At 40.4% G+C, this 66,455-nt stretch overlaps 1 long non-coding RNA gene across 1 annotated transcript; it reads left to right on the top strand.

Moving 5' to 3' along the window:
- Positions 1-22,592: 22,592 nt before the first annotated feature.
- Positions 22,593-43,041, top strand: LOC132762017 (uncharacterized). Its single transcript, XR_009630054.2, has 3 exons — positions 22,593-22,704; positions 37,480-37,531; positions 42,820-43,041. It is a non-coding gene; the product is annotated as an uncharacterized lncRNA (long non-coding RNA).
- Positions 43,042-66,455: the final 23,414 nt, after the last annotated feature.

Genomic DNA, 66,455 nt, shown 5'->3' with positions numbered 1-66,455 from the left:
CACTACCAGATAATCTGGGATAAGATGATAATCTGGGATCAGATCCTATTTTTGGTTAATGCAGAAGTCAATCTTCTTCATTTTGCAAAAGAGAGCAGGAAGATAGAAGCACACCTACAAAGATCCATCTTTGAACTGGATTATATGGGTCTACACTGTCATATAATCCAGTTCAAAGCAGACAATCTGGATTTTATATGGCAGTTTAGACAGGGCCTTAGAGGTTACTAGTCCAGTTTCCTGAGCCAGGCACCCCCCATTTCTGTTGTATGACAATTCTGATTACTCCTAACCAAAATGTTGTCTTTGGCTGTTGTGTGCTGAAGTTTAACAAATACAAAGTGTGCTAAATTGGGGAGACCTGGTGTAGCAGAAATATTAGGATGGAAAAGAAAGATGGACCTTTCAGATGTTGTTGAACATCAACTTTCACCAGCTCTAGCAAGCACGGAACAACACATGAGGGAATGGAGCTGCAGTCCAACAACAGATGAATAAATTGGCCTGCCCCTAAATTTGGCTCTTCAGAATTGCCTGGTGAGAACTCTGATGCTTTGCATTCTGTTTTGCTTCACAAATGTGCTGGCACTTTTTAATAATGCAGGAGGAATTCAGGCTTGTCTGTACACGAATATGAAATATATACTTAATCCACTTTAATTAGAACTGTAAATAATACAGGGCAGCTAATCTTCACTAAAATCTCAGATATGACCTTTTGGAAGAGAAGATTAAGTGGTTTAACCTTTTAAAGAACAGGACTAAGCTAAACACAGGAGAAAACATCTAACCTATAAAGAGATTTATGCTGGGTTTAGGATTCATAAGGATGTAAAAAGAAACAGAGGGATCTCCTCTTCTAGCAACAACAAATGAGGGTAAGGGCGAAGTGATCCTGGGATATAGGGCAATGTGGATCTGGCCTCAGAATCTAGTGACCATGTCAGCTGGGACATTCTGAAAGTTACAATAAAAAAGAACTTTAAAAACCTACAGGTTTTGTTTGCTTATTGCAAGAAAGAATGGAGGTGGGGGTGGCACTGAAAAGTTATGCAAACATTTGTGATGTAGAGATTTTCTGTCGGCATTGTTGCAACAGGTGATGAGAAAAGCCTTGAGGATATATAATTTGTTTTCAGCCAACATCTGGTATACTTCATGATACTCAATTGATTACACCTCACTCCAAATTTTAGAAAACCCCTATCGTGACATGCAAAATACATAAATAAATAAATGAACTCTAACATTGATTTGAGTTATGGGATGGATCTTTCAAAATATACATATATAATATATAGATAAATTCACATATGGAAGACTGTGCTTCTTGTCAGCGTTAGCAGCCTACATAATGACTTAGCCCTTTTTAACTCTAAGTGTAATAAAAATAAGTCATAAAAACACGAGTCTTTCGCTTTAAGTAGAAATAAAATGAAGTTCTATACTGTATACAAAACAAGACAGAAGAATTTCTCTCACCAAAATATAACAAAAACAATATCTTCGGTGAGTCCTCTTCAATCAACGGCGATATGCAGACATATAACAGAATAATATACTATCTCTCTTACTTAGTTGTCCATAGAGTAACCTTGTCTTGCCGTATACAAACTTTATCTTCAGGACGCTGCAGAACTGCCCCTGGCACAAAACAAAGGCTTTTCAGCTCAAAATGAGCCCCAAGAAAAGCTTAGAACACAATGCTCAAAGTTTCCAAACACTTAGTGCTTTACTATATATTATATCACACTCAATTAACCCATAACAGCTGCCACAGGAAACACCCTGATCCTTTCTAAGACTTAGAAAAAGCCCGTTGCAAACCCCTAGTATCAACACTTCTTTGAACATATCAATAGGATTGGCTTCTCATACCATCTCATCACACTGGGGATTTTTGGCCCCCTTTTCCTCTTTGGGAGGGGGCCTGGCAAGCACAGCCAGATGACACTGGCTTGGCCCATGCCCATTCATCCTGCAGTGGCAAAGAAGTGTCACAATATGCTTCCTCGCCCACAATGGAGAGGTAACTGCATTTTGGGTAGCTCCAATTGAGCTAATAATAATATACATTATTTATATTCCGCCCTATCTTCCCGAGGGGGACTCAGGGCAGATTACAGAACACATATACTGCAAACATTCAGTGCCGTTATACAATTAACAAACTCAGTACATAAACAGAGGTAAAGGCTTCCCATCTTTTTTCCATTCCAGGCATCTGGAGGCTGTGCTCAACTCCATCCATGGGGGGGGGGGGTAGGTGCTGTCACTCCATCTTCCATGCCGAGGGGCTTTATTGTCTTTAGACGCTCTCCTAATCGAATCACTGGCATGTCCGCATGGATGCCTTTTATTATCTCCCTGCCACTGTTTTTGAACTGGTAGGTAAGCAGAAGCTGGACTGGCAATTGGGAGCTTGCCTTAATCCAGGCTTGAACTGTCAACCTTTCAACCAGCAAGATTTTCTGCATCTGGTGGTTTAACCCACTGTGCTAAAGCCCGGCCCTCATTTTTGATGGGGGAAAGGCCAACACTGCAACACATGTTGCTGCCCTTTCCCCCATTTGATGGGGACAGGGACAGGGGGGCAATGTGCTTTGTCTCATTGTCCTTGTCTGATGGGTAAAGAGGAAGGGCGCACAGGGCACCACGAGGCACCCTGCACACCTACTATTTTGTCAGCAATTGCTGGAGAAATGGAGGTTAGTGTGAAGAGGTCCCTAGCGTCTATTTGCACCTAGTCATTCCCTCTTCACCACTTTTTCTTCCTGACATAACTGCAACAAATGCTAAAAGAGGAAAAGTGGTTCTGTATTGAATCAATTTTTTTTTGCAATCGCTTCATCTTATCTTGGAATTAGACAAACAACTAGCTTTACTAAATTTGTGTTAGCTTTTAGTTGTTATTACTCTGTTAGTATAACTAAAAAATCCCAGCATCTACCCATTTGGAAAACAGTCTTTGTTCTTTGGCTAATTGCTGTTTTATTGTCAGAAACTGATTTCAGCTTGACCTCCAGACAGCTGTTAAATAGTGAAGACCTTTGAGTCATTCGGCTCACATAGATCAGACAGATCTAAAGTGTGGTCTGAAGTTAAAAGCCTTTAAATGCCATTACAAGTCACCTTGGCTGTCAATTATGCTTGCCTTTGGTTTCATGCTATCAGAAAGATGGAATTTGGATGTAAATAGTTGACAAGTGTATAGCAACTGGTAGCCAATTTCTTCCTCAATAATGAAACTGTACATTACATTATAACTGAGTTTAAAATAATTTCTCTATTGAAGTTTAACAGTAACATTTAGCTTCTTTGATAGTTACTGGAAAGAGACAAATACCTTTAGTGCCTTGTTCTCTTTCCTGGTTGTGTTTCTTAAAAATTTTCATTTTTTTAAAAATACAGAAAAGTATAACAATATCAACACATAATAAAAAGGGGGGGGGGAGCAAAAGGGACATAGATCTCTTCCTTCCAAAAATATAAACACAAAAAAGAGTTTGGGAAAGAGCAAGATACAAAAAGATAAAAGTAATATCCCATGTTCTTTTACAGTTATTTAAATCTATAATCCTTTTACCCCTCTCTTTTTTATTTATTCTAAATTTAATGCACCATCAATCTGGGAGACCTTCTTCTGATTGACTTTCATTTTGGAAGCTGATCTCAGCAGCTCTTCCCTACTTCCCTTCTTTTTTCTTTTTACAGGAGTTCTGTTTTCTTTAGTTAGTCTTACGTTATGCATGGACTGCGAAATTGAAGTTGGATATGTGACTGACTATATATAAATGTGTACATTTATTAATCACTTTAATAAAAGTTGATCATTTCAATTAAAGTATGTTAAATATCTCCATAGATAGCTAGAGAGATTAACTGCATCTTTCTAACATCCAGAATGAACTTGGTAGAAGTGTGGTGAACTTGATTTTTGTCTTCTTCTCTCTTTCTCACACACAAACACATACAATTAAAAATAAACCAATAGCACTTCTCCCAGAGGAATTCATTTCACCACTAGCAAAGTTTATTTATTGAAATGACTATTTATTTGCTTTATTTCTATACCGCATTTTTTAGCCCAAACAGGCGACTAACAAGCAGAATTAAAAAGGACAAAATGAGCAGAAAAAAGCTTCAGCTTCCATCTTCTTCCATGATCTGTTGTGATCATCTTTAGCAACTGAAGAAGGCGGAAGCAGAAAATCTTTGGTTATTTTATATTTTGTAGTTATGTCTGTCAATAACTTCAAAATATGAACACACACACAATGTTTCCAAAATATTTCTCATGCTGAAAGGAGACATAATATTTTAGAAACCCAAATCATCTTGGGAAAAGAGCAAAAGATGTGTTGTGATTCCATCTTTGATTTTTTTAAAAGATTGAATCTTATCATTAGTGTTGTTGTTGTTGCTGCTGTTGTTATTATTGTTATTGTTGTTATTATTGTTATTGTTGTTATTATTATTATTATTATTATTATTATTATTGAGGGACCACAGTAATGCAGCAGGTTAAACTGCTGAACTGCTGAACTTATTGACTGGAAGGTCAGTGGTTCGAATCCGTAGGGTGGAGTGAGTTCCCGTTGTTAGCCCCAGCTTCTGTCAGTCTAGCAGTTTGAAAACATGAAAATATGCATAAATCAGTAGGTACTGCTTTGGCAAGAAGGTAACGGCACTCCATGCAGTCATGCCAGCCACATGATCTTGGAGGCATCTACAGACAACACTGGCTCTTCAGCTTAGAAATGGAGATGAGCACCACCCCTCAGAGTTGGACTCTACTAAACTTAATGTCAAGGGGAAACTTTTACCTTTATTGTTGTTGTTGTTGATTTATTTATACACCACCTTTTCTCTCCACAAGGAGACTCAAAGCAGCTACAATAGCAGGTCTCACTCCTCATCAGACATATATAGAGAGGATATCTTTAAACACTATTCCCAAGCCTTTGAGGTCTTTAAATGTCATCTCCAACACCATGAATCCAGACTGCTGCTTTATGGTTTCTGTGGGTTGTTTGGCTGGGGGAGGTCCATGAAGTTTCCTCCACTACCTCCTTTGAGGAAAGAAGGAATATAAACAAATGCATAGTGACTTTAAGTGGAAATGAAAGAGGTGCTATGGGGGTATCTAGTCTACTATATCCCTTGCACCAAGCAGAAAATTATCTTTCCCTTTGCCCTTCACCAACAGCATCCCAGGCAGAAAGTGTTTTTACTTAATCTGTGGAATAGACTGGTTATATCATTATACATATATATAAAACACTTTATGATATTTCCACAGCCAAGAGGCCAGGAGAGTGGCCCCAACTTGACCCAAGGACAAATGGGTCCTGCTGGTTCCAACTAAGGATGATGTTCATGCTCTCAATGGGTTCCATTCTTCCTGAAGAAGAATTGGACTTGTCACATGAGTCTCTCACCAAAGCCTTGCATTTCAGAAGCCACGTTTTTGCTGGGAATAGGTTGCTGAGAATGACGATTTTGTAATTCTGTTTGTGTGCTGAAGTGTGAGGATGCAATTGGAACAGCTGGCCTTGGCTTTTCCGCTCAGTTGAGCCTCACCACCGACAAAGTGCATCAGGGGCTCCCGAAATTACCTCACCAAGCTCTTTTTATAGTTCATGCTGCTCTCTTCCAAGCTGGCCAAATCAATAATGACATGCCTGGTTTCCTTTCTAAAATGCAGGAAGGAACACCCCAGACCCACTTCAAGCTATTACTCAGACAGAGACGAGAGATAATTTTGGGTGTACTTTACTCCCCTTCCATAAAATCTAATCAGGAGGCTTATGGAGGGGGGAGGAAGTGTTAAATAAGCAAATGATATCATCCAGTGTTGACTGCAGAAAAACCCCTTCTCAACCAAGACAACAAGCTAAATTGTGCAGGGAATTTGCTCATTCTTTGCTGGGTCAAAGGTCCTGATTTCAGAATCTGACCCTTCCAGACAGATCTTGAATGTGTCCAGGGAGCTGCAGGGGTTTGGGGTGGTAAGAGAGCTTGCAATTAGTTCTCTCCAATGCCACATCCCTCTGCCAATAAAGAAGGTACACCTATGTTACGTTATAAGAACCCGGACTAATTTTTCAAAGACCAAAAATTCCCAGGTTCTGTTCCTGTTCTTTCCTATTTCATTTTGAAGATCAACAGAGGTTTTATTTATTACAGAGTATTTCCTGATAGCTTCTGGTGAATCAGATACTTTTTTAAACAGCTCTTTAGGTTGGTTTAATTTAACCCAGTATTTTTTTTCCCAAACAGTCTTATGTGCCTTTCACAGGGGATACCTTTATGATCACATCTCTCTTTAACAGCACAATTTTGCTAATTCACCATTCTATGGTCCCATTATCATACTTCAGAATACCGTTTGTATCCTTCTGCAGTGTACTACTGCAGTATTATTATTGTTATATTATTATTATTATTAGTAGTAGTAGTAGTAGTATGTGATTTCAGTATTAAAAGCAGAAAATACAGATATATAAAAGAAAAGTCAGCTTGGGAATAGTGAGGGAGGGAGGAAAGAAGAAATCCTCCCCATGACATCACATTATCGCACAATACAACAGCAAAGTTGTTTGCGTGCAATATTGTCCTCCATTTGTATGTGAGAGATGGATAGAAAGATAATATAGAATTACATTGTGGAGTGCATATTGTGGAAGAATATATTGAATTACATTCTTGAATACATAAGGGGGGATTTCTTGCTTGAAGGAATTTGTGTTAGGTAAGAGTGTACCTGCCATGGAATTTTGACCTAGATAAACACTCTTAAGCAAATATTTTGCCTCTATGCAGACTCTCAGATGTTATTCTACTTGTGTTTACAATAATAACAACAATAATAACAAATAAGATATAAATAATAGCTAAGTATAGAATTTGTGTGTGTGTGTGTGTGTGTGTGTGTGTGTGTCAGGAGTGACTTGAGAAACTGCAAGTTGCTTCTGGTGTGAGAGAATTGGCCCTCTGCAAAGACGTTGCCCAGGGGACGCCTGGATGTTTTGATGTTTTACCATCCTTGTGGCAGGCTTCTCTCATGTCCCTGCATGGGGATCTGGAGCTGACAGAGGGAACTCAACTTGCTCTCCTCGGATTCGAACCACTAACCTGTCAGTTAGCAGTCCTGCCAGCACAAGGGTTTAACCCCTGGTGCCACCGGGGGCTCCTATGGAAAAGCTAAGAATGCAGGTTACATCAGAATGCTATGTGTAAATATGTGGCAGGTCTTGTCTTTTTTGCTTTTTTCCTCTGTAATGTGAATGTGAAATATTATACTCTACTTGTATAATCGAATGTAATCTGATTTAATGAAAAGTTAACTTAAAAAGATGTATGGCTGCCACTTGCACATCTGAGCACTGAATCAGATCCCATATTTTTGCAAGGTGAGGGTTGCCTAAGTGTATAGCTGGGAAAACTGGATAAATGGACTCCATGCACCTTTGCTTTAATCCGGAAATCCTATTGGACTGAGTGCCAACAGAGGAAGCTCACTTGGTAGCTGTCACCAAGAATGATTTAACTAACCTAAACCTTTTCAATTGCTGTAGTTATGAAAATGTCTCTGAACCCAATTTACACACTGACTATGCTTGATTTCAGTGAGCTTTCAATGAGCTGCTCAGTTGACTCAATTACTTATGTAAAGCCAATTTGATTCAAAGGGTGTAATTTAGATGAAGTTATTTAGATGAAGTTAAGAACTTCATCTAAATTAAGTTAAGAAGTTAAGAAATAGACTACTCAGTTTAAGCTTTAAACTAGAAGTGGGACACATGAAGCCCTGAGATATTGCAAGATCGACCTCTTACTACTATTACTGATGGTGAAGGGTGCTGGGATTTGCAGTCCAGCCACATAAGAAAGCCTGTACAACATCTGGAGGACCACTGTAGAGGGAATTTTTTTTGGATTATCAATGTTTTTAATTCATCATTAATGATGATTGTTATTTATATTTTATCTTGAAGCCACATTGAGAAGGCTTTGATTTTTTAAAACACCCTAAAATATCTTAAATTAAATAATTAACTACACAAAAATCACAAATTAACCTTACATATAATGGAATGCATTTTTATTGTGAGTCAGATGGAAAGAATATTAGTTTATCAAGAATGAAGATAATATTTGTTTCAGTTTGCTTCCTGGAAGAATGAGAAGCTTCTGTTGGAAGATGCTGTTGGAAGATGCTGTCTTCTCACCAGTCTTGAAGTTACATTGAACTCTCAACAGAGTCAGCTCTTCTAAATGGAATGGGTGAGATTGTGCCATGTTTCCTTGTTGTTTATTTGTTCAGTTGCTTCCAACTCTTCGTGACCTCATGGACCAACCCATGCCAGAGCTCCCTGTCGGCCGTCACCACCCCCAGCTCCTTCAGAGTCAAGTCAGTCACTTCAAGGAAGCCATCCAATCATCTTGCCCTTCGTTGTCCCCTCTTCCTGTTTCCTTCCATTTTCCCCAGCATCATTGTCTTTTGTAAGCTTTCCTACTTCATCTTTACCTTTAATATCCTTCCCTCCAGTGAGCAATTGGGCTTTATTTCCTTAAGTATGGACTGGTTGGATCTTCTCGCAGTCCAAGGCACTCTCAGAACATTCCTCCAACACCACAGTTCAAAAGTATCTATCTTCCTTCGCTCAGTCTTCCTTATGGTCCAGCTCCCACATCCATATGTTACTAGGGGGAATCCCATTGCTTTGACTATGCAGATCTTCGTTGCCAGTGTGGTGTCTCTACTTTTCCATATTTTATCGTGATTGGTCATTGCTCTCTCTTCTGTTTTCTTTAGCCTCTGCAAAATGCTTTGGGCCAACCCTTAACCTGGTGTTCACCTTTCATGATTTTTAAATTGAAAATTGATGCATTGGATTCATTTGATCCTTCATTTAGAATTTGGACCTTGATAAAAATGCATAAAAGTGATGTCTTCGTTTCTCATCTCTTTCCAAATCAATATTACTTTAAAAAGCACATAGGGAGAATTGTATACTCACCTGCAAAAGAAATCATTTTGGATCCTTTTGTCAGGCTGACTTTTTCTCTGGAATGTTATTGTTTTTACACATACATGAAACAGGAAGAACAGTTAATATCCTCAAAGCCTCTGGAGTGACTATTCAGGGGACAGACCCAAAGACAAACACGTCTGGAAGAAGCAGGCAGCGGTCCAAAACGGCAGATGGTCCGAGTTGATAAATCCATAACACTATTCCCCAGGTGCTAGTTGTATGCCAGTAGGAGTCAGGATGCTTTTGCGAGATTGGGGAGACAAAGACCATAGACAGAGAGGATTTCACAAAGCAAGTCCAGGTGGAAAGGACTGGAGGTTATGATAAATCACATAGATTTACTTATCCTTTGTTTTCATTTCATAGATCTGTTTGGCCAAAGCCTGGAAATCTGTTGTAACAGGCAGGGCAACAAGCAGGCTACATTAAACTAAGCCATATTTCTATGCCACAGATTTATGATAGCACAGTAGTCATTCTATCTCCTCCAGAAATCCCGGGATTAAAATTTGTAAAGAGAGCATTGTAACACCTTGCCAAACACTGTTCCAGGAATTCTCTGGGACAAGATACTGCAAGGGGAATAACTACGGGAAGATTTATAGTGAAGATAAATCACTGGACCATGGTTTGCTCAGTGTTTACATTCTAGAAATTGAATTATTTTGCTTTGGGCTATTTCAAAATTGAACCCCTTAACTCTGAACCTGTTTCGCAGATGTTTGGGTTCAAGTGTAGGTTCAGGTTTTGATGAAGGAAGAGAAGAGTGAGATGGAAAAGAAATTCCACTCCTCCAGTTGACTTGCATTCAAAGTTTGTTTCTGATTACTTTGCTAAGCCTTATTCATTTTAGCAGGCTAATTTAGGTGGGAACAAATAATTTGGCTTTTATTATTATGAAGCAGTTGAGAAACATTTGGGATTCTTTTGCAAACTATCCAGAGATCTATCATAAGATCTTGATATGCGTGACCCTTCTATCCATTATTTCCCTAGAAGGAATAAAACAATGGCACTAATATTTCTAACAGCAGTATCTGGAACCAAAGTTTATGGTAGTTTAAATGGCAGAGGGAATGCAGAACAGAGAACAAAAATCCTTTGAATTGCTCTGTGACCTTGAATAAAGTTCACATGGGGGGGGGGCAGAGAAAGCCTTCACTTCTGGCTGTTAATAACCAGCTTGGTTTTCTTTAGAAACTTACCAAAAATAAGCTATTTCCCCTAATTTTGAGTCTAGAGTTGAATGGTGGTTGATGATGTTACAAAGTCTAATAAGTTTAACAAAATAGCACTGAAAATAGCAACTTTCAGGAATGTGAGTACAGGATTTGTGAGTGATTTTTGGATATGCCAAACCACAGATGAGTGTCAACCTTATTGTTGTAAACCAGCGTTTCTCAGCCTGGAGGTCGGGACCACTGGGGGAGTCACGAGGGGGTGTCAGAGGGGTCACCAAAGACCATCAGTAAACATATATTTCTGATGGTGTTAGGAACTCCTTTGCCAGAGAAGGCTTAAGATCTGTCCTTCTTTCCCTTTTTGGAAACAGCCAGTGAATCCTCCCAGCAAAAGCCCTCATCTGCCTTTCCGCCAAGGGGAGGGCTGTTTCTGAGACTCCAAGCAGGGAGGGGAGAGCAGGTCTGCTTGGCACATGGCCGTGTGGTGCATATGTGCAGGTGAGGGAGAGTTTGCAAGGCTGGAGGGAAGCTCATGCCAGCAAGTCCCTTCAAGGCATGGGGATTCTGTGTAGGAGGTTTGGCCCAATTCTGTCATGGGGGGGGGGGGGAGGGGGTTTAGAATGCTCTTTGATTGTAGGTGAACTATAAATCCCAGCAACTACAACTCCCAAATGTCAAGGTCTATTTTCCCCAAACTCCACCAGCGTTCACATTTAGGCATACTGAGTATTTGTGCCAAGTTTTCTCGAGATCCATCATTGTTTGAGTCCATAGTGTTCTCTGGATATAGGTGAACTACAACTCCAAAACACAAGGTCAGTGCCCACCAAACACTTCCGGTATTTTCTGTTGATCATGGGAGTTCTGTGTGCCAAGTTTGGTTCAGTTTTGTCATTGGTGGAGTTCAGAATGCTCTTTGAATGTAGTTTTGCTATAAATCCCAACAACTACAACTCCCAAATGACAAAATCAATCTCCCCCAACCCCACACTTGTATTCAAATTTGGGTGTATTGGGTATTTGTGACAAATTTGGTCCAGTGAATGAAAATACCTCCTGCATATCAGATATTTACATTACGATTCATAACACTAGCAAAATTAGTTATGAAGTAGCAAAAAAATATATTTTTGTTAAGGAAGTGTATTAAGGGGTCACGGCATTAGGAAGGTTGAGAACCACTCTTGTAAAGGATTTCTGAAACAGGAATACCATAGTGTCTCACTGGAGGACCTAGACAATGCCTAAAGAGGACATATTTTATCTGGTGTGGATCAATGAAGCCATGAATACTGGTTTCACTGATATAGCAGTTTAACTATATAAATGTATAGCGACCAGGACCCTATAAAAGTGTGCACTGATTCTCTGTACAGGAAGTGTAGAGTTTTCTCATGCTCACACACAATGGATCCCCTTTTATGCCCTGTGTGTTTGCAGTTAAACTTGCACACTTGGACCATGGATGAGAATCCTGCATGTAACCTCTGACCTCATTTCAAAGGCCTTCTCTGTAAAATCTTTTTCTCCTGCCAACTTTCTGCTCCTAGCAGTATATACCCGTTTTACTGTTAGTAGCAGAGTTGGCAATAAGTGCAGATTGTCAATTGGACATAATGAGAACAATAAGAGATGGTCTAAAAAGAAAGGAACAGGGATTAACCCTCTGCTCTTTCTAAAGCAGGGAAGTTAGTATAATCAGAGTAGTTCTCCATCCAACCCATGGGGGTTTCCAAGCATGCCTCTATCCCTCTTTAAATCTCATCTAATGGGAAGAGAATTCATCACTCTTTTATGGCTGGATCTACAATACCATGCAATACAGTTTAAATCTGAATTATAGGGTCAGTGTATACCAGTGGTCCCCAACCTGTTGGCTGGGGCCCACTGGTGGGCTGCATGACCTAAAATAAGGTCCTCAGCTCTAGGTTATTAAATATAGTTTTCTGTGGGTAGCAGATGGCGATTACTGGACAGCATATGTTCTGTATCAGAAACTAGAGCTAATTTGGCCTATCTAATGCACCCCAAATAGCCAAAGCGAATTTAAAGTTCTCCCTTCTCAGTCTTTTTCCTAAGATGAAGTGAAGTGGTTCATGGTCAAAAAAAGAAAGGAAGGAAGGAAGGAAGGAAGGGAAGGAAAGGAAAGGAAGGAAAGGGAGGAAGGAAGGAAGGAAGGAACGAAGGAAGGAAGGAAGGAAGGAAGGAAGGAAGGAAGGAAGGAAGGAAGGCTGAGAACCACTGGATTAGAGTCATATAATGCAAGTTAACTAATGCAGTTTAACTACCTTGACCTGTATTAGAGGGGTCTACACTGATCCTATAAAGCAGATTCAAACTGCATTATATGGCAGTGTAGATCCTGCCATAGAAAAGTGATGAATCCTCTCCCTTTTAGGTGAGATTTGCCTTCAAGGTGGCTATTGACTTATCACAACACTAGACTTTCATAGGATTTCTTAGGCAATGAAAACTCAGAGGTGGCTTTGCCAGTTTCTTCCTCTGAAATACAGCCTACTACTCCTGATATACATTGATGGTCTCATATCCATGTATTAACCACAACTGACCCTGTTTAGCTCCCAAGATCAGATGGGATATGGTGCCTTTTGGGTACTATTAGCACATGATTGAAAACTCACTGCCACAGAATGCAATTCACAGCAACCCAAGGCAATTATAGTTGCTGATTTGGATTTTACAAAAGATTGGATAAATCCATTGAAAATGGGCTCATTCATAGTGACTGGCAGTCAGGATGGCTAAATATCACTTCAGGTACTGTATTAGTTGCTGGGAAATGGATAATGAGGACGAATTTGTCTTTGTGTCCTGCTTGAGGGCTTCCCATAGGCGACTGATCAGCTACAGTGTGAATAGGACTAGATAGGCCTTTGGTATGATACATCATGGCTTTTTAAACATTTGATTAGCAAAATCAGGATAAAGAAGCACATGCTTAGGCAGTATTTCCTAGCACCAATTTCACATTGAAGCCAGGGCTCAGCTGTTTGTTGGGAATGGCAGCTGAGTGTCCTTTGCTCCTCCACCTTCACTGCATAGGAAAGATGTGTGTGTGCCAAGCCTGAGGTTCCACCTGAGCCCAGGGCACAGCTGACACCTGAAAGCACTGATAGAGAGCAATTTTCTGTACTTGGCTTTTCTTGAGCAATGTACATGTAGCCACTCTGTGAGTCACCTGTAACATTTGTTATGTTCTCACTAAACTTACAATGGCCTCTGATTTGAAGTGTCTATAAATTACACAGTTATGACAATCTGATACCAGCTGAGGTGGCATAGCTCTATTAACAAAATCCTAGAATAAGGGGTCCTGGTGGCACTGCGGATTAAACCACTGAGCTGCTGAACTTGCTGACCAAAAGGTTGGTGGTTTGAATCTGGGGAGTGGGGTGAGCCCCAACTGTAAGGCCCAGCTTCTGCCAACCTAGCAGTTCAAAAACATACAAATGTGAGTAGATCAGTAGGTACCACTTCTGCTGGAAGGTAACGATGCTCCATGCAGTCATGCTGACCACATGACCTTGGAGGTGTCTGCAGACAATACTGGCTCTTTGGCTTAGAAATGGAGATGAGCATCACCCCCAGAGTCAGACACGAATAGACTTAATGTCAAGGGAAACCTTTACCTTTTCTATAATGAGTAGTTTGGTGACATACTTAGGCTCCTTCCACAAACTGAATAAAATCCCACATTATCTACTTTGAACTGAAATATATGGAAGTGTAGGCTCAGGCAAGATGGATGGATGGTATCCTTGAAGTGACCTTGAAGGAGCTGGGGTGGTGACAGCCGACAGGGAGCTCTGGCGATGGCTGGTCCATGAGGTCATGAAGAGTCAGAAGCAACTGAACAAATGAACAACAAAAAGACTCAGATAACCCAGTTCAAAGCAGATATTGTGGGATTTTCTACCTTGATATTCTGGAATATAAGGCTGTGTGGAAGGGCCCTTAGAAATACAGTGAATAGGTAACGTGGCATAAAGTGGGTTATGTATCAGAGTGCACTCTTTTTAGTCATTGTTACTTGTAGCTGCCCAGGTTTCATCATATTAAATTCACACGTATACATAAATCTCCAAGTCCAGAACACCACAAATTTCTTATTCTGGTCTTAACTGTAAGCAGCACTAAGTTCAGAAAATAAAAATAAGCACAAAGTCAATGTCGGAATTAAACAGAAAGGACAAAATTGCTCTTACATCCCCAGAGAAAGATGTTTCTAGTCTAATAATAAGCTGCACTGATTAAATATAAACAAATAAAAATGATATTCACTTAGGTCTGTTCTTTGACTCATGATTATTCCTGGAAGTATAAGTAGCTGCTGTGGACTGGATTGCCTTTGTTCAGCTTTTTCTGGTGTGCCATCTGTATATCTTCTTAGTGAATGTGAATTTGACTGAAGCAACTCATGGGCTTTTTTGTAATGCAGTACAAGAAATAAATATGGAATATGTGCAATCGATATATGGAGTGGCCTGGTCTATGAGTTTGGATTATGTGATTTTAATGTTTTTATTAGGTGTTTTTAATTTTTATATTTAATGTCCTCTTATCTTATGGTGAATTAGCCTATTGAATTTATGCCTAGTTATATGCTGTTTGATTTATGATTTGGTTTATGTATGTAAGGCATTGAATTTTGCCATTATTTTTTGTAAACCACTTTGAGTCCCCCAAGGGGTGAGAAAAGCGGTATATAAATACTGTAAATGAATAAATATAAATATAGGCTGAAATCATGACACTCATATGTTTAAAGTCTAGAGAATTTTGAAAAAATGAAGTGCCAGTCTACTAGCTATAATAGAGCTTGTCGAAATATGAATGATGTATCAATTGCAGCATAATAAAATGATTCCTTCTATCTGAGAGCCAATGGAGAATATAATGAAATCTCTGGAGAACTTGGTTTCATTAGCCTTTTAAATTTTGTTTAACTTGGAGCCATGAATTCTTTTAAGATGGGGAGATACAAACTTATTTGTATTCAAGTTTGCGCTGGAAATTCAATTTAAATGTAAGGAAGAGAGGGCTTTCTAGGACACACACAATCTGGGAGGATGAGAAGCTAAACAAAGCTAAGCTATAGTGGGATGAATGAGATTAAACTGTACATTTCCTCCAGTGATAAGTGGCTGGAAATCAAATGTAGAATGAATAACCAGAAGCTATTCATGTTAAGTAAGAGGGATAATTTATTAGTCAATCCTCAACATAATGCTTCCATTATACCACTTTGAATACACCAGCTGTCATCTTGTTTCAGAAGTTAAGTAGGGTCAGGCCTGGTTAAGAACTGAATGAGGGACCACCAGGTAATTTCAAGGATCTCGAAGAATCCTGCACAAAACCTTAGAAAGCTATTCATGCCAGTCAAAGTTTAACACAACAGTTGGGCTACATGATCCCGCATTGGATATAGCTACTTCCCGTGTTTATACACTTGAAGGAATAAGATGGAGGAGATACCACTTCACCAAGAGGGGTGACCACATGGGGGAAAGTGCGGAGTGTGTGTGGTGAGTGCAACTTCCTCCCATTGGGCAACACAGGAAGCATAATCGGCATTTCACAAGAACATGTGGGTCACATTATTGCTTTGCTTGGCTATCGGAAGATCTGTGCACGATGGGTTGCGGAAACAGAGTGTTGACTTCTTCCATGACGGCTTCAGAAAACTTGTTGGCAGAAATGTATCCAATTGTCTGGTGATTATGTGGAAAAGTGAATAGTGGTAGTTAAAGAGCACATTCTAAGGATTGGGTTGTTGTAGGTTTTTCCAGGCTATATGGCCATGTTCTGGAGGCAATTTTTCTCCTGACATTTCGCCTGCATCTATGGCAAGCATCCTCAGAGGTAATTATTTCTGTGTTTGATTTATTAAAATATTCCCATCCAAACTCAAGTAACGAAGGTGGAGGCATTACTTTTCATTCAACCGTCGTATAACATTCAGGGAAGCAAAGCAACAGAAAAATCCTGTAACAGAATTCTACTCCAACTAGTTCCTTGATGATTTGTGGTACTAAAGTTCCTATCACCCCAACAAACACAATGGCTGGGGGGGAGGGGGTAATGGGCATTATAGTTCCATATCTCTGTGGGTCTGACTTTGCCGTTTTCCTAAGGAGGCATGCCGTACTTGTTTTATGAATGATCATAATTATTCTTGATTGTCTTTTGTTGTTAAGGACATTTATGCCTGGAGAGGGTTTCTACGTGGCTAAAACCCTTTCTCCTAACTATCTACATACTTTACCAAATATAGTCTTTATAGTTCATGTTCCTATTTTGTAAAGCCAACACAGTTACTTTGATAAATATCACTGAGTTAACTTAAACAGAGGAAGGCACTGGGATATAATTTCACTTTGTGGGTTTTGTAGGAGCAGCTTGCTCTCATTTAAAGAGTCCGTTTCATTATTGCCATCTGCATTGGTATGTAACGTGTAATTTGCACTTGAAGCTTCTTAGTCCTTAAATCAAAGGAAACTAGCAGAGACTAGAAAAGGTTTTTAAGCCTTCCTGTTCTCAATACTTGACTAAACCAAAAATATACAATGATATCATTGTATATTATTATTATTATTATTATTATTATTATTATTATTATTATTATTTGAAACACAACAAGACGAGTCCACAGCAGACACTCTGCTGGCTGTTGTATTTCCTTCCCTTCCTTCCTTTCCTTCCCTTCCTTCCCTTCCTTCCTTTCTTTTTTTGACCACGGACCACTTCACTTCATCTTAGGCAAAAGACTGAGAAGGGACCACTTTGACCAGGGACCACTTTAACCAAAGATGACCAAAGGGTTACAAATCAGTTTTTGGTCAACTTTAGATCACACGTCAGACACTCCCCAAATGTCTAGGACTGTGTGAGGTATCAGCAAATAATGTGTGCAGATCCAAGTAGGGTGGTCTATTTGCAGCTGACAGATGGTAATTTTGTCAACGCCAATTGTGCTTAAGTGCAAGCCAAGGTCTTTAGGCACTGCACCCAGTGTGCCGATCACCCCTGGGACCACCTTGACTGGCTTGTGCCAGAGTCTTTGCAGTTCTATCTTTATATCCTCCTATTGTATCAGCTTTTCCAGTTGTTTCTCTTCAATCCTGCTGTTGCCTTGGATTGCAACATCGACGATCCATACTTTGTTTTTTAACACGATCATGAGGTCAGGAGTATTGTACTCCAAAACTCACTCAGTCTGAATTCAGAAGTCCCAGAATAGTTTGATGTGTTCATTTTCTGTAACCTTTTCAGGCTTGCTATCCCACCAGTTCTTTGTCAGTATTTGTGGCACAAGTTCCAATGAATCATTTGAGCAACAGTATTATGTCTCTGCTTGCAGTCTGTCTGCACGACCTTGCCGCTGAGGATGTGATATATCATTTTCATCTGCATTATTATTATTATTATTATTATTATTATTATTATTATTATTTCAATTATGGGAGTGCCAGTGTAACAATTATAATAATTAGAGATGGAAATTGCAGAGCTCTGGTTAAATTTATCTAGATCAAATATCACAGAAATGAGATATTTCATCTAGATAAATTTCCCCCATATTTGTTTTATATAAACAAGAATAATGATGTCATCTTGCGTTGCCCTTCCCCTCTGACCTTAGTTGAATCCTCATAATGCTGGAATTATTGTGAGTTATTTCAGTTATGAACTATCCCAGTTATAGTCATTGCCATCAATGCAGGGTTGGGGGGGGGGGAGGTATTAAAGAACCATATCATGGAACTCCATCAGAGGGGTGACAGTAAAATGACTGTCTAATGCAAATGTTCTCAACCTGTGGGTCCCCAGATGCTTTGGCCTTCAACTCCCAGAAATCCTAACAGCTGGTAAACTGGCTGGAATTTCTGGGAGTTGTAGGCCAAAACATTTGGGGACGCACAGGTTGAGAACCAATGGTCTAGTGTCTATTTTTATGTATTAATATGAAACTTATTTTTTTCCATAAAAATCTACCTGCACTTAAATATCACCAGAAAAACATTTCTGTAAGCCCAGTTTATGTATACTGTATCGATATACCTACAAAATGAAACACTGTTTAAAATCTTCTAGATTGCATTCACGCTATTGTTGTTGTTGTTGTTGTTGTTGTTGTTGTTGTTATTATTATTATTAAATTCCAAATTGCTTCAAATCACATGGTTTCATCTGCATGTGGTCTTTAAAAGTTGCTAATTTTATAATTTTTTCTGATATTTTACCTAGAATATTTTGGTATGGTCCAGTACCGGGGAAGTCCATGGGGGTGAGACTATGAGATTACTCCACTGAATGTCATCAGTCTGGGGACCTCATCGCATGGGGCTTTTGTCCTGTCACAGGACACTTCCAACACAGAATGGGCATAGAGCCTGCCAGAGCCCATCACATGATGTAGGGCTATTTCTGGCCGGGCTCCATGCTGCCTCCATGTTTAAAGCATGCTGGGAGGAAGAATTCAGAACATGGGTGACTGCTTGTGTTCTGATTGAGTAATCTAGGCAGTGACAGCTTCCCCCATGTGATGGAAAAGAGGGCAAAGTGGGTTATGTGGTGTGCAGAGTAATGGTTTTCTCCATTTCCCCACAGATGTGCCATGCTGCCCCACAGATTCCCCTGCTGTTGCCCAGCTTCCGAACCTCAATGTGATGAGGTCCTTAGTGATCCCAGCCTACCGGTTGTAGTAAAAATATTTGAATCTTGGTATTAAATAGCCATTTATGAACTAATCACTGTACAAACATTCTCAGTACAATTGGCTTGTTGATACAAATTAACATAGTTGCTTGATTTTTTCAACTTTCAGATGGGAGGGGCAGGAAGCTGGCTAAGAGGACTGTTATCATGAGTGTTGCACTTTGAATTATATGTCTACATCATTGGTAGGATAATACACTCCACCTCACTGCTCTTCATGAAATGTTTATAGATCTAACTAGAAAATATTTATCAAAGGAGAAAGTGGAGCAGATGCATAGATTAGCTCAAATCATGACCATGTAGCAATCGCTCTTTTTGTTATAAGCTGGCAGGAAAGGAAGAATGGCCAACAAAGCTGTCCTATATCTCAGCAGAGTGATTTCTTTCTTAGGGACACTCCTGCCTGTCAAGAGCATTAAGCTGATGTTACTGCTCTGGTCAGATTAATCGGTTCGGCTCATAAAAATGCAAATCAGCTCTCTGAATATATGGCCAAGATATTCTTGCTGCATCCATTACCAAGATGTCTTGAAAGCATTCTCTTTCAAACCTATCTTTATTCCAAGTGATTTGCATAGATAGATACGATTGTGTGAGTGTCGGGGAAGAAAGTATTCGAAAGTAGGTCAGATCATACAAAGGTACTTAGCAGAAAGGCCGATTAAAGAAAAAGAGGAGGAGGAGGAGACTTTATGATGGGGTTTGATGAGAAGGCAGACTGCTCTCCCAGAGAGAGAAAGCTGAGGCCTTCCTCTCGCACGCCTGTAGGGTGAAAGTGAAAGATTGACACCAATATCTCCACTCGGATTCACTTCGATATCTCCCAAATAGTGTTCAAGTGTGTTATTTGTGAAAAAGGACGGAGCACTGCAATGTAAAACATTTAGACGTGTGCACTGCCCAACAGATACAATGATGGTGAAATAGAGCAGATTTAATAGGTCATGGATAGTGAGATCCGGAGCGCAGATAGTGGAACCCCAGAGCGTGGATACCGAGTCCTGTTAAGCGGGTGGCCGGTACCAACAGTGGGTCACCTTTGGATCCATGCCTGGTGAGACCGAGAAGCTATAAATCCAATATTCCCCCATCAGTAGATCTCACCAGTTGAAGAAGAAAGCAATTCTTCCCACCGTGGCTTCAACTATATTTTTATTGATAATTTGACCTAGGAGGCGGGGGTCGATATTTAACATCAATGGTTTTTTAAAAGTGACTTTAAAAACTGCAATCCGCTTCTGGTGTGAGTTTGTCTCTCACTGCAGAGACATTGCCCAGGGGATGCCCATATGTGTTACCATCCAGTGTTTGGGTTCTCTCATGTCCCTGCATGGGAAGCTGGAGCTGAAAGATGGGAGCTCATCCTGTCTCGCAAATTTGAACCACCAACCTTCAGGTCAGCAGTTCAGCTGACAAAAGGGTTTAGCCCCATGATTTTCAACCTGTGGGCCCCCAGATGTTTTGGCCTTCAACTACCACAAATCCTAACAGCTAGTAAACTGGCTGGGATTTTTGGGAGTTGTTGGCCTTCAACTACCACAAATCCTAACAGCCAGTAAACTGGCTGGGATTTTTGGGAGTTGTGAGCTGGGGACCCATAGGATGAGAATCACTGGTTTAACCCATTGCATCACCATGGCTCCAACATCAATGCTACCCATAATGTATTTCACACCCCTGAAAACTGTGTAATTCATGCTCATCAAGGATTCAGAAAGACGGGAACCAAGAAAACATTAGTGCTTTTCAATCCATCCCAAAACTAGAGAATGCAAATCTTTGGAGTGTATCTAATGTGCTTTACCCACAGGCTTGCTCCTTTCACTGCCATTTTGGAATAGCTTGATTATAAGCTGCTTTGGCAAATATTTCAGGGGGAAGGAAAGAGCATTTATCTGTTTGGTGAGGAGTTCCTTCATGACTCATGATATTGGAATACTCTTGATGATGTTTGGAATTTGTCAATTATTATTCTCATTTTTAAATGTATGCTTTCAAAAAAAAATCTCAAAACTCCTGCAAATGAGCATTTAAAAATATTGATAAATTTGTATCATTTATTTATTTGTCATGTCAGGGCAACCAGTCAATTATATTACATTTCTAACAGAACAAAGCAAACAAACAGACAAAATACAAAATTTGTGAGTTTGGTAGTTGATTAAATGTCCTTTGACCAGTAGCTGGCCACTTGGAGTGCTTCTGGTGTTGCTGCAAGGAGGTCCTCCATTGTGCATGTGATAGGGCTCAGGCTGCATTGCAGCAGGTAGTTTGCTCTTCTCTACACTCACATGAAATGGATTCCACTTTGTACCCCCATTTCTTAAGATTGGCTCTGCATCTTGTGGTGCCAGAGCGCAGTCCATTCAGCGCCTTCCAAGTTGCCCAGTTTTCTGTGTGCCCAGGGCGGAGTCTCTCATTTGGTATCAGCCATTTGTATCAAAATCAAACAGAAAGGAAATTCACAGAAATCTACACTCCTGTCCAAATGTAATGTTCAGCTGTCCTCAGCATGGAAAGAGCCATACTATTCCTGCCCGATGTGTAGATTTTTTAAAAAAATGAGGAGCCCTACAGAAAAAAAGGAAGGGGCAACTCCGTTCTCACACTTTCATAGTTGAACAGAAAAGAGCATCCAATCCCTGAAATTGAATATCTAAGCACAAATCAGCAAAACTGCTAGATGTATTGTCCAAGGCTTTCATGGCTGGAATCACTGGGTTGTTGTAGGTTTTTTGGGCTATATGGCCATGTTCTAGAAGCATTATCTCCTGACGTTTCACCTGCATCTGTGGCAGGCATCTTCAGAGGCTGTGAGGTCCTCACAACCTCTGGGGATGCTTGCCATAGATGCAGGAGAAACACCAGGAGATAATGCTTCTAGAACATGGCCATATAGCCCAAAAAACCTACAACCCAAAACTGCTAGAAATGGGGAACCAAGGGCCGCAAGCAAAATATTCCCCTTCCCAATTGTGCCTTCCTAAAATATTACTTCAGTACCCAAATTTCTAGCACTGCAGTGTGTTACAACTGAAGTGAAGTATTTAAAATTATAGTTTAGGTTTCCAAAGAAACCAAGCAGGCAAAGCACCCACATTAAAGACTTCTAGATATGATTAATTTTCAATGTCTCATTTTCTGCAATGCTATAAATTAAAGACTGAGGGAACATGGGATTTGTAAGGCAAATTTCTATTTTGGGGGGGGGGGGAGCAAATGTCTCATTTTGGACACACCCCATAGCATAGTTTTCTCCTGCATTCACTTAAAACTTAAGTCTTTCTGTCACAGGTATGATGAAGGTATCCTAATCTGGAGTGATTTCTAACAAAATTGAACTTCAATTATGTCCTAATTTAACATTGTCACCTACATTTATCATTCTCAACACTAGTTATGGCAGAGGTTTTTTGGGGTTGCCAAGGACCACCCTTGCTTTTCTTAAAGCAAATATACAAAGAGGAAGCTTTTAGATTTGGAAGCAGGTATTAGCAAACACATAAAATGCTTGCAAATAAACAATCGAGAGAGGCAGCAAAAAGCTGATTAGTTGGTTGGTCAGTCGGTTCACGTCAATCAGTGAGACCTTCACTGAAGGAAAGTAAACATTAAAGAACTTTGTAATTCCACAGAGCTACAGACTTTGTAGTGCAGATAGTTTCACAGCAATCAAAGACTTTCGGTATGAATAAGGGGTTTTCCATGAAAGAAACTCTGTCTACATCCTTCACTTTGTAAGTTACAACTCTAAGAGTTTCAGCTAGATCAAAAGCTTTGAGTGAAAGATTGATTTTTGTGTGCATGGAACTACAAAGAAGTTAAATGTAGCAAAAGCCTAGTCTTCTGGATGCTTATGTACAGAATCTTGATAAATTTTATTTTTACATTCCAAGCTGAAGAACTTTTGGAGTATTTGATAACAGAATTTTTGTGAGCTGCACAGCATTGAGTCATGAGTTGCACAACTTTGCTTTCTACACTAACAACTTTATCAGATTGTGTTTTTTCTAAAGACATATGCCAGTTGATCCCTAGATGATCCAAGGAGCCTACTGGCTCCCATCTCATGAACTTCCAGTGGGGCTTTGTGGATCATCTAGAGTGGAGCAGACATATGCTGCTACTGATAGCAATGCAATACTCTGGTTTAGAAAAGTTAGCAATGCAGTACTCTGGTTTAGAAAATCCCTCCCTAAGAGAAATGTCTAAATTGCTGCCAACACCATTTTGAGACTCTCTACAAGCCTTTCCTATGTACCTGAGGTGGGGAGGAGTTTTGTGGATGTGGCTTTAGAGTTAAAGGGAATAGTTGTTAGACTGGGCTAAGCTCCAGCATCTGTCATTCAATAAATTAAGTATCCTCATTAGATGCTCGCTCTCAAGAAACAATCATATGTTCTTTATTGAGTGAAGATAAATGAACTGAAGAAATGAAGCCTAAACCAACTGGAATATTTCCCAGGTCATTTTCAATTTCTGGAATTGTTTCAATAAGTTGCCAAGAGGGAAATTGTGAATTTAAAAGGCCTCCCACCAGCATTCACCATAAGCTATACAGCGTTATCCTGGTGTCTGTAAAAGTTTGAAGTATTTACACTTCACTTTACCTTAATATTCATATGCCAAAGCAGTAATGAGAAAGAGTTAGACTATTAAAATGTATGTTTAATGCTTTGAAGAGAGATTCTGCAGGCTGGAAAGTGGGTAAAATGTCAAAGTGTTTCTTGTTTACATTTAATGGAAACACTTTCTCCACCCCGTTGAACTTCTGGGTTCCTTCTAAAATGTTAAATCTTACACATTATGTTTACTGGAATTTTGTCCTTTACTTGAGTGAGCGGCACTCATTCCTTGTATAGTAGAGTGCCTAATCTTTGACATTCCCCTCTTTTCTTTAAACAATAGATTTCTTTTTTTTAAAAAGCTTCTTAGGGACTGTTTACTCTGCCTCAAACTCCAAGTTCTACCACAAATCAAACCTAGGCATGCAGAAGAAGTCCAGCGACTTCCAGTCCAAATCATGGGGTAACTCCTGTTAACTTGGTTCTATCTCACATTATCAGAAGTCAGAGAATGGTTCAGAGTTTCAGCAAAACTCTGGTTCTCTCCTACACTACATATTTAGTATGGACAGCTTGACTTTCTCTAATACAAATCAGTCCACTGTCCACATGGCTTGACTTGTTGTCCATGAGGACAAATCTTTTTCACATGCACTGCTATCGAGCCAGGAATCTTCCAATTTGTATCTTTGCATTTAATTTTTTCTGCCTAGGTGGAGTATCTTGCATTTGTCCTTGCTGAACTTCATTTTGTTGGTTTTGGCCCATCTCTCTAATCTCTTAAGATGGTTTTGAAGTTTGCTCCTGTCTTCTAGCTATCCCCTCCCAATTTGGTGTCGTCTGCAAACTTGATGACCATGCCTTCTAACCCTCCACTCATCACTTCTTTCCTGGATGAAGAGGAAGCATTGGTGAGCACTTTTTGGGTTCGTTCACTTAACCAATTACAGATCCACATAACTGTAATTTTGCCTGGCCCACATTTGATTGTGGGGGACCTTGTTGAAGGCCTTCTGAAATCCAGCTACTTTACATCCATGGCATTCCCTGCATCTACCCAGTTTGTAACTCTACTGAAAAAAGAGATCAGTTTAGAATCATAGAATCTTAGAATCATAGAGTTGGAAGAGACCTCGTGGGCCATTTAGTCCAACCCCTTGCCAAGAAGCAGGAATATTGCATTCAAATCACCCCTGACAGATGGCCATCCAGCCTCTGTTTAAATGCTTCCAAAGAGGGAGCCTCCTCCACACTCCGGGGCAGAGAGTTCCACTGCTGAATGGCTCTCACAGTCAGGAAGTTCTTCCTCATGTTCAAATGGAAGCTTAGCTTGACACCAACTTTATAGACACCACTTGGATGGGCATAGTACAGTTTTGCTTTCCTGGGAATATTATAGAGATGCTAAATGATTAGGCCAGTGTTTGTAATTTTTGGTTAGGCTTTGAGTTTGATTTGTATAAATTATCAGCCCAGTCATATTTAAAAGCAAAGCTATGTTAGTCCATTATCAGTATACAAAGGGATCTTGTGGCACCTTTGAGAACAAATGAGAGATGTAGCATAAGTTTTGGAGATCCAGGGCCTTTCTGCGCTAAGGTAATCTTTGATGGCCATGATAGCCTCCTATGACATTCTAGGCTTTGGAATTTAGGGAGAACAATTTAGAATTCATAGCCAGTGACCACTTTTAAGGCATTAATCCACAGCAAACTGATGAAGGCATGTAATTCAAGGATCCTCCTTATGGGAATTAATGCTGCATTCATCCACAGCTGGCTCAAAACATTTTGCTCTCTAGGGTAAAACAGCAAATTTTATCCCTTGGGTGTAGGGTCGAGACTAACCATATTGTTTTGGCACCCGAGACAGAAAAAAAAAAACAAGTATTTCTCTTTCTGTCTGAAAAAAAAACCCACCCCACAATAATAACAGAGTAATAACTAACCCTGAGCTACCTTTTCATAACAACATGAAATGTACTGCATAAGGTGCTTGCCTCACTCTGATTAATGGCAGAGCCAGCCCTGTGTTCTTTCAGACACAATACTTCAGACAACTGTTTCTTACAGAGAGCTCCCTTATATCATATCATACTTAATATAGAAAGAATCTCTCCCTCCATCTACCTGAGTCTCTGAGAGTTTTATAAATAACAAGCCTTGCTTTTTTAAAAAACACCACTCTCGGTGGTAATGAGCCAATTATCCTCAAATAGTCTCTGTAGCCAAGTTGATGTTGGAAGACACTGTCTGGATCTTGTTACTGAATCTTTCTTCCTTCTTTCATACATTGCATGTAGCTGACAGACAGAGCAAAGAACTGAAACTTCAGAGGTGAGGCTGAGAAAGACTGTCTCCAGGGAGATTAGCATACCCTTTCTTCATTTGCTTTCCTTATTCCACAACAAAGAATGGGGATTTGTGCTGTGGGGGGAGTGCACAGTCCTGCCTTTCACCTACGGCTTAATGTCCCGAGAGTCAGGTTTTCATTTGTTTACCTTGGAACCTAGCTTTGAGGGAGATGATAAAGTGCATAAGAGGAACAAGCTGCTTTCAACTAGTTAAGCAAACAGCCATGCCAACCCACCCACCCACTCCCAATACAAATTATTTAACTGAAGAATTTCTAGATCTATAATTATAGGCACAAATGCCATATTCTCCATGCCCAACACTTAAGAGATAGTTCCACATTCCTTAGAGCAGCAAAGGAATGCAAGTAAATGATCAAAAGCAATTTGCTAAATATGTTGAGCCCCTTCTTGTTCTAGAGTAATTGTTTATGTTGAAAAATAAGTTAGATTTCATATGATTAGATGCCATTCTAGAATGAAAAACCCAACTCCATTGGACAGCTTAACTTTCTGTCTCTCTTTTACAAGCACGCACACTTGAGAACTAAAACGTGGCTTTCTCTATGGTGATACTTGGGTAATAACCATTATCTTTTAGAAAGCAGCTAAGAGAGCCAGATCTCTTCATCTCAGAGATGCTACAGTAGAATTTGACAGAGGCATTTTCAAAACAACCTGGATACAACAATTATTTCAAGAAGAGGAACTGGGGCCAGCTCCATCAGCCATTAGCCTGCATTCTTCAGCAATGGTTCTCTATCAAAATGAGCACAAGGGTTGAGGGTAGGCAAAATTCACATCCTATATCTATCCCAAACTGGCAGACAGGGTCCTGATTCCTTTCTTGTCCCATTTTTCCACCTATCACAGTTTCTTTCTCCTCTACCTACTTTCTTCCCTTTGTCCTCAGCTGACAACAGAGTTGAAAGTGAAATGGTAGCTTGTATCCAAAATAGATATATCCCAGGAGTCCCAATCCACTGCCATTGAAATGCTTGTGGAGCATATTCCAGCCCTTTGACGCTGGAAATCTAGGTACAAGAGGTTATTTCATTGAATATCACATTCTGTCATCTCCTTCAAAGCCCATCCCACAATCTTTGGTTGTTTCTTTTCTTTTTTGCCTTTTTTTTGTTTTCAAAATCAATGTGAATAGTGTTACACAAAATTATAAAAACATTCAAAACATTTTTCATTAGTGGAGCCCCCGGTGGCGCAGTGGGTTAAACCGCTGAGTTGTTAAACTTGCTAACCAAAAGGTCACAGGTTCAAATCCAGGAGCGGCGTGAGCTCCCATTGTTAGCCCCCGCTTCTGTCAACCTAGCAGTTCAAAAACATGAAATGTGAGTAGATCAACAGGTACTGCTCCATGCAGTCATGCCGGCCACATGACCTTGTAGGTGTCTACGGACAACACCGGCTATTCAGCTTAGAAATGGAGATGAGCACCAATCCCCCAGAGTCAGACACGACTAGACTTAATGTCAGGGGAAAACCTTTACCTTTACCTTTAACACATGTTTACATAATTTCTCCACTTTCTCCCTCCCTCCCTCTCCTTCCCAGGAACAGTTCACAAATTTTGCTGTACTTATTACAATCTCTGTTGTTTTAATTCGATGTTGACCCCACAAAAACTATATCTTAAAACTGTTACATCATTAACCCTTATTTTTATTCTGGAAAAAAGAGTACATCCTTTAGCCTAAATAATGGGAGATCCAGTTGACACATGCACCCCCATCTCAGATGGTCTGAGAGAGCTGGAAGCTGGAACACACTGATTGTGATGTCATCCTATAATCTAGAAGAGAAGAGAGTTAAAGCATATATCCTAAAATATCCTAAAGGCACCAGATACCATCTCATCTTAGAAGCTAAACCCTGATGATTACTTTGATGGAAGACCACCAATGAATACTTAATGTTGTAGGGTATATTTCAGAGGAAGGAACCACCTCTGGGTCCTTCTTGCATAAGAAAACCCTGTGTCATTTATGGAGGCACTAGAAGTCAACAGGCAACTTGAAGGCATGTGAGCACACATAGGGAAGTATTTTCTGTGTGCCTCAACCCAGGCCTCTATCCTTGAATATGGCAGTCTCTTAAGTGTTTACTACACGAGAAAGGTAAATCAAAATTACAGTGGGGCAACACTGTCTTGGCCTAAAATTTATTACATGATGTTGATCCTCATTTGCTGTTATCTTGGTGGGAAACAACCTGGAAAACATTTCTTTTAGAAACACATATGTGGAATATTCAAAAGGTAGTTACTGTAGATTCAATTCTCCTTGAAATCTTGACAAGAGGGAAAAAAAATAAGATTGACCTAGAGCATGTATTCCAAGTCATGACTGTTCATTAATATTAACAATATCACCATATTAAACAATATGCATCAACCAGACTTGAGAAACCTTTTAACACAGTGATACTTCTAAATACTGTAATGTAGGATGTAGCCACAGTGAAACATTTCAAAGAAAGTACAGATTTTAATCAGTGCAGACTTCTCAAGCAAAGGGAAATAGAAATTGCACATACCCACAGTTTTGTCATCACTTTATGGGGGGAAAACAAAGGCTAGACTGAATTAACAAACAAGACAGGGGGAAACCTCACAGTCTTTACTGGAATTGTTTAACGGTATGATTTCTGTTTCGTAGTACAGGAAAACAAAAAACAAAAAATATTGCTCCGACATAGAGTTATTGCTAGCAACCATAATTTTTCTGTTTTGTTTCTTTTCTTTCTTCACTAGAGTTATTTCCTAGAAAAATTCTGATTTATTCCCCTGCCCTTCCCCCTTTTTGTATTCATATTCTCAGCTGAATGTATGTGCTTGCAGTGGAATGCAGCTATTTTCATATTCAACTTAATGTGGATCCCCCTGAAATCTGTAAAGGAAATGCAGAAAAAGCCTGCAGACACAATACTTCCATATAACCATGTAATTAAGAGAGTTTGCTTGTGTTATAATTTTGTCTTTGAAAAAAAATCACATCTGAGATGCTCCATAATCAAAAGTAACTGAGATGACCCAATTTGCTTCATAAACTCTCAATGTATTTTTGAGGAGAGAAGGCATGCTCCAACTTAAGCTTATGCTTGATGAATAAACCATATCAAAAATGAAAACTGGTTTATATTTATGCACCCTGGTGGGATCAAAGTCCTCTTTATTCTAAACGGAGTTCAGGAGCTGTCTCTGCTTTCATTTGGCCCCAGACTTCTTTAGTATTCAGCCCCAATACTGCTTTTCAATGCCAGGCCATGCTGATGGAAGCTTTCAAGTAGTAGTAAAAACAAAAATAGTTTTCCTCAACATATATTGAGTGTCTTTGCTTTACTGTTAAATCATCATAGTCAACATCAGACAAGTTAGTTCCCAAGACAAAGATCCAGATGGCATTTCTGCCATTCCATGCCCCAGACTAAATGAATAGGTGAAGCGATCTTTAAAGTTGATGATGTGACAGTGTCCTGCACCAACAAAACTTAAGATGCAGCTTGTTTAGTACACTGCTTTGTTTCCAGTGACTTACTGGAAAAATGTATTTTTAGGTCACTCCCAGAATCCACAACATTCTGATTGCGGCTCATAGCAGCTCTTGTTTACTTCCCCAATTTATCTGGGATAATATGTGTGAGTTTCTAAACCAGATACAAGGGGCTGGCGTGATACAAACCCCAGGTTGACATGAGTGGCTGACCGTCAGCCCTGCTCACTGTTTACCAAAGCAATTCGAAAACAGCTTTAGCTGAAATTAGAGAAATTAGGTACTGCAAAAGCAGGGGAGGTGTTTTATAACACCATAAAGAAAAATAGGATCAGAAAATGTTGGAATGAGGAAGTCCTGACAGCTCTTCGTCATAGAGGATGGAGCGACAGCACCCCCTGTGGACTCGAGCCCAACCGTCCATGGCATCAACGCAATACCTCCTTCTGTTCTGTCTGTGTACTGTCTATACAAATGGCATTGAATGTTTGCTGTGTATGTGTACTTGTGATCTGCCCTGAGTCCCCTTCAAGGTGAGAAGGGCGGAATATAAATAAAGTATTATTATTATTATTATTATTATTATTATTATTATTATTATTCTCTATACTGTAGAATTAATGCAGCTTGACACTTCGTTAACTGTCATGGTTCAAAGTGATAGAAAGATGGCATCTGTAGTTTTAGACCTTTTTTAGTCTTCCCTGACAAAGAGTGGTCATGCCTCACCAAATTACAATTCTTAGGATTCCATAGCATCAAGCCATGACAGTTAAAGTGGCATCAAACTGCATTAATTCTACAGTATAGATGCATGATGAAATATGTTGCAGATGGGACACAAGTTTAAACATGAAATTCATTTGTGTTTCATATGTACCTTATACACATAGCCTGAAAGTCATTTTACATACAATATTTCAACTAATTTTATGCATGAAACAAAGACTGGGTATACTGAACCATCAGAAAGCAAAGCTATCACTGGGTTTTGAAGCATTTTGGATTTTGGATAAGAGATGCTCAGTTGGTATTCTAATTGCCAAATCCAACATGTACCACCGGAGGCAATTTCTCATACTAATAGTAGAGCTAACTCTGATATGAATGCATATCTATTATAAACCTGAATGGTTTATGGGGCTGCAGTTGCTGGAAGGCCAGGAAGCTTCAAATGCCTTCCTTTCCCATTTCTCCCTTTTTATGCCAGATGCTCCCCAGGAAGTCAGTTTCTCTGTCTTTAGAGAGATATTTTTGAGGACTGTACTGACTGATGTTCAAGAATAATTTATATGATATAAGCAATATCCAGTTATCATAGCACTGAGTGCAAGCCATTTCCTTAAGATTGTAGCTTTGCATACTTTTAGACTCACTGTTTCTGTTTTATATAATGTCCATTCTATGTTTATAATATCATAATCCTTTGTGGAATTTACTGGCATTCAAAGCAGAGACAGGCATTTAGGGGGCAAATAAGACTTCAAAGAGAAACAAATATTCTTATCAGTATAACAGAAAATGCTGTAAAATGTAGAATACAAAAAGAGAAGAAGTAATAGACCCAGTTCCCTCATACCTAGGCCCAGAAGCAGATGAAAATCCCATGTCCATCCCATCTTCCATTACCCTGACTTTAAAGGCAGAGGAGTAGAGAAAGTATTGGCCGGACTTAATCCCACCCCACACACTGTCACTCCCCTTCTTGATGCATAATGTCTTATACAGATATAAACTTTGAGAGCAGGGAATCCTTTAGTTGTTCTTTAAGTTGCCAAGTGCCAGGTTCAATTATGGTTCTCCAAGGATGAACAAAGCTCTGCCTTTCACTACACTACTCAGAAGCAAATGGTTCCTTTTTCTTTTAAGAGTTAGCTTAGCTTAGACTGATTCATGGATAAGTCAACCAAGGTCTTTGACCAATTTTTGACTAAAATTTCAACACTTATACATGAGTGTCAACAGGGGGGAATTGATGTACCGTCACTTTTCTTTGACCCCATGCAGAGCAGACTTCCAAGGCTTAATGTTTATTTTTTAACCACTGAAACTTTCAAGTACAGAAGGTACAGAAGAATTATAAGCTTTGATTCAAACAATCTATTAGTATTGAGCAGGCCCATAGCCAGGATTTTGATGGGGGGGGGGGGAAGAGTTTGATTTGGGGGGAGGGCTGAGTCTGAGTGAAAGAGGGTCTACCCTAGCAAACCTTTTGTATTGTTACCTCAATACCCCCATGCATATGGGATATATTGAGTATGGTGATCAGATCATGATATGAGTAAACATAACAGTTTAAATAATGCACCAGTAAGGCCTTCTCGCGGACCACCATGAGAATTTTGGGGGGGCGGGGGCTGAATCCCCTCAAGCCCCTCCCCCCCCCCAGCTACATCCCTGGTATTGAGGATACTCCAGATAAGTTGCAAGTGATTTAATATGCTAATACAAAACTTAACACTTATAGAACTCTCACCTTGCTTTATTGACCACCTAATTTTCAAGATGGATTTAAAAGGATTTGGAATGTTTTTAACTGAACTTCTGAATTACTTATTGTTTGAGGCAATGACCAGTTTACTAATATTGGCTGGAATCCTATTGGACAGTTATTCCCAAATGCCAGTTGTGTGTTTGGGTATTTTTTTCCTGTAATTTTAGATCCTGCGTATTTGGGTGCATTTTTTACCCTTAAAGGGCCTGGGCCTTAGAAAAATGGCAAGGGCCCACCCAGAGCCCATGGTCCAAACTTTGCCCACCCTTATTAAAGAATGATAGAGTTGGAACACTCTAGCACTTTGGCACTAGCATTATAAACTTTTATCCTATCTGTTTGCCCATCCTTTTTTCACAGATTAACTGCTCAAGTTCCTAGAACATCTTGCATGCCTCTTTCTCCATTTGTAAAATTATCACCAAGAATACTGTTTTTGGAGTTATACATGACATAGAATACTATAGAGTATTCAGGATCTCTACATAGATCCTAGTTTTGAGGAAATGTAGGGACTCTAAAAAAATCCCCCACTAGCCTGGCAGCAGCTACTGCAATCGATGGTGGTCAATTGAGAAGCAGCTGTTCCCAACCCCATTTGCACGAGTGATCTGTATCAAGAGGGGAATTGCTACTGCCTGTTGTACTGGAGATTGCTCATGGGACATAGTGTTAACATAACTTATTCCCAATGACAGAAGAACAGATCTCTATCAATCACAGCAGCTGCCTCTTGGTAAGTGGGGATGGGGGAAGGCAGAATTAACCTCATAGCTTTGTAGCTATAGTAGCTTCATATTCATAACTGCTGAATAGTATTTCAACTGTTCTTGTTGGGTGTGATGACCACAACTTTATGTAGAAGTTTGAATGTTATGGCACTGGAAACATTTTTTAACCTTTTTCTGTTGAAATTTGCTCCCCTCAGACCACCTAATTGCATTTGCACACTGAGACAACACTGAGCTATCTATCTACCACGGCCTGAAGATCTTTTCCTTGGCCAGCCATTGCCAGCTTCAATCCTATCAAAGCCAAACTGATTTTTTTTGTTCCAATATGCTATGGGAATCATTTTCAAAACTTGTAAAACTTATTTATACTTTGCTCATCATTCATCAGCCAATATGTAAATTCTGGGCACTTTTCCAAGCTCTGATTCACTTTCTCACCCTGAACTGCAGATTTAGTGCAAGTCCAAAGGCCACAACACTTTGATAGGTCAACTATTCAGAACTCACAATGGAGTATTAAAATATTGCAGGATTTTTAGTTTTCTTCCCTTTTCTTTCTAGGAAAGTGTCAAAAGTTCCCTATATAACAAGCCGATCTTTATGGCACTGAGAAAAAAATACCCCCACCCCGCCCACTGCCGCCCTTTTTCTTAAATGAACCTTACTACCAAGAATGTTATTTATTGCTCAACTATAACTTCATAAAGGGAAATACTCTTGAATCCTCAGCCCATGGATTATCTTAATGGACAAGATTACAAATTATGCCGATGACCCTGTATACTTTCAGTGGTGTGTGCGTCAAGGCACAGAGAGTTTCAGAAAGTACACCATGTAATAACGAATAACTTAAATTCATCCTTGATCCCTTGGAGAGCTTCAGAATGAATGCCTGGCATTCCAAAGAGAACCTAATAGGGAGTCTCCTTCATTTTCTGAGTATTAGTGGGGAGGCTTTGGAAATCTTAGCATTTCCACCTAGTGCTAAAATTAGTGGAAGTTCAGATTCATTCAGAATGCTCTCCAATGCCTTAACTCCCCACCCCTCATGGATGCTTTCAATTTAGGGCAAGCCTGCACAATTTATGCCACTAACCCAGAATGTGATTCACCTGGCACACATTTTGAGTACTTAAGCAGGATATTTGACAGCACTGTCATTTTTTTAATCCAAAAAGGGTAGAAAAACAAGAAGACAATCGTACCCATTCCTTTCCATCTAAAGTAATTTGCTGCCATTCATGACTGGCTTTGGTTTGATGGAAGGCAGTATATCTTTCTTTTCCCTTTCTTTTCCATGTAGCTCACACCCTCCCTCTAAAAAAAAATCCTTCTCAAAGATTAAAGACCCATTGTAGGATGTGTATCACTTTGAGTAGATGCATCTCTGGGATGCGGCCAAACCAGTAGGTATGCATGTGCCTTCAAGTCTTTTGTCAACTTAAAGCAAACCCATAAGTTTCATAGAGCTTTCTTAGGATTTATCTACACCATCTAAATAATTCAGCTGTGATTCAGATTATTCAGTTCTGGAGCTGTCCTGGATTCATACTATCTTCACTATGCTGCACCAAAATCGTTTTGCTGTCCTCACCCAAAATTCAAGCAGAATTATTTTAGTGGTTTACTTATTAGGAAACCAGTGGATGCTCAATCTTCCTCTCCTTTACATCTACTTCCTTATGAAGGCTTAAGATGACATCTGTCTTGCCTAATGACATGCTCTTCTATGGCTCCGGGGTGGCTGGACTATTGTTAGGGCTACTCTAGAGCTGCTGCCATTCTTGCAACTTCTGTGAGACATAGTCACCATTGTCTGCTCTCAGGGTCTCTGTACCTATCCTATTACTGCATATGTATGATTGTAGAAGGCCTTTGCCCATTGAAGAGATAAGTGGTGTGCCACAATTGTTCTATCCATTTCTACCTAATTTTTTATTTAAGGACTCAGTTACTGAATATTTTCAAGGTCAGAACTAATTAGAGGAGTATAGCCTTGGAGTGCAGGAGGATAGTCCCTATTAGTAAGCTTGGCTGCCATCTACTCACTTGGCTGCTGTTCAATCATTGGGCTTATCATGTTTTGATTTAACTAACTAGATGGTGCAAAACTGTTTACTATTCACACACCTGGATGGTAAGATACTCAAGGAAAACAAAACAATTAATTAATTGGGATGGCTATAAAAATGCTACCAATTTTGCCTAACTGGAACCTCACTGCAGACTGATGTTGGGAAGGCATTACAGATTGGCCAAGGCTAAGGGGTTACTGATGGGGACATATTTATTTCATTGATGCTTTTGTCTTTGATGCTTTTGCCGGCTTCCTAATGGTGGAGCAGTGGGTTAAACCCATGTGCCAGGAGGACTGAAGACCGACAGGTTGCAGGTTCAAATCCGGGGAAAGGCAGATGAGCTCCCTCTATCAGCTCCAGTTCCTCATGTGGGGACATGAGAGAAGCCTCCCACAAGGATAATAAAAACATCAAATCATCTGGGCGTCCCCTGGGCAACATCCTTGCAAATGGCCAGTTCTCTCACACCAGAAGCGACTTGCAGTTTCTCAAGTCACTCCTGACATGACAAAAAAAAAATCATCGATCACTTAGGCAATGAAGAGAAGGAGACCACAAGTATTGCAAAAGTCTAGCTTGATAGGAGCAACAGGGGAAAATGAAACGTAGTCCTTTAGATTGCTTTATTCCCAAATATAATCAGAAAACATGTTTTAAGAACATGTGTATTTTGAGGTAGGGTTCTGCCAGGGAAACACATTGAGTTGATCATTGACAAAATCAATGTGAAAATGAAGAAAGAAGAGGAAATCATTGACGTCAAGAACAGAGCAAACAAAGTGGCTTTGACCAGCACCTTAGCAACCAGCTGGAGGTTATTTAAACAAGACAATTCTGTGGGAATCCTGAGCAAAAAAAAACACCCCAAAACCCAAATTTCTGAGTTTTAATCATATTGCTAATCTTGCTGGATTCTTTTGGTCCTCATTTGATGTTTTTCCTCTAAGCTTTCTCCATATCTGCAGATTCTGCATTCACACATTCAACAATTACAACAAAACCAAAAGAAAGCCTTGATTTTTGTCTATTTATTTATTTATTTATTTATTTGAAACATTTATATTCCACCCTTTTCACCCTGCAGGGGACTCAGGGCGGAGCACAACATATATATGGCAAACATTCAGTGCTGGGACATAAAACCATAAATATCCACAAACATTAAAATCACTTATATCCACTTTAAAATCAGTTGCTTAAAAACCATCTCAGGACACCATTCTATTATTGCCTCATTGCACTTCCCCAAAGACTTGGTCCCACCGACATGTCTTCATTATCCTTCTGAAGAATAGGAGGGAGGGGGCTGATTTAATATTGTCAGGAAGGGAGTTTCATAGCTGGGGGGCAATCACTAAGAAGACCATGTCTCTTGTCCCCACCAAATTTGCCTGTGACGGGACCGAGAGCAGGGCCTCTTCAGAAGATCTTCGTTTTCGTGGTGGTTCGTAAAGGGAGATGCGTTCGGACAGGAAAATGGGGTCAGAACTGTTTAGGGCAGGGATCCTCAAACTTTTTAAACAGAGGACCAGGTCACAGTCCCTCAAACAGTTGGAGGGCCAGATTATAGTTTGAAAAAACATGAATGAATTCCTACGCACACTGCACATATCTTATTTGTGGTGCAAAAAACACTTAAATGCAATACAACAATTAAAATGAACAATTTTAACAAATATAAACTTATTAGTATTTCAATTGGATGCGTGGGCCTGCTTTTGGCTGGTGAGATAGGATTGTTGTTGTTGTGTGCTTTCAAGTAATTTCAGACTTAGGTTGACCCTGAGCGAGGGCCAGGTAAATAACTTTGGGAGGCTGTATCCTCCTCCCGGGCTTTAGTTTGAGGACCCCTGGTTTAGGGCTTTATAGGCCAGAGCCTGCACTCTGAATTTTAGATAAGGCACACTATTTTATTATGCCTTTGTATATAATAAGACTTGAGCATCCATTGTTTTGGGTATCCACAGTCTGTGGATGTGTCCTGGAAGCAAACCCTAGTGGATACTGAGCGGCCATTGTATATTATCTTAATTTTTGTTGATTGGAGTAAAATAGCCCTCTTGTCTTTCATTCACCTTTTCCAACTCTTAAAAGAGATACTTCTAAATGTATCTCTTGGAGGAGGCTTATAAGGGGCTGAGAATGCTTTGGGTCCAGCACATTAAAAAAATTCTAAACAGGGGTAAGAGGCCAGGAATGGTGAAACCGAGGTCAGAGCTTCTCCTCTGTAGTCAAAGGCTTGTTCAATGACATGGAGAAATAGATCACATTCTTCCTATAGCCTCTTGAACTTCTTCCTGAGTCTAAAGATTGCACTCTTGATCTTAAAGTTAAATATTATTATCAAGAAATACAGGATATTCCTAATTGTTTGCATCATTTAGTGGTTCTTTATGTATTTGGTGTCTTTGTACTCATCAATTTCCATAAGTAGGGCAGAGTGATGTATATACAATCAATGGTGTAGCGACATGGAGGGGGGGGTTGATGTCATTTGTCCTCCAAATTAAGAATCTTACCACGAAATTCTCTTTCCTCTTAAATGTGTAGTATTGAAAGAAAAAGATTCTGAAAATCAGTCACACCTAGAACTCTTGTATTTGCTGTGTTCCCATTCTCTTGGTCATGTTTCTGGCCCCTTTTCTTTGGATACCTATTGGGGAGGGCAGAATTCGTATTAGGGACAATAGTCCCTTTTTACACATACACACATGCTACCCCCCTCTATGCAACTTTATTTCATTCTGTATTCAGAACAATTCCATACTTCTTTTTATCTCAGCACCGTGTCAACTGGGGTGGATAGCAGCAGTGAACTGATCAGCTACAGGCACGTAAATCTTTGAGCTACTATTTTCTCTTCCCTTTATACCTGTGACACAACATTGCTTCAAAATGCTGTGCAAAATTATAATTGTATCTTCTCCTGAACAGTTCCCTATACAGCTGCCTAGATGGCTGAGGGGGAAAATTTCAAGTTGGCCCCAGATTAACAACGGGCTCCCCATGGCAGCTGCTATGTGCCAATGCCAAGCCAAATCTATGAAATACCTTGGTTTTAGAGGAAAGAGCTTGCTCAAAGCTCACCAGTTTTCCATATATGGGAGGACTCGAATCCTGGTCTTTCAGGTTCAAGCCTAATATGGCATGCTATCTGTGGTATCTGCATACTTTGTGTACTTCAATTGAGAAACCCCTCAATACATTGGCATGGGTACTGAACCTGATTATAGCTCCTGACTCCATAGCAAATAATAATTCCCCTTTCGTTACAAAACCCCAATATCCTGCATATAGTTTATTGAAGAGTTTATTATTTTGCTAAGAATCTCGATGTCTCTCAGTAGGCAAACAATGACCTGGACTCTTTTGGGCAATTCTGGAAATTACCCAAGGCTAAGCTTTCCAGTTCTGTGGCCCGAGTTAGTACAGCCTGCCAAGACACAGAGGGAATTACAGGAGGTGGTCAGACAATTTAATTGGTCTGTAGGGTGTTCAGGCTTGGCACGTGTCATTTTGTTACCTCAGGAAAAGCCAGCAAGTGATATCACCCACTCATTTGAATCAAAGTGTATAGTATCCAAAACTACCAATTTCTTTTTGCACGTGGGAAGAAAATCCGGCATGTTTCATTCACACACATACCCATGTCCCATATGACCAGTACCAGAAATAGAACAGCAATCTGGTTCTGCCATACCCACAGAGCATTTTTCAATATTCTTTTAATTTTCTTTCTAGTCTGGATGGTAGTAAGCCAACCAAAGAAGCTTCAGGCAAAACATATTCTAATTTGTCTACTCCCTGTATATTCAAATTTGCATAAAAACCATGCCAGTTAGGGTGTACCTACACTGTATAATTAATGCAGTTAGACATTACTTTAACTGCTATCTCATGACTCAATGTTATAGAATCCAGAGAGTTGTAGTTTGGTGAGGCACCAGCATTCTTTGGCGGAGAAGCTTAAAACTTTGTAAAACTCCCATGATTCCATAGTATTGAGCCATGACAGTTATTGGTGGCAAGCTAAGCTAATTCTATAGTGTATATGTGCCCATGATCTGCATAGAATTGGAGGGAGAAGGCTGGTTTTGTCATCAAATAATTTTTTTCTTGCTGAAGCACTAGATTAAATTCTGCCAGTTTCCAGGGCTTCTAATAAACATGAACAGAAACTGAGGTCTATGTGTCTACATTGTTGAACAATGGACCTCAAAATTATAAACCACAGCTTCATTCAGACATACCACAAGTCATATCACTTCCCATTTGTCCTGTAGTAACCCTTTTCATGAATTTCCCCAGGACTGTTGTCCCATTGCACTTCAGTCTTCAAGATATAATATTGTAATTATCCTAATTCCCTCACAATGCCTTGAGAAGACTCAGATATCATACAATGGGTTTGTACAACAGCCTCGGAGTCTCTTTCTGTTTCTACTTGATATGATCAGAGTTATATCTGGGAACCCTTTCTTATCCTTGTCCCCAAAGCAGACCTCTCCCTGGGGCTTCTATTAAAATGACCAAGATCCTAAGCAGTTTTTTCCCCTCTGGACTGTCACCCATTTTATTGATTGAAGCTGAGATATCAAAACCCATTTCAGCCCATTATCACTTGTTTCACTGCATTCCTCCCTCATTGTGCCCTTCTCGGGGGGTGGAGCAATAAATGGACACTATTTATTTATTTATTTATTTAAAATATTTGTACCTTGCCTTTCTCTACCCCCGCAGGGGGGCTCAGGGTAGCTTTCAGCCGGCAACAATTTGATGCCCCCCATATACAAACAGATAAAACAACAATTACATAATAAGTAAAACATTAAATTAGATTAAAACCTTTTAAAATAGTGCAAATTAAAATTGGTTGGCCATGTCTAAGTCCGAGTTCTATGATCAACATCTTAATCCAAAGCCTGTCCATAGTCCATTTTCCATAGCATTATCATCACTTTTATTGTCAACCTGCTATCTAAATGCCTGGTCCCATAGCCACGTCTTCAACTTTTTCCTGAAGGAAAGGAAGGAAGCTGTTGACCTAATTTCGCTGGGGAGCGAGTTCCACAGAATGGGGGCCACCACCGAGAAGGCCCTGTCTCTCGTCCCCACCAAGGGCATTTGCGACAAAGGTGGGATCGAGAGCAGGGCCTCTCCCAGAAGATTGTAATCTTTGAGATGGGACGTAAGGGGAGATACGTTCGGACAAGTAAGCTGGGCCAAATACTAGATATTTCTGTAGAAGAGGGATTAGCAATAAAAGCAAAGTCTTCCATCTTTATTTTACATTTAGTGACTACCTCTTCCACTTTGAGATAGTCAGCAGCCTGGTGTATTTCTTTTAAATTCCAGCTGTCCAGGCTTAAGTCTCCTGTGTATATGAACTCTAGAAGTTTCTAAAATCCATCAGCCTTCACTTGGTTCTGATCCAAGAACACATTACTCTAACAAGCTTTGAACAATCCACTAACAGTTTATTAAAGTTTTCCACCAGTGGAGACCAACCAGCAATGATGTTTGAAACCCTGGATCAACCAGAAAACGAATCCTATCTGGACCCTTTCTGAATCAATCACAAGCTAGTGCAGGACTCTTGAATAGTTGTCAAAATGCAATAAATGTGCCATATATTCACCATTGTGGTATGTCAGTTCTTTGGAATGCTGTCTCCACTGTTATCTATATATATAAATCTGTTAGGTTGGTTCAACGGGACAGCAAAACTCTAAAAAAAACCCCAAGGAAACTGCACCAAAATTGCTATGCCCATAACACAACCCACAAGGTACAAACATATCTACTCAAAATGAAAAACAACACAACAACACACTCACAAAACGGCAAAACAACAAAACTCTAAAAAAACCCAACGAAACTTAACCAAAATTCCCATGCCCATAACACAACCCACAAGGTACAAACATATCTACTCAAAATGAAAAACAACACAAAACGGCAAAACAACAAAACGGCACAACACTCACAAAACGGAAAAACAACAAAACTCTTTAAAAAAACAACAAAACTTAACCAAAATTCTCATGCCCATAACACAACCCACAATGTACAAACATATCTACTCAAAATGAAAAACAACACAACAACACACTCACAAAACGGCCAAACAACAAAATTCAAAAAACCCCAACGAAACTTAACCAAAATTCCCATGCCCATAATACAACCCACAAGGTACAAACATATCTACTCAAAATGAAAAACAACACAACAACACACTCACAAAATGGCCACTCACAAAATGGCAAAACAACTGAGCATGCGCATTGTTCCCTGGCGCGCGCACACAGCCTTCTGGCCAACGTTCCCTCTGCGGAAGCCATGCCCACTCCAAGCCCTGCCGCGCCGCTTCCCGCACACACACACCCCCTGCCACACGCACACACACAACCCCACGCTCCATCACTCCCCCCGCCGCCGCACACACACACGCAACCCCACGCTCCATCACTCCCCCACTGCCGCACGCACACATGCAACCCCACACTCCATCACTCCCCCGCCGCCGCACACACACACGCAACCCCACTATCCATCACTCCCCCACTGCCGCACACACACACGCAACCCCACGCTCCATCACTCCCATGCCCCAATCTTACCTCCTTTTACTTCACGCCACCTCCAATCCCCACACCGCCCCTTCCCGCCCTGTCAAAATCCAGGAAAGACAGGAAGGAAGGAAAGAAGGAAGAAAGAGAAAGGGACGTAAAGAAAAAGGGGGAAGGAAGGAAAGTTAGAGAAAGAAGGAAGAAGAAAAGGAAAGAAAAGGAAAGATGGAAGGAAAGAAAAGAGAGACAGCAGAAGAGAAAGAAAAAGGGGGAAGGAAGGAAAGAGGTAGAGAAGGAAGAAATGAGAGACAGAGGGAGGGAAAGAAAAAGGGGAAAGGAAGTAAGGAGAGAAGGAAAGAAAAAAGAGAATGAAGGAAGGAAAGAGGGAGTGAAGGAAGGGCGAAGATGTAGAGAAAGAGGGAGGGAAGGAAAGAAGGAAAGAGAGAAGGAAGAAAAGAGACCAGAAGAGAAAGAAAAAGGGGGAAGGAAGGAAAGAGATAGAGAAGGAAAGATGGGAGGGAAGGAAGGAGGGAAAGAAGGAGAGAAAGAGGGAAGGTTGGCCACAGCAACACGTGGCAGGTAAAGGTTGTTATTTATGTTATTATTATGCTATTATTCCTATTAGACCCTGGGGGAATGGGAGAGGTGTCAGGTCCCAGAGGCAATGCATTGCATTATTGTTATTGTTATGATGGTGGTGAAATAAAAGGAAATAAAAAGAGAAAGAAGGAAGCAAACAGGGAGGGAAGAAAGGCAAAGGAAGAAAGGGGGAGGGAATGAAGGAAAGAGAGAAGGATGAAACCAAGTAGTGAAAGAAGGAAAGAAAGAAAGAGGTAGAGAAGGAAGAAAGGAGAGAAAGGGGGAGGAAAAGGGGGAAGGAATAGGTAGGTACCTCTCCTTCATAATAGTCCAGATATCTACCTCAACTATGATAAGTTTTACTATAGGCCACAGCAATGCGTGGCAGGGCACAGCTAGTTTAGAATAAAGTTTCTGATTTTGCTTTCAACCCATCTGTGTCTCATCTGGCCTTCTGGAACGCTAGACATGCCAGGCTCCAAACCTGTCGTTCTTGCGGAAGCTGACATCACATAACATCTGAATGCAATGAGGGCAGGGCTCCGCATAAGGTATGCACCATGCTTGGAAAAGTTTATTTTGTTGGACTACAACTCCCTGAATCCCCTTAGTAGCTACCCAACAGTGGTTTGTTCAAATACGGGTGGCCAGAGATCTGGGGAACTGTAATCCAAAATAAGTAACTCTTTTAAGTTGTGGCAATGGGAAGCTGATTGCAGAACTACCAACTAATTTGGGGCTCTGAACCAGGTTTCACAAATATGAGGCAATGAGAACAGATTCTGAACTGCTCCTTCTATTTTATTATTATTATTTAAAGTGGTGGTCCTGTTTTTATCTATTGGCTTAGATCTTGTCTCTTAGTTCTTGTGTCTACATGTAATGAGAAGTTCTAAATGTCCTACTCTATGAGCTCATAAATGTTTCTGCATCCTGGTAAAATTGCTTTAATAACCCTTGATTTTTTATAGAATCTACAGCAGAAATGAACGGAGATGAGAAAACTGTGAGGCTGTTATCCTTCAAGCAAGTAGGTGACTGCCAACAACCTGTCATTAGATAGGGAAGACTTAGGTGCTGAAACCTTGCCTGCTTCTTTTCTTTATTTCTTGTACCATATTCCCCCAAAAGACCACCCAAATTGCAGAAAATTTTCCAGATGCTTAACATCTAAAATAAAGTCAAGTCAATTTTCCTAATGCTGATTTGTTCATTTACTCCAGAGAGTAGTACCTTTGGGGATCTCCTGCTTCAAGTACAACATGATGCACCCCAAAATGTACATATATCTTGTTTTTAAATATCTATGATTTCATCAGTGTGAGTTGCCTATCAACTATGAAGCTCTCAACTCTTTGATTTGTAATTTCTATTGTGAATTTGATGCTTGGTGGCCATCCTTCCCGTGATGACCTCTTCTTACTCTGCTAAACAAGACAATTTCCCTCTGGGATCATACTTAAAATCACAGAACTGGAATAGTGCAATCTAGTTCAACTTCTTGCCATGAAGAAACACACAATCAATTCACCCCCATCAGAAGCCATCCAGCCTCTGCTTAAAAAACTACAGAGAAGGAGACTCCACCAAGGCAGTGTATTACACCCTCCAATAGCTCTTGCCTTTGGGAAGTTCTTCCTAATGTTTAGGTGGACTGTCTTTTCCTGCAATTTGAATATATACCCTACTATGCCAAAATGGGACAGTTTGGGATGAGGAGAAATAAAGAGATACAGAAAGACTTACACTGATGAAATATTTCGCATTTATCTTTAATTTTGAATAATAACACAAAACACAAAAAAATCAATGATTTTGATCATGGAGGGGAAGGAATTCTTATCGAATTTACAGATGATACTGTACTGGGATGTGTAGCTAACATACTGCTATGTAGTTAACATACTGCTACACAGCACTGCTATGTATGAAAAGGACCTTGGGAGTCTGTGCCGGCTGGGTGATACTGCACCTGGTCAAGAAATATCGAACTTGGTAGATCCTGTATGGCCACCACAGAGGGCCAAAACTTAAGCCCTCAAATGCACGACATCACATATAAAGTAGGACACTGGGAATGCCATTTGCAGTCCACATGCACAGATCTCCCACTCACACACTTTCACTGTTGGAGTCTGGATGCAGCCTGTTGTTTACAGGAAGAACATTTTACCACCTTCATGAGGTTGTCCTTGGCAGCCTTAAACAACCATAATTCTTATTCCCATTATTTAGTACTATGAAGGGAAGCTATTAGGTTACATCTCAGAGGAAGGAACCAACCATCTATGAGTATTCCTTGCTTAAGAATACCCTTTGAAATCCATGAGGTTACCATAAGTCAATGCGAGGCTTGAAGACACATGCACATACAAAGAAAAGCAGCAGAGGAAGATGGCAAAGGGCGGCCTATGATCAGAAAAGCTGGAGAATCAATAGTGTTATAACTTCAAAGGCACAGAAGACAAACCAGACTTCCCAAGTGAGTGTGAGGGGGTGGAGAAATGAAATACTCCCAGGGCCTATGCCTTGACCCTCCGTTTTGCTGCCTCTTTGATCTTGGCCGAGGATTCACCAAGCTTTACAAGCATGGATTAACATCAATTGCACACAGCTCGCAGCTCTCTCTCTGGGAAGGTCCCTGTCTAAGCCGACGCTGAGCATTCTTTGTCATTGAACAGCAGCCCAGACAGCAGACTTTCAGCATCAGCATAAGACATCTTTCCACAGTGCGGCACCAATAATTCTGCCAGGGGACTGGCAGAACTGTATTTTGCACTAGGACAGATTTTCAAATTTACATTTTTTATAGACAACATACAACAGCAGAACAGCCTTGACCTTATGGGGAAGACATTATGTTTTATTTTTATTGTATTTTAAGAAGGCAGCTAACCCACAGCATTTCAATTAGCTATTTTAGTGATAATTTTACAGAAAAGCAGTAAAAGAAATCCAGTGAATCAAAATTAGAGACAACAGTTTAATTCAAAACAGCCAATCAGGATGTTTGTATATATAGAGCTGCGGCCAGATCCCAAAGGAGTGCTGGTACAGAGTTTGTTGAACTCCTTTGTTGCAACAGCTTGTTCCTAGCCAGAATTCAATGTGCTGCTCATGACCTATAAAGCCTCATATAGCTAGTTCCAGGTTATCTAAAGGGTTGTATCTTTGAATGTGAGTGCCTCAAGAGCGCCCCTAGGTAAAATCAACTATACTGCAAATACTTTCTTTGTGTAATGGGTTGAGCCGGCCCCTGTCTGTGTACCATCACTTTCACAGATACTTTTGTTGGAAATGCTTGAGAGGGCCTTCCCTACACTCCTCCTAGGACGCTTCTACACAGACAATTGGCATTGGCGCGATCTGACCTCCAAGATTCTAGATCAGCCCCTCATTAAGTCTTGATGGAGACTCCCTCAGCCGCATTGATGGACACTCCCTAAGCTATGATAACCATGGTTTGTCATGGCTGGACAGTCACCTCAGGGACCCCAAATAACTCTTTGTGTCATTTCACTTCCCAGCTGCAACATGGCACCTATTTGTCCTCAAAGCTCTGTCTGACATTAGCCAGAGCACCATCATGCTGAGTGGGATGGTTAAGATTGGAAAGGTCCCCTTGCCCCTATCACCCTGAACATGCTGGTACTCTGCCCTAACATGGGAAGAGAAAGACAACAGGGGGCTGCCATTCCATGTCCACAGGCCACTAGACGAGCCCAGGGAATGTGGGATGGCATTCAAGACAGTTGTGGCTGGTTCCACTTGGGAACTGACCCAACTGTCCCTAAGTTGGGGGACAACCCAAATCCCGGGCCAGGATTCAGGCTTTTCCCCAACTTAGGTTGACCAGGGGCAAGGCTGCATCAAAGGGAGGTTAGGATGGCTTTTCTTTTGCTGTCTTTTTGGTGACATGTGAAACCACTATTTCAGCAAATCTCCAGGAATTAAATGTTGTTAAGAGAAGAATGTTGTGGGGCTGTCGAGTTCTTAATCTTTCAACCTTTTAAATAAATCTCTTTATTATTTTAAATAGTTTTAGTTCTGTAGTTAGTTAATATTACTTTAATCTTAACTTTTGTGCATATGAAAAATCTACATGTTTTCATTGTAATTTTCTCTTTTGTAAGTTGTCTTGAACACTAGTCTTGGGAAAAGGCAGGGTTTAAACAAATCTGTGTGGCTGGCTAGCTGGGTGAGTGCTCATCAAAAAGACAGGAAAAATCCAAACCCAATTTTAAAGGAGTTAAAGAAATGAAACACATCAGTTTCCCCAAATGTAGTAGAAGAATGAAGCAGTTGATTATTAGGGAAATAGTTAATAATTAAAAAGACCCAAGGAGAATACACTAATTGTTGCTGCTGTGTGTTATCAAGTAGTAATTTCTGACTTGTCACAACCCTAAGGCAAACATATTATGAAATTTTATTGGAAGAATTTGCTTAGAGGGGGTTTGCCTTTATCTTCCTATGAAGCAGAGAGAATATGGCTTGCCCATGCTCACCCAGTAGGTTTCCATGGTCAAGCAGAGATTTGAACTCTGATTACCATTAAATGGTAAATCAACATGTAACAGAATTCAAGCCAATTTTGTTTAAATCCAGCAATAATACAGACATAATTCTGAATATAATGAACAATCTAGAAAAAAGTGAGTCCTATCTCCTGGCAACCAGTAGGACAAGATTTACTCTCTAATCCAGTCGTTCTCAACCTGGGGTCCCCAGATGTTTTTTGCCTACAACTCCCAGATATCCCAGCCAGTTTACCAGCTGTTAGGATTTCTGAGAGTTGAAGACCAAAAACATCTGGGGAACCCAGGTTGAGAACCACTGCTCGAATCAGACAAGATGGTTTTAGCATCATAGGATGCTTTCACCCCATCTGGGGAATGGAGACCGATGCTGGACATCACACTACGTCATGTGAGTTCCAGCATAGGTCTCGCTCCCAACCAGGGTGAAAACATTGTCGGATGCTTCCACCCCAACATGGGGAAAGCATCACAGACAGGGAGCAGTGCACACGCTGATAGATTAACCGTGCTGCTCCCTCTTTTCTCGCAGAAGCCCGGAGAAGCTGGATGCTGTGCCTGGGATTTCCGATGAGGTCCTCATTCATCTTGCACTTCCCTTTGCAATTCTTCATGATCTACAGAGTATTTAATCCAAATTAGTTAAGAGTCCCTTAGTAAAATACAATATATTGTTCTTTGGCTTGAAAACATTTGCAAATGACATAAAGCAACCTGAAATAAAGTGTTACCACAAACATGTTTCCAAAAGGTTTCTTAGACAGTGAATTTGAGACTTGCCTTACTTTCTGCCACCTTCTTTGACACACAAGGTTACATGAGTTTCTGGCTTTCCTTTCCCTCTTCTTAAACCCCAATTTCTTTTTTGTTTCGTCTATTACATTGGAGGCTTCAGGGCACTGACTGTCATGCCTTCTTTGCATGATTGATATTGGAAAGCCAGTTTATTGCAGTAATTTGAGTGTTGGACTTCAAGTCTGAAAAGCACAGCCTCAATTATTCACTCAGTCTGACCATTGAACTATGATTCCATGAAAAACCAATGGATGATCTTGAATGAGTTACATACTCTCAGCTCCAGCAAAAAATGTGATAGGAAGCAATTTGAAGGCACATAACAACAGCTGCTTCAAGAAGCAGCAAGTTGTTGTTGTTATTTTTGTTGTTATACTTGCAAATAAAATTGACTATTTACTATTCTTCCCTCTATGTTGGCAGGCTATGTGATCCAGATGCAGCAAAGAAGGTTCTGGATCCACCAGAGTTTTGAACTCATGGTCAAATGGATCACATCTATCTATTCTTCTTTCATATTCTGTGAAAACAAACACATGGAATCTGGCACTGCTCCTGTTTCTACTTAGCTTGATCTCTGGATAAACTTACATTCTCATTCCTCTTAAAGCATGCTATTATTTTATCTCATAATAACAAATTGTTTTCCAAGTGGCAGGCTAAAAGGGACAACCACATGGTCCACTTTCAGACCCAGGTCACCTGGGCACAGAGCCAGAATCTATTTTCAACTCCAGGGTTTAGCCTGGAATGTGTCTAAACCTTTGATAAGGAACTAGGCTTCTGAACATGTGCAAAGTACTTTTTGCATTCATTTCCCCTGTAATGCAAATATCACCCATCTAGAGTTCAGGGGAGAAGGCTTTCAGGTCAGGAGAGTGAGCAATGCAGTGGCTTCAGGCAGCAGAATTGTAAGTGCTGTGAATAGATAGCCAATAATACGTTCTTTACATTGGTGGTATTGCATTTTATTAGCAGAAATAGGATTGGTGTTGGTGGGATTTTCTGCTCCTGGTGCCAATTTAGCACAGATAGATTGGTGAATGATACATCTTAGGTTGGGCAGATTCAAAAATACCTTTGCCTGTGCAAACATGTAGTTACAGGTAGGAGCAAAATGATATATTTGCTCCTTTAATTAAGAATTTTACCCCCACCCCCAAAATAAAATATTCACTAGGTCTCAAAATTTCTACATTGCAGAGAATGCAACACTGAAAACCATTCAACCTAGAACTCTATATTTACTGTGTTCCCATTCCCTTGGTAACTTTGGCTGTTCCTTCCCACTGAATGGTCAAACTCTGGCTGAGAACTTGCTTCAGATGCATAGCTATGATGTTGTGGTGATAATAAATCTAGCGATCCAACCCCTGAAATCATCACATTGCCACTTGTAGGGAAGTGGGGATGAATGTGTCAACCTTCAGCATGCTGCTCAGAAACTTTTCCCTGGATTTTAAGATGGATTGGAGAGGGCATTTATAATTGTAGCAATAGCTCTGTTGTAGTCAATACCAAATACCTACAAGATCATGTTTCTAAATGAAATTTTATGTTACAACAATGATACAAATCTGGGGACTGAAGGAAAAAATAATGAAAGGCAGAATTCCTATTTTTGGGGAGAACTCTTATTTTGTCCTCCCCTCCACAGTTGCACTTTGCTTGGCCCTGCTGTAGCCTCAGTAGGTTGTCTTTTAGAAAAGGAGCTACAAAGTAAGTGCAATAATTCTCTTATCTGTTTATTATATCCAGAGGGAGGGAGAAACAGGAAATATTGCAAAACTTTCAAAACAGAACATTTAAAAAATGACTGTCTCACTGTGCAGAATATGTCCTGGTATCCAGGCGTGTGACTCCTTTGAACGTTTGTTTGCTTTGTGGATAAACAATCTATCCAGATCTCCAGGAAGAACCACTGGACAGGCAGCAAATAGCTCACTATTTGTAAGCTGGGAAAGGACTGCAAACAGCTCAGTTAGAAATAACTTGCTGTTTGACAGCGGCTGAAACAAAGTCACTAGGTCCTGTTTATACCAGGCTGTTCAGACAGGAAAGACTGGAAGAGGTGACATTACGTACCATGGCTAAATCTATCTCAGAAAATCCCGGCACAGGATGCATACAGAATAGCTTTTGTGATATTTGTACTGTGTTGGAAATTTAGGTCTTGTGCATCTATGTTTCCTTTTGACTCTACTCCCTCATCCTTTTTGCTTCATGACTTTTCATGGTTTAATAGCAATAGAAAGAATAGTAATTATCATTCATTTCCTTGCTGAACAATAGGTTTATCTAACTACCCTTCCCCCACATTAAAAAACAGATTTCTTTGCAAAAAAAAACATGTCTAGAAACAGCAGTTTTGTGCACAAAATGACACTTTGTTTAAAAAAAAATCATGAGAAACCCATACACTTTCCCTGCAAAAATTATACTTTATGTACAAAATTATGTTTTACATTTTTTAAATGTACTGCATTCAAAATACAATCTTTTAACTACAAAATAAAGGAAAGAGTGTTGTTCTTGTTGTTGTTATTTACACAAGTTTATGCAAAAAGCAATTCCAAAGATAGATGAGCTATTTATGCAAAAGCTATGGGATACTGGCAAGGGTAAGAAAAACACCATACATACACACACATGTGCAAAAAGCATAAGAGGCATCCTGTATTGTAATTGTAGGTTTGCAACCTAGCATTATAAATCTGTTAACTGGTCCAGATACAATAGCATTTCTCAATCTGGGGGTCAGGACCCCTGGGGGAGTCACAGGGGTGTCGGAGGAGTCGTCCATGACCATCAGAAAACAGTATTTTCTGTTGGTCATGGGGGTTCTGTGTGGAAAGTTTGGCCAAATTTTATTGTTGGTGGTGTTCAGAATGCTCTTTGATTGTAGGTGAATTATAAATCCCAGCAACTACAACTCCCAAATGTCAAGATTTATTTTTCCCAGACTCCACCAGGGTTCACACTTGGGTTTATTGCGTATTCATGCCAAGTTTGGTCCATATCCACCATTGTTTGAGTCCACAGTGTTCTGTGGATGTAGGTGAACTACAACTCCAAAACTCAAGGCCATTGCCCACCAAACCTTTCCAGTATTTTCTATTGGTCATGGGAGTTCTGTGTGCCAAGTTTGGTTCCATTCCATCGTTGGCAAAGTTCACTTTCTCCCAGCCAATCACAAAGGTTCTCCACATTTCCCTGCAAGCTGCTCCTAAGTTCCGCCTCCTCTAGGAAATGAGTACTCTAAGATGTCTGCCTCCATACACCACCTCACAAAGTGGCTGCCGAAATACTTGGGCCTACTTCCTAAGCTTTTCCCTGGCCTAAAAGGTAGTCAATTCATCACACATGACTTCCAGATATTACTGGATTACAACTCTCATTATCCCTCATTCTTACCTGTTCTAGTCAAGATTGGAATTACACTACCAGCAATATGTTGAAGGCTAAACCTTGCCTATTTCTGCCTTCAGTTGCTTTATTTATTTCACGCATTTCTACCCCGCCCTTCTCAACCCCCGAGGGGGGACTCAGGGCAGCTTACAAAAGGCACAATTTGATGCCAACATAAACATAACAATGGATAAAACATGTAAACAGTAATTATAACTCTATACTGCCCTATATCCCAGGATCTGATCCCAAATTATTTGCTTTAAATTGGATTATATGAGTCTCCACTGCCAGATAATCTGGAATAAACAGATAATCTGGGTTCAGATCCTGGGATATAGGGGCAGTGTGGAAGGGGCTGGAGATATCAAGTACCAAATAAGGCCCCTTCTACACTACCATATAATCCAGTTCTAAACAGATAATCTGGATTTTATAAGGCAGTGTAGAAGGGACCTCAGTCATGAAATAAGGCAAATAAGCTTAATTTAAGATAACAGAGTTGCCAGCTATAACACAAACAATGTCAGGTCTGAGCAGAGGCGGCCCTAGGTAATTTTCAATGGCAAGCAAAGAGTATTTTGGTGCCCCCCCCCCCCAACCAATCATTGATATATATTTTCTGTTTGTCATGGGAGTTTTGTGTGCCATATTTGGTTCAATTCCACCATTGGTGGAGTTCAGAATGCTCTTTGATTGTAGGTGAACTATACATCCCAGTAACTACAACTCACATATATCAAGGTCTATTTTTACCCAAGAGCGCCTCAAGAGCACCCCTGGGCAAAATCAACTATACTGCAAAGGCTTACTTTGAGTAATGGGTTAAGCCGCCCCTGGGTCTGAGTGCACAATACATTTATAGATAAAACAATTCAAATGCTTTATGGACTTTCATCCCATTTGTCAATCCTACATCAGTCCCTCCTGGAATGATCTTTCTCCGATTAGAGCTGAAACCAAAACGTTTCTATCACCCCTTCAATCTATTCTTTTATTAGAACAGTCTTGGAACTGGGTTGGCAATAATACTAAATTGGCCAGGCTTGGATGAGCATTTATTAACTAATGAGAGCAATATATAGCAGCCCCCAATTGCTGCAAGCCATTATCAGCATGTTCAAAGCGTAACAACACCCATCATTCAGAATACCTGTGCATAACTATTACAAACAAGTACACAGTAGAAATGAAGAAATGAAGGATAATAAAACTGGGCAAGTCTCAAATAAGTGTTAGGTCTGCATGGGTGGAGCTGGAGTTGAGTAAGTTATCCGTTGGGTGATTACAGCCAAGGGAAACCTATTGCCGCGTCCAACAGTCTTCCTGTCTGGTATTCCCTTGTACATGCTCTATATCATGCTTACCGGACAGACTTCCAGACAGCCTTGTTTGTTTCATTTCCTGTGTTGCGTTTACAGTGTTCCCTTTCTCTCTTGATGTGTATGTGCTCCTTCTCTTGTTTCTAGGAACAGATTTTAAGGCCTCCTTGTTCCACAGAAAAAAATGGGCCAAGAGGCTTTTAAATTGTAAATTGCATTGGGAACAAAATGTTCATTTGGAAATGTTCCATTTGTTGTGACAAGACCTTCATTTGCGAAGACATGTGCAAATGAATAATGGCAAACACCATGACAGCAGAAGGGTCAAGACTCAGGTCTGTTGAATAGATTGGGACAATGTCACCAGCTCAGGCTTGGACATTGATTGTTTTTCTGTTTTAATCTTTAGAGACACAAAAGCAGAACAGTTCAATCTATTCACCTTGTTTTGTACATGGACAAACAATTGTAGCTCAAGCAGAAACTTAAAAGTATTATACAAGAGCAGGGAGTGTACAATAACACCCCCTTCACCTTAACTAGATTGTAGATCAGGCTACCTTTTTCTTCTTTCTTAAAATATATTATGGTCAACAATCTAGATTTAAAGACTACCAGTCTTTCTTGGTTAGGGGTTGCTTTCAGAATGGAATTGCTTTTGCTTTAGGAACAAACCTACAGCAATAGCAACAGCATTTTTTTTACTTTTCTTCCTTTCTCTGACATACATATCTATTTATATCTATCTATCTATCTATCTATCTATCTATCTATCTATCTATCTATATCTATGTCTATCTATCTATATATATATGTTTATATATATATCTATATATATATATTTATCTCTCTCTCTCTCTCTCTCTCTCTATATATATATATATATAGTGTCAGGAGCAACTTGAGAGACAGGAAGTCACTTCTGGTGTGAGAGAATTGGCTGTCTGCAAGGACGTTGCCCAGGGGACACCCAAATGTTTTGATGTTTTACCATCCTTGTGGGAGGCTTCTCTCATGTCCCCGTATGGAGAGCTGGAGCTGACAGAGGGAGCTCATCTGTACTCTCCTTGGATTCGAACCTCTGACCTGTCAGTCTTCAGTCCTGCCAACACAAAGGTTTAACCCGTTGCACCACTTCTCTATTGTATATAGTTTTGAAAAGGCACTGTTTTAAGATGATCCCTCACTGATCCTAAGAAGCCAGAATGGAAAACTTGTGGTCATCCAGAGACTGATGGGGTGCAGCACACAGCATTCCCCAGCTAGGGCTGATGAGAGATATAGTTCAGCAGCATTTATAAGAATCATATATGGCCCAACCCTGACATAGAGACCTAAATCCACTATAATGAGCTCTCCTCCACAAATAATCTGTCTCTTTTGTATCTCGCCTGAGTTTTTAATCTGTTTTTAACCAGCTTTTCTTTTATCCATTACATGTAGCTTGCCCATGTTATTGTGATTGTGCTTATTGTAATCTTATATTGCTATGTTGTCATTTGTTTTATGTAATTGCATTATTATTGTTCATTATTTGCATTTTCGGTTTTATTTTATGTAATTGTTGTTTTGGGCTTGGCCTCATATAAGCTGCACCGAGTCCCCATCGGGGAGATGGTGGCAGGGTACAAATAAAGATTATTATTATTATTATTATTATTATTATTAATCTTACATCATCATCAGAATATAAACATCTGCTTATGAAGTTATATGACATTGAACAACATTTTGTGTCTCGAATGTTAGCCCTATTTTTGTGTATATTTGACCTGCTGATTCCAAAAATGGCACCAGATTTCTCCTACCAGCTCTAGTTTTAGGGATACATAACATATGACATATAGTAGTCTTCATCTGCTTGCCCACAGAAAAATATCATAGTTGTTTAAAAAAATTCTCCCATCTTCATATGTCGCCAACAGAACTCTAGCAAAAGTATCCAATAAGGTCTAAAGAGAAGCAAATTCCTATCTCAATTCAGCCATTAATCATACTAGATAAACTGGGATTAGCTGGATCTGGTTTGGAGACTGTAAAGAGAACATGATAAGCAGCAAATTATACTCAAAATGCTGGGTAAAGCCTAAAATGTCCTAGAATACTACAGAAAGACCCTTGTAATTGTGGAAACATACCCATGTTCCACTTACCCACGCTCCAGGAGAAATGGTCTCTCTAAGAATTAACTAAATCCTCCAGACAATTTTATGTAATGCTTTGCCTGGAAGTCACTATTGAATATCACCAGAGGACACAGGCAATTCCTAGAGAAGAGTCTTCTAATGGAATCTCTAGGTATTCCAGCTCAACTCAGCTCTATTGTATGTTAGGACCAGAAATCATGTAATTAAATTGCATTTATTCATATTTGTGGTTTCAGGCAGTCCAGCCAGGACGATATTCCCCATGGTTGGTGGTTCATGGGTGAGGGGAGGGGATGGCGTTGGTAGACACATCTATTTGTATTATGTGTACATGATGCATTTCTTTTTCCCCCCTTTACATTCTGTATACATAGAAATTACATGCCAGGTGGTGGGGAGGAGGAGCAAAGTTGCTTCTGTCCCCTCACACACACAGCTTCTGGTACGTCATTTCTACGTGCCAGAAGGATGGCAGCTTAATGGCAACCCAGTAAGTTTTCAAAAAATGTTAAGGCTTGTTTGGGGGGGCTTCTGGGTGCCTGGCAGTTACTGGGATGACATCTAAATGCCCCCCAGGAAAGCCAGGTTTTGGGGAGGGGGTTGGACCCAAATCTGTGCCAAAGCGAGTTTTTAAACCCATTTTGGCACAGATTTGGGTGCTGTCTGGAAGCGCCCTCAGGCCGCATCTACATTGCAATATAAAATCCAGATTGCCTGCTTTGAACTGGGTTATATGGCAGTATGGACTAACATAATCCAGTTCAAAGCAAATTATCTGGATTTTATATGGCAGTGTAGATGGGGCCTCAGTAGGGATATATATATGGGCATTTTCATAAATTTCAGAGCACTTCTGCTTCAGAACGTTGGAGGGCAGCAGCTTTCACGCAAGGAGCATCTATTCATTATCCTGTGGCAGTCCATGACCATAAGATAATGTGTAAATGCTACTTAATGAGTGAACCACCATTCTATTCCCGCCCCTCAAACTATTTACATGGCATAATTTGTTATCACTGCTGAGGAAAATAAGAGCCTCAGGCAAATTACATTCTGCTAATATCAGCTGAAAGTTAACAGCTGCAATACAAACCAACAATTTATTGGCTTGGCTGCTGACTCATCCTGCATTCTGAAATGATTTCAACCCCAGGCATCAACAAACAAGTTCGCTGCCTTCTCTTGCCTATAAGAACAATGTGTTGTTGACCAGATTGGCTTGATTTAATTTTTAGTTTGAAAGGGAAAGTGTTTTGAAGAAACAGGCAAACAAAACGTTTTTCTCTAGCACCCACAACAATCACAGGGCAGATCATAACACTACTACAAAGAGGGAAAGTTTCAGGTTAAAAGCCAAGGGTTTTTTTGTCATGTCAGGAGTGACCTGAGAAACTGCAAGTTGCTTCTGGTGTGAGAGAATTGGCCATCTGCAGGGACGTTGCCCAGGGGACGCCCGGATGATTTGATGTTTTATCATCCTTGTGGGAGGCTTCTCTCATGTCCCCACATGAGGAGCTGGAGCTGATAGAGGGAGCTCATCCACTCATCCACCTCTGAGCGAAGAAAGATAGATGCTTTTGAACTGTGGTGTTGGAGGAAAGTTCTGAGAGTGCCTTGGACCGCGAGAAGATCCAACCAGTCCATACTTCAGGAAATAAAGCCCGGCTGCTCATTAGAGGGAAGGAGATTAGAGGCAAGGATGGAGTATTTTGGCCACATCATGAGAAGACAGGAAAGCTTAGAGATGACAATGATGCTGGGGAAAATGAAAGGAAAAAGGAAGAGGGGCCAACCAAGGGCAAGATGGATGGATGGTATCCTTGAAGTGACTGGCTTGAATGAGCTGGGGGTGGTGACGGCCGACAGGGAGCTCTGGCGTGGGCTGGTCCAGGAAGTCATGAAGAGTCAGAAGTGACTGAATGAATGAATAAAAAAAGTTGACCTTGGTTTTTGGGGTTGATTTTTTGAGTAAAATTTCTAGACTTATGCAAGGAGATTCCATCTGAACATGAGGAAGGACTTCCTGACTGTGAGAGCCATTCAGCAGTGGAACTCTCTGCCCCAGAGTACGGTGGAGTCTCCTTTGGAGGTTTTTAAACAGAGGCTAGATGACCATCTGTCAGGGGTGCTTTGAATGCAATATTCCTGCTTCTTGGCTGGGGGTTGGACTGGATGGCCCATAAGGTCTCTTTCAACTCTAGGATTCTATGATTCTATGTAATCATATACAGCTTTAATGCAAATGTCTGTCTTTTAGACAAGAGAGACAGCTGATTCAAGAAGGGCAAGTGGCAATTTCCTACATTTTGTGAAAACTGAAGAGCAGTGAAAATTTGCACTCAATTCCAGCGAACCATACATATTTTCACACAAGAGGGTTTCCAGGCGGTTCTAAGCTCTTGGATTTTCTTTGGTCAAGCTTTGCTTTGGTCAACTTTTGTTTTCGGCTTCAGGTCATAGAATCCCTTGTCATTTCTCATGTTGCCTGAAGCTTGGGTATTTTACCCACAGAATGGATTTTCAGTAATACAGAGAGGCTCAAATAAAAATAAAACCATATGAAACTCTAAAGTGATTGAAATGAGTGATGATACCATTTAGATGTGTTTGAGAAAGGGCAATGGCACAGTAAAATTATGGGATGTGTGTACATAATATTATTTGCTGATGAAATCTTGAGTAGAATTTTGGGAGATTAAATGTCTTTAGCATAAATAAGTATGGTCTTTTCTTTCCATATTATGACCGGGTGCTTATTTTTGTTTGTTGCGTGTATACGCTCAGAAAATTCCCAAATATTGCCATAAGCAGAGGGTTGTTTGTTTTTTCAAAAAAAAGTGTATGCTGCGGGCAGGCCCATATTTTTACTGGGCACTAGACCAAGACATTTTTGCTAGCAGACAGCTGTCTCATTAAGGTGTTTTTCATCTTGCTGCATTGTTTCTCTTGGCCGTCTAGAACTCTAAATTTAGAAGCGTCTGTAAACCCACCCCTAAATCATTAGTTCAACGTAACACCCCCTCCTTTATTTGATAATACTTGGATGTTTCATATTCCCACATAGATGTCCCAGAAAGGATTTCCAGAATATTTCACAATTCAGTTGTCTGCACACAGAACAGCAAATTTTGTCACTAAAAAAGACTCCGTATGGAAAATGCATGTCTAATTCATAGAAAGATTTAGGATTATTCTGTTGATCTATTTCTGAAGAAACATAACCAGGACTAAGTTGCACATAAAGTCAGTTTTGGACTAAGGCCTGTCTGTTAGTTTGACAGTAGGCATGTGCATTGCAGTTGAACCTCGATCCGTTTCTGCTGGCTATATTCTGGTAGACCCTTGTATCCATTTTCACGCATCTCCCAAAAATGGGTGGGTAACCTGAAAAATATGGCTAGATCTGGCCCATTGGCGGCAATGGGGAACTTACGTGGCTCTGTTTTCCATTCCTGGGATCCTTCCCTTCAAGGGAGTCTGGGTTTCAACAGTGGGGTTAAGGAAGCAGACACAACTTACGTAAGACACGTCATAGCATTCTTCTAATCCAATTGGCCTAACAGGCAGGGCTCACAGGGAAACCCCATGCATGCAGCTCATGACAGCCTCTTTGCATGCTGCATGATGCTGAATTAGGGGAGGAGGATCTGTTTATTGGCTGCCACCTGATCCCGTAATGGATGAAAAATTGTGGCAGCTGGGTCCTTGCCAATACGGCCATCCGACCAAGCCAAACAAGCTGGATTGGCTGAAGGAAAATGGCTTATTTTTTATTTCGTATTAAAAGCATTGCATAAATTAGTATATTTTTTGATCAAAAATGGGCAACAGCATTGTCTGTAGCCTCCAACAATTCTTCCTCTGTTCATGAGGCAGGGCACAGTGGACAAGCATACATATACAGAGTTGTTTGTTCTGCTCCACAGTCACACAAGGTGGGGGATTCTTTTGGATAGTGTCATTTTGCCAGGTTGTCTTTTAATCTGCCCACTGCTTCTGAGTCTGTTCAGGGACTTCCAAGTTGCCCATTCTTGGTTTGCCCCTGGAGGAAGACCCTCGTGGGGGGCCATCAAATTGAGATTTCCTGGTTTAGCTGCCCAGAGAGATACTCTTGCTGTTGCTGGGGAGGAGTGGTGGTTCTCATGAAGCTTTCATGAAGCTGGGAGGAAGCTGATAGCCATGCAGTGGATGGCTTTCACAGTGTTCAATCTTATTTCTCTCACAGTTAGCAGCAACTTCCTGTCACAGGAAAAAGGCTAAAATGGATCCACACACGTCTTTTTGATAGTACTTTCTTCCTCTCCCATCCCTTTGCTCCCTCTGAAGTAAAAGCCTCTGAAGTACCTGGCAGATTTCAGTGTTGCTTTAATCATTTTACACCTGGCTACAGTGCCATAGCTTCTCCAGTCCTGATCTCTTCCCACAAGACATAGGTATATGGTTCAGTCTAGAATAAATCCACATGCAGAACTACTACACTATTATGAGCCAGACAGAGTTCATGCCAATTGGCAACTAAAACTGGGGACACAGGAGTCTAGGAATCATGTTAGCTTTGGTGGTAAATGAGCTCATCTGCTTTGGGTTTAGTTTGGACTTTCAAAGTATTTATTTATTTATTTGCTATATACCCGCAGGCGACTCAAGGTGGTTTACAAGGCAACAATTCAATGCTCACAATATCATAAATATAATTTAAAACATTAATATATAATATAAATCCACAACAGAATCAATACAAACATAAATCATTAGCGTCTTCTTGTTAAAACATTGTCTAGTCCCATCGTATAGTCGTTCCAGAACGATCCAAAGTTCTGATCTCAGTTGTAAAATGAAAGGGTTCAGCACTTTGAATAGCTCCTTTAAAGTCTTTCAACACCTTCAGTTCCCTACTCATGTGACAACTGCCAATCACCAGTGTGGTGCCTGGTAATCCATATGTCATTGTATTCATCAGACTCCCATACAAAAACCCTTGCCTGATTTCACTTAGCTCTTTCTTCATGGAAAGGGTGGCATTAGATCATTTTGATCCTTGCTACTCACTAAAAATGGCACTCAAAGCACCTAATCAGTTTAACCCCAAACAAATCAAGCTAAAAAAACCATTAAAGCAATATTAAGTGCTCTTTCCAATGTTAAATGTTAGTTATCTGCTGTTAATCACTCAGGGATCTACCAGTAGCATCTGATCTAATTTCTGCCCAGTATTGGGTTAAGGCACAATGTTCCATTCTAAACAATTCTAAAAACACAATTTCCCATGTGTTTATTCAAAAGTGAATCCTGCTGAGCTGAGTGCAGTTTGTTCTTAAATAAACTACCTCAGGGTTACAGTGAAAGTCAAAACAGATTCAAATGAAGAGAACAGTATTTATTCATTAAACAGATATTGGTCTTTACTGCCAAAAGAGAGACTCAACATGTCCATCAGTAATAAAACCCAAAGAAAAACAAATACAATAAAACATGATAGTAGATTCAAAGCACAATTAAGACATACCAATTAAAATTAAGAAATAACAATACCCAAACAGTTGAATCCTTAAATTAGCTTTTTGGCATTTGTTGTTGTTAACCGCCACCAAGTCCACTTTTATGTATGGGCTTATGAATGAGAGAACTCCAAATCGCCCTATTATCAAGACTTCTGCTCATATCTTGCAAGCTCAGGGCCACAGCTTCTTGTATTGAATCTATCAGTCTGGAATGCAGTCCTCCTCTTTTCCTATTGCTCTCCACCCTAACAAGCATTACTGTCTTTTCTAATAAGTCAGCTCTTCTCATGATATGGCCAAAGTTTGACAGCCTCAGTTTAGTCCTCTAGGTTTCAAGAAAGAGTTCAGGCCTGATCTGTTATACAGTCTACAATATCCACAGAACTCTTCTCCAATTCTAAATCTCAACTGAGTGCATTTTCTTCCCACCAGCTTCCCCCCACCAACTATTCAGCATTCACAACAATATGTAGGAATTGGGAATGAAATGTCATGGGCAATAAACTAAAATCTGAAGGGGCATAATAGCCCAGCCTACTCAGAAGTTAATCAAATGGTGTCCAACAGAGCATTTACATTAGTAAGTGAGTATAGGATACCAGCCTAAGACTGGCTAGATCAAGGCCAGTAAAAGTGCATCTCAAGGCATACATGCACAACCCTAGCCCAAATATGCAGCTTTTGAACCCCCCAAAGCAATCATCATAGTCCCCCAAGTCCCTCACCACCACCACCACCCAATTAATTGTTTTATTGATGTTGAGGCTTCTAAAGATGGCTCAAAACCATGTTCAGATACAATGAGTTTTTTCTTACGTGGGCATGTATGTGCTTTTATGTTGCCTGTTAATTTATGGTGACTCAACACATTTCATAGGATTTTCTTAGTCACAAATAGAGGTGATTTTGTCAGTTCCTCCCTCTGAAATAGAGCCAACAACATCTGATCTTTGTTGGCAGTCTCCCATCCAAGTACTAAAAAACTAAGTACAATCAAGTACTCAGTTTCCTCAAAGTCCTCAGCTTGGATTGCTACCAAAACAAGATGGCTTGTATGACTGATTGCACACCATGTATTAAGTACAAATTCTGCTATCTTTTCATATCTGTTTAACTTGAAAGATCAGACAGGATCTGGAGGCTTTAAGATATTTAGGGCCCTTCCAGACAGGTCCCAAAATGTGGTAAACCTTGCTTTGTCTCAAATCAAATAGATGCCTTATTAGATTTGGGCTTTCCTGGAAGGCCCAGGCCTAATGGGGTATTGGGCCTATGGGGACTCATCCCTGGGTAGTTCCAGGACTACAAGGAACTACCTGAGGGTGAGTCCCCATTTCCCATCTAACTTCTTCAGGCTTCCAAAAGTCCAGAAGAGCAAGATAGTGCCTATCCCCTCCTAACCCTAACTAATACCCCCCAAAAGCTCTTAAAAGAAGGAAAAACTTATCGGGCCACTTATCCTGCTGGAGTCCTCCTGGCACATAGAAATGAAACCTGGGGGAGGGGGGGGGACAATTTTGCTCATTTCCTGGCATCTCATTTCTACATGCCATGAGGACCCCAGCAGTACCTTAATGGTAACTCAGTATGTTATTTCTTCCTTTAAGAGCTTTTGGGGGAGGGGTTAGGGTTAGGGGTTGGATGGTCCCATGCCATCCCGATAACCACCAGGACACCCCCTAAGAAAACCCAGGTTTTGGGGGGAGGTATGGGGACAAAAACTCACACCACTTCATTGTGGGGTTTTCTCCCTCTCAAGAATCGCCCCCAGTTCCCCTTCCCAAATATCCCAACATCCTTCCCCAAAATCCATTTTCCATCTGTTTTCCAACCAAAAATTAGGTCTGGAGGTGACATGACATTATCCCACTTGTGCTGGGATATGCCTGTAAAGTCAATAGAGAGGGTATGAAAACTGGCCTGTGGATTTTATGGATTTTAGTATTTCTATGGATTTTAGTGGGATTTATTTTTGAGTAGATATTCATAGAATGGCAGTATTAAGTATTATTTAACAAGCATTATTAAGCTAAAGATCTGCCCAGTTTTGCCCCAAACATGTCCAAGGCTGCTAGCTTTCAAAGTTCCAAACCTTCTGACTGCACCCTGGTTGCGTACCTATGACTGATTGTATTTGATATCCAATGTCTGCTGGATCTTACTCATAACCGTGAATTCTGTTTTACAAGCCACTTTTCCATTGCTTTCCAGAGCTTCAGAACATGTGCCTGAAATATGAATGTTGGGAACTTTCCCAATTTCACATCCCATGGGGATAGCCTTTATTTACAAAATGAGAAGTGTTGAAAGATTCACTTGGTAGCAGGGCTGTTAAGTCAATTTGAAGACAAAAGAATTGTGTAGCTCAAGGCTCCAGTTCCTCTATGGAAATTGCTTATAATATAACCATTCTATGTAAGACTCCCTAACAGGAGAGCCAGTGCCAAAAATAGTGGGTCTGTGGCTTGGTTGAAATCATATCTCTATCCCGTGTAAAGAAATTTGCTTTAATAGTATTAAATGTATAGTTTTATTTTGAAAAGATTAACAAAAACACAGATTATTTTGTCCTATGGCTCTGAGAATCCCTCAGCCTTCATGTCAGCTATGTTGGCTGGTGGATTCTGGGTGTTATCGGGCACATTCTCGCTGCACAATTATAGTCCTGTTATTTCACTGTAAATGTCACAGAGATTTATCACATCAGACTGTTGTCTTGCAACCGTCATGCATGGATACAATTACTTCCATACCTTCTCTCCAATAGTGCTATGGCCCTGCCTTGGTGGTGCACGTTTCTACATTAGTCTTCTGCATTACTTAGCTTGACCACATCTTCCTGCCAGTGTAATCTTACACAATGCATGCATTGCATGCTGTTATTTTTTTCTTTGTATACCACAATTACACAACTGTACTGTTTCAATGCTTCCTGGAAATGGAGGGCACTGCTCTAATTGCATAACTGCAGCATGCTGGTGATCCTCCCTCCCTCAGTGCCATTATACAATTACAGCAAACCAATTTTTAAAAGTGGTAAAGGAATAAAAGCAATGTGACTTCATTCTGCTTGGGGACAGAGAAGGAGCAAGATGACAACCATGCCCATTCGAACCGTATGACTGTCAAAATATTAATGCTGCATCAGAACAAAACAATCCCACTAGAAACTGCTGTTGAACAGCAGTGACATTGAAGTCATTGATGAGTTTTCTCAGCCATAGAAAGATGCTGTCCAATAGCAATGCAAATGCAATGCAACAATAAGACAGCCATGAGACTATGGGAAAAGAAAAGATCAAACATGGATAACCCAGTGCAATCATTTAACAAACGTATCACGTTATATAGTCCATAGTCCATAGGAATGGTAGCCTAGGGAGGCATTAAAGTGTTCTGGCTGCAGTTCGCTCCCTAAATTGACATCTGAAGGATTCCATATGAAGGAACCGTGGCTGTTGGAGTGAAATAAAAGCACTGTACTTACCTAGTTCAAATGTAGTCCATAGCTCGCAAAAGAAAGCTTAACATTCTCAAGCTTTGTTCATAGTGAACAATTCTCCATATGTTGTTGGACATGTTTGTACATCTTTTATCTTCAACTTCCAGGGTTCATTGCCATAGGCAATGGTGATGGGGGATGGCAACTGATGCTAGAAGCTGTAATTCAACAATATCTGAAGTGTCACACAAATCCCAATATTGATCTAGAACAGGGGTTCTCAAACCTTTTCAGCCGTGGAGCCCTTTTTGAAGCAAAAGTTTCTTGTGGGGCCCCAAGAAATGTTTATATTATATTATACTATACTATACTATACTATACTATACTATTTGTTGTTGTTCATTCGTTCAGTCGTCTCCGACTCTTCGTGACCTCATGGACCAGCCCACGCCAGAGCTCCCTGTCGGCCGTCACCACCCCCAGCTCCCTCAAGGTCAGTCCAGTCACTTCAAGGATGCCATCCATCCATCTTGCCCTTGGTCGGCCCCTCTTCCTTTTGCCTTCCACTTTCCCCAGCATAATTGTCTTCTCTAGGCTTTCCTGTCTCCTCATGATGTGGCCAAAGTACTTCAGCTTTGTCTCCAGTATCTTTCCCTCCAGTGAGCAGTCGGGCTTTATTTCCTGGAGGATGGACTGGTTGGATCTTCTCGCAGTCCAAGGCACTCTCAGAACTTTCCTCCAACACCACAGCTCAAAAGCATCTATCTTCCCTCGCTCAGCCTTCCCTAAGGTCCAGCTCTCACATCCGTAGGTTACCACAGGGAATACTATACTATACTATATTATATTATATTATATTATATTATATATAATGCATATATGTCAGGCATGGGCAAACTTTTAAAGAACAATTTTAACCAACATAACAGTGGAAGGCCCCAGGGGCAGAGCAGCTCAACCCATTATGCAAAGTAAGCATTTCCAGTATAGTTGATTTTGCCCAGGGGCGCTCTTGAGGTGCTCTTGGGGAAAATAGACATTGACATATGCAAGTTGTAGTTACTGGGATGTATAGTTCACCTACAATCAAAGAGCATTCTGAACTCCACCAATGATGGAATTGAACCAAATATGGCACACAGAACTCCCACGACGAACAGAAAATATATATCAGTGGTTGGTTGGGGGGGGGGGCGTACCAAAATACTGTTTGCTTACCGTTGAAACTTACCTAGGGCCGCCTCTGCCCAGAGGCAAGCCAGTCCAACTCCCTTCTGCCATGCAGGAAAAGCACAATCAAAAAACACCCCCAACAGATGGTCACACAGCCTTTGTTGTTGTTGTTGTTGTTGTTGTTGTTGTTGTTAAGAAACATTATTATTATTATTATTATTATTATTATTATTATTATTATTATCAGAAACAGAAATTCAGTCACTGACCAACACAGTCAGAATCTTCAGCACTGACATCACTATGGAGTTAGGCCTAGACAAATGTGCCACAGTGGTATTAAAGAAAGGGAAAATTACTCACAGCGAGGGCATAGAGATGCCAAATGGACAAACCATAAAATGCAATCAGTCTGAAGCCTATAAATATCTGTGCATACTACAGTTGGACAATATCAAGCATTGGCATGTGGAAAATGTGGTCAGCAAAGAATATATCCGAAGAGTCAGAAAGGTTTTGAAGAGCACATTAAATGGTGGAAATGCGATCAAGGCTCTCAACACCTGGGCCATCCCCATCATTAGATACACTGCTGGAATTGTAAACTGGACACAAGCAGAGCTGGATGATATGGACAGAAAAACAAGAAAACTGATGATAATCCACTACTCATTACACCCGTGTAGTGATATCGACAGACTTTACCTGCCCAGAAAATCAGGAGGCAGAGGGTTTCTGCAAGTCAAACAAACGGTAGAAGAAGAGAAACATGCACTGGCAGATTATGTGAAAGGCAGGCAAGAGCCAGCATTGAGGGAAGTCAATAGTAGTAAACTGTTTAAAGTGCAAAAGACAAAGAAGGAATACCGTAAAAACACAATCCAGAACAGAAGAGAAAACTGGCAGAAGAAGCTTCTCCGTGGACAGTTCTTGGGAAAAATTGATAGCCCAATTGACAAAGAAAAAACATGGCTGTGGCTCACAAATGGAACTCTGAAAAAGGGCCTGATTCTGGCAGCCCAAGAACAATCCATTAGAACCAATGCCATCAAAGCCAGAATTGAAAAGTTATCGACAGATCCCAAGTGTAGACTCTGCAAGGAAGCAGATGAAACAATAGATCACATCTTCAGCTGCTGCAAGAAGATCGCACAGACAGACTACAAGCAGAGGCATAACACCATTGCTCATATTATTCATTGGAACTTGTGCCACAAATACCATCTGCCTGTTGTATTGGATCACATGTTGGACACTTCCCAAGTGTCTAGGACTGTGTGATGTATTGGCGAATAATGCGTGCAGATCCCAGTAAGGTGGCCTTTTGCAGCTGGCAGATGGTAATCTTGTCAGGGCCGATTGTGTTTAAGTGCAGGCCAAGGTCTTTAGACACTGCACCCAGTGTGCGAATCACCACTGGGACGACCTTGACTGGCTTGTGCCAGAGTCTTTGCAGTTCGATCTTTAAATCCTCATATCGTGTCAGCTTTTCCAGTTGTTTCTCCTCAATCCCGCTGTCACCTGGGATTGCAACATCGACAACCCATACTTTGATGATGATGATTGTTATTATTATATAAGTTATTATATAAGTTATTATTATTATTATTCCCCACTTGAGTTATTATAATTATAATTATTATTATTCCCCACTTGAACAGTCTCAGGGCCATCCCTTTCAGTACACTTAGGCCCCTTCTACACTGTCTTATATCCCAGGATGTGATCTCAGGTTGTCTGATTTGAACTGGATGCTATGAGTCTTCACTGCCATATAATCTGGGATAAACAGATAATCTGGGATCAGATCCTGGGATATAAAGACAGTGTAGAAGGGGCCTCAGTTTGCACAATGTTTACTTTCTTACACAAAAGTATTAATTGCTCTAAAATTGATTTCTTTACCCACACTGCCTTCTAGATGTGTTGACTAAAGCCACTATCATCCACTTGCCAGCATGACATGCTTATAGAGGATGTCAAGAGCTGTAGTCTAACATATCTGGAGGGCCATAAGGTAAGGAAGGCGAAACCCTTGAGAATTAGATTTAGGAAAACATTAAAATCTCCCACTGCAACCTATGTGACTCTCTTGAGGGGCAAAGCCCTTAAAGGAAGAGAGAAAGAGACACAATTTCACGTAGTTGGCCCCTCAGAGCTCCTACATCTGTTGTTTAACTTCCCTTCAGGGAAAAGCCGCATGTGACTCTGTGTCACATGTAGTTTTGTACATGAGTCTCAGGAAAATGAGACAGAAAGACTGCGGGGGGGGGGGGGGGGA

Source organism: Anolis sagrei, chromosome 1, assembly GCF_037176765.1.
Source record: "Anolis sagrei isolate rAnoSag1 chromosome 1, rAnoSag1.mat, whole genome shotgun sequence".
NCBI lineage: Eukaryota > Metazoa > Chordata > Lepidosauria > Squamata > Dactyloidae > Anolis > Anolis sagrei.
Note: the sequence above shows the minus strand (reverse complement) of the source record. Positions and strands in the feature narration are given on the sequence as shown.